Source organism: Rosa rugosa, chromosome 6 (genome assembly GCF_958449725.1).
Source record: "Rosa rugosa chromosome 6, drRosRugo1.1, whole genome shotgun sequence".
NCBI classification, from domain to species: domain Eukaryota; kingdom Viridiplantae; phylum Streptophyta; class Magnoliopsida; order Rosales; family Rosaceae; genus Rosa; species Rosa rugosa.
Window position 1 is genome coordinate 39,080,389 of NC_084825.1, and position 72,089 is coordinate 39,152,477.

The 72,089-nt window shown below is 39.8% G+C and overlaps 3 protein-coding genes, 1 long non-coding RNA gene and 1 pseudogene across 16 annotated transcripts in view; 4 read left to right on the forward strand and 1 right to left on the reverse strand.

The window, feature by feature from the left end:
* The window catches only part of LOC133716048 (uncharacterized), a 12,486-nt gene extending 11,216 nt beyond the window's left edge, over positions 1 to 1,270 (forward strand). For 4 of the 5 annotated variants that reach the window (XR_009849326.1, XR_009849325.1, XR_009849323.1 and 1 more), the window contains 3 exons: positions 1 to 86; positions 576 to 699; positions 853 to 1,270. The exon at positions 1 to 86 is cut by the window's left edge. This is a non-coding gene — a long non-coding RNA (uncharacterized LOC133716048). Of the gene's footprint in view, positions 87 to 575; positions 739 to 852 lie in introns of all 5 variants that reach the window. The other variant, XR_009849327.1, reaches the window with a different exon arrangement.
* A 12,054-nt stretch (positions 1,271 to 13,324) lies between these two features.
* On the forward strand, positions 13,325 to 35,887 carry LOC133713586 (cyclic nucleotide-gated ion channel 1-like). Its single transcript, XM_062139621.1, has 8 exons — positions 13,325 to 13,572; positions 13,689 to 13,764; positions 14,250 to 14,631; positions 14,784 to 14,975; positions 16,216 to 16,475; positions 24,268 to 24,379; positions 34,691 to 34,939; positions 35,020 to 35,887. Exons 2-8 carry the CDS (start codon positions 13,721 to 13,723, stop codon positions 35,536 to 35,538), a joined length of 1,758 nt encoding a protein of 585 aa, XP_061995605.1. The 5' UTR covers positions 13,325 to 13,572; positions 13,689 to 13,720; the 3' UTR covers positions 35,539 to 35,887.
* A 4,870-nt stretch (positions 35,888 to 40,757) lies between these two features.
* On the forward strand, positions 40,758 to 43,376 carry LOC133716761 (hydroquinone glucosyltransferase-like; annotated as a pseudogene).
* A 10,595-nt stretch (positions 43,377 to 53,971) lies between these two features.
* On the forward strand, positions 53,972 to 55,759 carry LOC133714634 (hydroquinone glucosyltransferase-like). The gene has a single exon (XM_062140796.1). It carries the CDS (start codon positions 54,178 to 54,180, stop codon positions 55,609 to 55,611), a length of 1,434 nt encoding a protein of 477 aa, XP_061996780.1. The 5' UTR covers positions 53,972 to 54,177; the 3' UTR covers positions 55,612 to 55,759.
* A 10,113-nt stretch (positions 55,760 to 65,872) lies between these two features.
* On the reverse strand, positions 65,873 to 69,252 carry LOC133713583 (uncharacterized). 9 transcript variants are annotated; one of them, XM_062139618.1, is made up of 6 exons: positions 69,136 to 69,252; positions 68,511 to 68,668; positions 67,422 to 67,821; positions 67,193 to 67,250; positions 66,437 to 66,476; positions 65,873 to 66,054 (listed from the first exon to the last, which is right to left on the reverse strand). In XM_062139618.1, exons 2-6 carry the CDS (start codon positions 68,607 to 68,609, stop codon positions 65,992 to 65,994), a joined length of 660 nt encoding a protein of 219 aa, XP_061995602.1. In that variant the 5' UTR covers positions 68,610 to 68,668; positions 69,136 to 69,252; the 3' UTR covers positions 65,873 to 65,991. The 9 variants fall into 9 exon arrangements, 5 of the variants coding, with proteins under 5 accessions (XP_061995602.1, XP_061995601.1, XP_061995603.1 ...); XM_062139617.1 differs by having other exon boundaries at positions 68,511 to 68,726; XR_009848125.1 differs by having other exon boundaries at positions 66,227 to 66,476; positions 67,485 to 67,821; positions 68,511 to 69,246.
* Between the last annotated feature and the right edge of the window lie 2,837 nt (positions 69,253 to 72,089).

Consider the following 72,089-nt stretch of genomic DNA (forward strand, 5'->3'; position numbering starts at 1 on the left):
ACTGCGTGCACTTTTGGCATCTTTCTTGTCTTCATCTCGTGTCCGCCCCCCTTACTTAGCTAAGGGTGTTGATCTTTTCTGTAGAGGTAATTCCTTTAAGAATATGTACTCTCATTCTTTCTTTTGATTATCTCATGGATTTATCTGTAACAAACAAAGTTTATCAACTTCAGTTCGTTGACACAGTTCCAAGCTTTAATCTTTATAGAGATTAATATTAGCTTCGTCCAAAGTTTATAATGTTTGATAATATTTGATTTACCATTGGCTTCCTGAAAAGGTGGATTTGATATACTGTTGGCTTCCATAGAAAGTTGATCAGCAGGCTGTCTTTAGTTTCTTTGTTCCTGGTTAGAATTGAACTAATGCTAGGACTTTACAAAGTGTTTTGCAAATTTAGAAGCATAACCATTTGAAGTTTCAAGTGACTTATGTCCCTGCTTACCTTATTTTCTAAATTTGTTAACCTTGTTATTTGAAGTTTTTGAATCACGAAGATGATTCTGTTTATGATTGATCTGCTTTTCTGCCCTTTTAGTGACCTTTGATTTAACTTGAGTAAGATATGTATGCAGGGCAGCTTCCATACCAAAAAGCAAGGGTGGTACATTTCTTCAAATGAAATTGGTTTACAATCAATTGGCACCAATTTTCCTGTTTTTGCTTCAATGGATTGATTGCTCGTCTTCATGTTTACTTGTAAGTTACTTGAATCTTTTCGACATAGTTGTATATAAGGTTGGTTTCTGCTTAGCTGTTCATATGTTACTGAACTGACTCAGATTTGTTTAATGGTTTTCCCCTAATAATAATTGGGTCCAAGCTCTGAATGTGTTGGTTTCATGTCTTCAGGTACGCTCAGATGGGAGGGCAAATATCTCGTCTTATGGAAAAAAAGCTACTTCCAGTAGTTTATGTGAATATATTTTTGCAAAATCTCTTTCTCAGTTTATAGATATTACTAATTTCATGTTATTTTGATATCTTTATTAGGTGAAGAACTTGAGAGCTGATGAACTTGAAGAAGACAAGAAAGAAGCTTTGCCTTATTTGTTTCTCACAGCCATGTTTATTGGATCATTATGAATAATTGATTCATTCCATTTTGTAGCCAAATTGTTTTGTAGTAGGTGAATTGGGGTTTTATTTTGTCCATTTTGTAAACTGTTAAGGATGATGATTTCAGATAAAATACTCCAATATTCAAATCACTCTTGTCAACTGTTGAAATTGCAATTTATAGCAGCAGCTACATATTTTGTGGACATCATCTTCTTTATAGAATCTGATGTCTAGATATAAATTTGAAATCAGTTTTAACCATAAAAACTGATGTCCAGTAATAGAGATACATCAGTTTCAAAATAAAAATCGATGTTACTAAAATATACAGACATTGATTTGTTATTAAAAACGATATATTACTGAGTACCAGACATCAGTTCCAAAATGAAAATCGATGTTACTAAACTATCCACACATCGGTTTTTTTGTCAATAACGATATATTACTGAGTACCAGACATCAGTTCCAAAATGAAAATCGATGTTACTAAACTATGCAGACATCGGTTGTTTGTCAATAACGATATATTACTGAGTACCAGACATCGTTTTTTCCTCATCCACTGATGTTAATGTAAGTAAATATATCGGTTCCTACAATACTAGACTTTGTATATTGAATCTAATGTCACACCCCGAATTTTTGAATAAAGGATTCAAATCCGGAACATGACTAATAACAATACAAATAACGTTCTGAATTTTTCTCTCAGAAACAACCACTAGTTACACCTCTTGATATTACATAAACCAAATCCTCAAGCTACTTATTACAGCACACTCTCACCAATCAAATAGTAAAACTCAAATGAGTATAATTCTCCTCACAAAACAAATGCTGTAAATCTAATACTAATACTCTAAACCGCACGATCACTGCTCTGATTCTCCTGACCTGTGAGATTACCCGCTACACAATTTGAATAGTGTACCGGGAATTGCAACAACACAAAACCCGGTAAGCTTTTGACAGCCCGTATGAGTAAACAAGAAAGAACTGTTGATTTATTCAATTATATTTATTATAACTCAAGTAAACAATCAACACAGTCACACGGTAACTCCAAAAATCACATAAACATAAAAGCAAGTATATTCTCGATACTCTCTTTTAAAACTCAACATTTGACTGATCACAACCAACAACTATTGCAACATTAATATGTGAAATAACATTAAAGCAAAGCATGCTTGATTCTCTTTTCACTAACACCTTCACATATTAACAATATATCACAGATAGATATTTGATCAAAATAATATAAGTACACTTTTCATTTTAGTGAATTTTCGGATTAACTGGTAACAAATCAATAAATCCACGTGTTAGGGTCCATAATACCAAAACACGGGAAAGCCAGGTTGACTGGTAACAAATCATAAATCCACGTGCTAGGGTCCACTATACCAAAGCACGGGAATCCACATGCTAGGGTCCACTATACCAAAGCATGGGAAAGCCGCAGCATACTCAAGGTCCACTATACCTAAGTATGTATACTCAAAGGTCCACTATACCTATGAGTATAATAGTGCACTATCTGTAGGGAACTAGAGCCCAGGCTTAACGTCTCATAACATCAAAACACATTTACCAGTAATTCACTTAAGCACGGGGTAGTAGATAACACCCGGCTTCACAATTGTACTTTTCAGACATAATCAAATTCACAAAATACAATCTTTATAATTTATAGATCGTATATATGTATATATACACCCACATAAAGAGACATATTATTTCAAGACAAATCTTTATTTCTTAAAATAATTTCCACATATTCACAATTGGGCATATAAAATAGCTTTCACACCACATGATCAACATTCCATTATTCAACAATTAAATGCGAGATTAATAGCTTGAATAATATCAAATCCATTCTCAATCATTTCATCATACCAATCACACGTCAACCAATATATATATTCCACGTAAATATATATATACATTATCATCCGCTCAGGGATGACCACTAATACCAACTATAGTTCAAGCATAAAAACCGTGAAATTCATTTGTATAATAAAATCATTTTACTTACCTATGGACCGTAGTTGATCAAGTCTATATAATTTAAAACAAATATTTATTCCATAAATATTTTCACACAATTACGACAAAAAATAAAGTAATTAAATTTATTCAGTTCGTAATATGAACCACGTGAGGTTTACTCACCTCTAATCCAGCTGCGTCTTCTTAACAGCTAAAACAACAATTTTCCCGAATTGTCCGCCAAATCAATCCATCGATCACCTAATCCAATAATGATCTTAACTTAGCCAACAACTCATAAACGTACTTAAACGACGATCCAACGGTCGGATTCAAATTAAATGATGATCCAACGGTCAGATCCTCACAGATCGCCTTTAGAATCATCCTCCTAAATTATCATGAAGATCCAACGGTCTGATCTTCCTGAATCGCCCTTACTAATATCTCCATAATTTTATATGAAAATCCGACGGTCAGATTCTCACGAATCGCCTTCCGAATCACTATTTCACAATTATACGAAGATCCAACGGTCGGATCTTCGCTCGTGACCTCACAAAGTCATCGGGACAGTCATACGATCAACATATCTAAATTTGAAGCAAAACCGATGGTCTGATCTTCGCAGATCGTAAACCGTGGATAAAACGTAAAAACCGTAAATAGTAACGTAAAAACGTAAATCCACTATTTATCAACTTTTTCTAACATGACCATGTTATATATCAAAACGCTCGTATGGATGCATAGATCATCGCCTAGATAATGAAAACTCGAAATATGGTCTGACGCGCCGCCACAAGCGGTGGTCAGTGGGCGGTCAACGCGGCGGTCAACTCCGGGTCAACCACCTCCGATGGCAAAGCGACCAACTACAAACTTGTTCAAAATGAAAGGGTGATCGACTTCCATACCTGGAGCTAAGTCTGGTTTGGCCTAGATCGTCCTAGATCAAGCTTGGAAGTCGGATTAATCCTGTGCGTGCGATCAGATTTCATATTAAATCAGGGACGTCGAAAAAGTCAAACCTTGATCTAGTGTTCTACACTCAAAATCGTGATGAAAGACTTACATGGGGATGATCAGGGGGAAGAGGAGATCACGAAAATGGGAAGGATCGGCCCGTGCAACGCCGGCGTCGACGTTTTCCGGCCGGGTCGGTTTCGCTCGTCTGGGTGTCTTCGATCCAGCTTTCGGGGCAGCTTCGATGCAAGGCGATGGCACCAGGCGACTGGACGGCTCACGGCGAAGCCAGGGATGGCCGGGTCGTGGCCGGAGGACGCCGGAGGAGAGAGATGGATCCGGGTCGGGTCGGCCGAATGTCATCGGGTCTGAGGATGAGGGAGAGAGAGAAACCGGAGGAAGGGGGGGGGACTGTTCAGCAAAAATAACAAAATTCTGTCCTTAATGACAGAATTGAATTTTTTTGACTATTTATAGAAAAAACCTTATTTTCAAATATTCGGAACTTATTCATACGAATTCCGAATATTGCGTTCCACATGTCCACGAAATCGTATCGACGAGCTCTACAACTTTCATGAAGGAAGTTCTTCCAAATTTTGAACGTATAAAAAATCAATTTCCACGAGCCCCTAAATAACGTTCGTTTTCGAAAATAAAATCGTTTGAACTAATTCCACAACTTCTCCAAGCTTCGTACTCGCTCCTACTATCGTGAAATCATTTCTAAAAATCCATGGAATTTAATTTGGATTTTCGGGGTATTACATCTAAAATCGTGGTATATGTAGCAAATTACGCTTCAAAATCATGAAGAACAAGAAATGTTTATGGAAACCGATGTCTGTAACAGTATCAGTCATCGGTTCTTAAATCAATAACGATGTTAAAACGCAAACTTGTGTTGTATAATCTATATTTCTTTAAGCATTAAATACAATAAAATGTGGGTTTAAAAATAATAAAACATGTAAGTTTGTTATCATTTAAACCTATTTACTTCGATTTATAATTAGGAACCGATGTCTACACGAATACTAGACATCGGCTAAAAACCGATGTCTGCATTTTCCGGATCTTTCTCATCACCCACAAAGACATCGGTCGGGTTTTTGTTTCTCATCGGTTTTTGGCCGATGTCTGGGGCCATAATTCTAGTAGTGACTGTACGAAATAACACAAGAATTAATCAATTGTACTTCTTCTCAATACTGGAATCCATATACAAAATATTTTACAACCATTTAACAGATGGTTCAACCTAAAGTTCATTATTAATGAAACGCTTCCTTCTGCCACAATAAATAGACCAAAAAGACCAAAAATCTATGAATAAATAGAATCAGGTGTTGTGATTAAGGAATGTGTTGGATGAGTCAAAGATGAGGGTAACTTTATAAAAATATACTTTAGCCTCACCATTCACTGGGATTTCTGCAATTCCCTCTTTCAGTGGTTTTAGATCTTCTTCTGTGAGAGTGCTTGGGAGGGACGTCTTAGTTTGCTTCTCAGCCTCTACAGCCCAACTGTAAACTATCATGCCGACATCTGCAAGAGCCATTCCCATCAAGTTCTTAAATGTGAGCGCTGAATCAAAGAGTAGCCACCCCAATGTCAAGACACAGACGGTCTTCATGCTAGGGAGCATGAGAGTAGTATGAAAGCCTGCATACATTGGGATCAAAAGTTCCATATTAGTTTCATCATAATGTTTAGTTTCCTCATAAACTCAGGAAGCAGATTTAGATCAAATGGGCTGGCAATACAAGCACTTACAAATGCACCAGAAGTCATCTTGTAATCTGTTAAAAGTTTTCCAGTAAGAAAGTAATCAATGAATGGACCAAGAATGAGAAGGGAGATAGCTTGAATTGGAGCGGTCTTTTTGAGCAATTCAAACAACCCAACAGCATGATGCCACGTCTCCTTCTCGGTGGAGACTTTGCTGTCGCTACGCGACAAATCGGCGCTACATCATTCTTCCAGTGCTACGCGTCAACAACCTGGCCTCCACACGCGTCTTCAACGCGTCTTGCTCCCACCGATGCTGCTTGCGTCGGCCACGTCTGGCTTTGGGTCGACCTGGCAAAAGGCTTCGACTCGGTCATGAATTTAGTCATGCCGCTGCCCTTTTTAGTTTAAGGAAATTCCAAATCAAATTGTTTTGAATTTATTTTTATATTAAATGATGGGTCATGTATAGAAATTATTGTTTTTACTTAATTATTTGGGAAAATTTCAAGAAGAGTACATCAAGTATTGGCCGTTCTAACCTTTCGTGAATCAAGTTTTGTTAAAATCAAAACGGTACATCAAGTTCAAATTTCTACCCAATTTGGGTACATGCCGTTACGGGTTCCGTTAGTCAATGTGATTTTGGTCAAATTTGTAGGGGCAAATCCGTCTCCTCAAGGATTGATAAAAAAATAAAATAAAATAAAAACAAATATTAGAGGATCATCTCCCACATGTGGTGGAGACGACGACGGCTTTGACGGGCTTCTGGGTTGCTGTGGTGGAGCTATTCCAGAGACAACGGCGGCGTTTACTCCACGATTCACAAGGCTGATTTCAATTCCTCATGAAGAATCAGCTCATCTTATCATCCATTGGAATTTCCAACAGTGAACATCAGCGAGCTCTCCAACTCAAATCATTCACGAATCATGTCCAGCCAAGTATCAATTTGAGGTCTAGAACTAGAACAACTGCCAAAAACGAATCAAAGAGCTCTAGAAAAGTCGCCAGAAACCACGAATACAGTGACAACCGACGCTACCCAAAAACACCAATTATTCAAAACCCAATCAAAACTTGAAATTGATCACACCAGAAGATAAGGCATGAAGAGTAGAAGGATTCTCACCACATGCATCTCAAAACGTCGCCGGAATTTTCCCATAAACCAGTTGAAGATCAAAACTTGCGGGCTTCGTTTTGTCGTCGTGCGTCATCGCACGGGAAAACTGAGGCCATGGTTCGCTCCACGCCGCCAAGACGGTTTAATCGCCACCAGTCCGATCACCTGAGGTGACCGGAATCGGAATCGGAAACTGCATGCAATCCCAAACAATCAAATCCAGAAGCTTTTGCATACCTTTTTCAAGTATATAGCTCGACTATCAAAGATAGAGTCATAGAGAGTAGGGGGAGAGAGAGAGAGTTGGAGAACTGTGTGTATTTGTTAAAAGTGGTTTGGACCTCGAATAAGAGGAGCTTGAGATTGAGGGGAAGGGTTGTGAGGCTTTATATTCTTGGTGGTGCCGGAATGGATTCGAGGACAGGGCCAGATCGGATCCAGATTGGAGGAGACTAGGAGGTGCTGCTGGCCTGCCGTACCGGTGTCGTCGACTGTCGAAGAGACTAGGAGAGAGTGAAACTGAGCATCTGAGTCTTTAGATAGAGAGAAGGAGGGGGAGGAGAGAGAGAGCGAGAGGAGAAGAGCTAGTCTGAGAGACTGAGAATGTCTGAGAGGGTGAGAGGAGGGGGGGAGAGAGAGAGAGAGGAAACTGTAAAAATCCTATTTTACCCTTCAATTATTTGACAATGGCAGCCATTGAAACGGAACCCGTAATGGCATGTACCCAAATTGGGTAGAAATTTGAACTTGATGTACCGTTTTGATTTTAACAAAACTTGATTCATGAAAGGTTAGAACGGCCAATACTTGAGGTACTCTTCTTGAAATTTTCCCTAATTATTTTAGGTAAATTTTAAAACTATATGTCAATATAAGGACATTCCGGAAAAATAAAAAATAAAAAATCAATTTAATTGAATGTTATATTTAGGGAGGTAATTTATGAAGAGTATTTTTTTTCTTCTTCAGTTTTCTCTCTTTGTCCTTATTATTTGTCTTTTCATATGACTTGACGAAGTATATTAATAATTGAAAAAAGTTGGAGGTCCAAATATCAAATTTGGAGGTCCAACTAGAATCACTCAAAGCCAAATATTGGCTGGTCAAAGAAGGTCCGGTGGAGGCAATATTTTCAGTTTGCCCGATCAACACATCATGAAAATGACATGGCAGTCGGTCAAAACCAAACCGCTGCACTTGCTCTGAAGAGGCGGTGGCGGCCATAACATCTAAACAAAAATGTTTCTCAAATAATCCGAACACACAGATTTTCATAAAATATATTCAGCAAAATCAAATCAATCTGACCAAACCATATAAAAACATATCAACCCACTTGGAAAGAATCTTCCAAACATCTCGACCCACTGGCCAAAATGCTCCTAATCTCGTTTTCTCTAAATTGGTTCGATGAATTTGGCTTGGGGAGAAAAAAAAAAAAAAGGGAAATAGAAATGGGACCGGTGACTGTCGCTGACATGAGAGAACGAAGGTGGCGCGTCTCTTAAGAAGAAGCCGAAAGGAAGGGGATTGAATGGAATTTTTCATTAATTGAAATGGGGAACGCGTGCATGACATATGGCCAAACTGTTATGTTCAATTGAATAATTACTCCTTGATTGATTAAGGCTCATCATCCACTTGGGATGACAGGACGAGAACAAGGGGCCACGTACAGCTCATATGGCCAAAACATTGGCTAACAATTATGTTGAATCAATCAAATTAATCGTCCCACTTCTCTTCACTATATTTAATTATTCTTTTCTCTATTTTTGTTTCTTTCTTTTCTCACTGTACCTCCACATGTATTTTCGGAGACCATGGGATTCCACTTCTTTTATGGCACTTCCTTTTTTTTATCTTGACTTTTTGTTCTTTTGTCAGAGAATTGCTATATTTTCGCGTATTTTTTCTCAATTTCTGAAATTCTACTTATTAGAATAAAAAGTTATTAATTATATATTAATTGACTTAATAATTAGTTTATTTCTACTATTTTAAATATAATTATACGCCTAAAAATACGTATAATCATTATGATAGATTTTTGCAGACGAATAGTTCATAAAATTAGTTATTTTTTTTATTTTTTTGTATGTAATGTTTTTTTTTTTTTTAGAGAATTGTCAACTCATTGCATTGATCAACGAAATTACACATAATGACCCATCCCTGTGGGACTGTCAAAAGAGTCACTACCTAAGTAATTCAACATTTTTAAAGATCATAAAGCCCTGCCAAAATCTATCCTAGAACATCCTGGAGAATCAAAAGGCCAAGATGTCCCGAATATTTTTGGCGACAAAACTCATTCTTGAGCTGTACCCGAAGCCATCCCCATCAGGAGAGGACTCACACATACCTCCTCAGAAACCACTTTCTCCCCCGATGGAGTTGCATCTCCCATCACAGACAAGTCATTGCCCACCTGTCCTTCAGCAATCTTGTCAATAGTAATCTTCCGAACCACTCTCTTACTACGAACCTTTGGTCCCAACTTATTCTTGGACCTTTTAGGCCTACCCCTCTTAGTCTTCAAAGGTGAGACTTTCACTTTCCCATTATCATTAGGTAAGCCAAAACCCTCCTCCACATCCAAGCACATTAACGCAGAAGAATCGGTACGCAGTTTAGCCTTCTTACTTGGACGAGCTTGCATAGAAAAAGCTGAACGCTTCACGCCACTAACTTGTGTTGCTTCTATAGTTATGGGAGCCACCGATAGATTCAGTTTGGCTCCAGATTAAATGGGACATGGAGCATTCCAGCTTGGTATCCCCTTCAGCATCTCCAAGGACCGACCAACAATATCCATGAGATTTGGCACTCCATCTGTTGCCATCGGCCCTAACAAAATTGGTGTAGATGTCACAGTAACACCAGCGCTGCAGCTAGGAGTCTCTGGCAGGATCACCTTAGCCGGCTCTTTCCTAACCACCGCCGGAGTCACCTGACCTCCCAATACCAGCCCTGTAGTTCCTGGCATCACAGCCCCGCTTTTCTTGATCAAAAATTGATCACACACCCGATCACCATGGTCGAAGAGGCCACACTCTCTGCACCACCCTTTGACCTTCTCATAGAACAGATCCACCTCCGCCCTTACCGTCTCTGTAAAGCCAAAAGTCTGTTGCCCCCAGAGACGCCGGTGAATGTCCAAGAGGACCCGGAAACGTTGTTCAGGAGAGCCCCGTTGCAGTGCAAACCTCTCCGCCAGCAAAAACCTTCCCATCGACGATCCAATCTGCATCAGCGACTCTTCCGTCCGCAGACATGGAGGTAGACGTCGCACAGTGACCCATGCCTCCAACGAGTTCAGTGGAACCAACTTCGGCGCCCCAAGGCCGTCATACTCCTCCAACAAGAGCATCCGGTTCTTGAAATGCCACGGGCCACTGTGTAGCACCCTTTGACCTTCCTCCTTCACCGCAAAACGGAACTGAAACTGGTCCCCCTCAACCTTCGTGATCGAGAGACGATCACGCAGGCCCTATACCGCCACCATCGCCTTGGCCAAACCAGCATCATCCTCTGCCCTAGGTGCCAACATACGACCCACCAGATAAAAATCGGACGCAGCAACAGCCGCTGCTCCTACTTCCCCAAACTCCACCACCGCGTCGTTTGTCAGCGCAAGTACCGCCGCCAGTCGAGCAGCCATAACCTCTGACATCACGCCTCCGATCTACGAGAACCGTCGTTCTCGACTTTAATATCCTTAGATCGACGAAACCCTAGCCGCCGACCTCTACCCTAGTTTTTAGAGAGAACTAGGTTTTTTTTTATCTGTTTCTACAAAATTATCTATGTAATGCTTGTTTCCATTGGGTCATCTGTCAATATAAGTAATGGTATTTATTGACGATATTTTGTTTCTTTCTTTTTTAAAAGAGAGCTGGGGCAACTGTCCTTAAGTTTTGATTAATGAATTTACAGAATACAATGAGGGGACGTATAGCCTAAACCCTAGATTATAATAAGCATCAAAAGAACAATCCAAAATAATAATAGGAGTACTTTTCACTAAATCTATGTGTTCTACATGCACCAATTAGCAAAGAATGTTCGACTGGACACTCCATTCACTTCGACATAGTGGTGACATACCAGAAAGATAATTATATACCGAAGAAGTATCATAACAAATAGACAGCTTTCCCACTATGTTGTCGCACGGAAATAAATTCGGCGATACTTCGTTTCATTTTGCCACTAGGAGGTTGCGTCCATTTGATCCAGCAAACAGCTCACCGCCTCGTTAGGCCAGGCAAGGCACACTGAGTGTGCATAACAGGACAAAGCCCACATCACCTTATCAAAAAGAGGTAGGGACTTATTATTAGCATAGAACCACGTTTAATTAAAAGTAAAACATAATAAAACAAACAATAAAAATAAAATGGGTTTAGAGCCCAACATGCCCAAGCCCAGGCCCAAAACCCAGTAAGCCCAAGCTTAAGTATCAGGTTGCAGAACCCAAGCCCAGGCCCAAAACCCAATAAGCCCAATCTTAAGTATCAGGTTGCAGAAGCCACCGCTCCATTATCTCGCATGCGCCTCCTATGCTGTCTCGCCATCTGCAGCAGCACCACCATCATCTATCCCGTCAGCTAGAAACGCCCCTCCCAGATTGGAACCCAAACTCGCAAACCAGATCGGATCCAAACTGCCCCAGAATGGATCTAATCCTGCTAAACCAGATCGGGTCACAACCTCCCAAGATTGAATCCAAACCTCCAAATTGGGATTGGATTCAAGTCAACCCAGATCGAATATACCCAATCTGATTTGAGCCCGACAATTCTTAGCAACGCCACCATACAGTCATCACCACCAGGCGACTTCCGATCCCGCGACACCATCTTAAGCCACCCACCACTTTGTCGGCGCTCCTATCTAGGGTAAGGCGAACCCAGCCCCGCCTTCCTGCCATATAACCGTCGTCACCCACTCCCGTCAACTCCTCCAAGCACCTTGGACAGCGACGCAATCGCCCCAAAACCTCTACTCTGACCGGACCATCCATCACCGTGAACAAGGCCGTTGCTGGCCAGTTCGACGAAGACGCCACGAGGGCGAGCCATCGGACAAGGCATGGCTCTCACTTTGCATTTTCTCTCTTAAGTGGTTAGGGTTTCCACCAAATAGTATATCTTGAAACAAATTTGTATTTATTGACGATATTTTCTTCAGCAAACGTATTTGCTAGTGACATTTTTATCAGTAAAACTATGTCCTTTTTTTTTGTGCTTAATAGCCATTTTCCTACTCTAAGTTTCACCTTGGTGTCAATTTGCTAGCCTTGGTTTTATTTCAGTCAATTTGATATCCTAGGTTTTCTCAATTAGCCAATTTGCAACTCTAAGTATTATTTTTGCCAATTTGCTACCTTATGTTTTCAAAATTAGCCAATTTGCCACATTTTCGTCACATTGATTTGTCTACTTCTTCATCCAAACATTAATTAATTTTGAAAACTTAAGGTAGTAAATGGCTAATTTTGAAAATTTAGGGAAATAAGTTGGTTAATTTTGAAAGCTTAGAGTAGCAAATTTGATGGAAGGGTAACAAAATGGCTAAAATAAAACCTGAAGTAGCAAATTGACTGAAATAAAATCTAGGGTAGCAAATTAACACTAAAGTCAAACATAGAGTAGCAATTTAGCAATTATACCTATTTTTTTATTTTTTTATTTATCCTCATGAAATGTTTTTGCCTACAAAAGCATGTTTTTATTTTTATCTATTTTATGAGACGACTAGGTACTTGTGCACATGTATGTCCCTTTTCATTTAAGCTTTTGCAGTGAATCTTTCTTCAATAATAGTGTGGGTTTTTTTTTTAATGTATAAATTTTTTTATAGATTTTTACGGACAAATCTTTCTTGGCGCAGTCATCCCCAAATCCTCCGCCGCCGATAGAGCCACATTCATAGTGATTGAAGTCTCACACTAGACCCGCGGTCTTTCCACTTCATACCTTAAATCTCTAGTGGAACACTCGCCATCGATCACGACCAACGCAAAGATCGGAGCCACAACATCTCCTCTCCCGGACCAGAACACAGCGGTGAGAGCGTCCAGTCGGGAAAAGCCATAGACTCACTCTAGCTTTTCATTTTCTTTTAGACGCATTTAGAAGTACAAGGTTTTTTCCAGCCAACTAAGAATAGGAGACAACTCTTATCGATTTTGTGTATAATTTTAATTGATTATCAAAGAAAATAGATCACAACAATAAAACTAAAATTTTCTTACCTAGTAACAATGTTGTTGGATTTGATGATCCATGTGAACGCCTGGTTGGACTGATTTCACTCTAATTAAAAATAATTAATTAGATGCTTAGCAAATGCAGACAAAAAAAGTTCACGTTATAAGATCGAAAACTGTTGGTAGTGGAAGAAATGAACGAAGAAAAAGACGTCGCGCATCGCAAGGTCTTCATCAACGCCTACCAAATAGTTATATAATAATCATCATGGGGTGTTGCACTTGTGTTACAAGACCAAGTATGTGCATTTCCATATTCATTACTGGCTAGTCTCGGTCCATATACTTTCTGGCTATTTCTCGTTAGGAAGTAGGATCTGCTGCAAAGTAACTGAAATCATAGGCTCACAGCAGTTCCAGTCTCCAGAGATCCTTTTAGAAAAGCACATATATTGGTATTTGAAGGGTAAATCCTTTATACTAATCATCTACAGTTTCCATGTTTTCCATTTTTTTCCTTTGGAGCGCATCGCTCGGAAATTTGTACGTAGTATCTGATTCAATTTGGTCTGGCTGTTTTAGGCACTCTATCCAACATAAAAGGGGCATAAATTATGATTAACCAGGAGAAGGAGGAGCACCAAGTTGAGATAAGCAGGTTAGTTCTTAGTTTTCCAAATATATATTGTTTATAGGCATAACTGCTAAAATACATCTTAAATTTGACAATAATTGTCAATTTACGTCCTAAATTTGTAATTACGAAAATTAACTCCTTGAACTAGGCGAAAATTACTGATTTGCACCCCTCCATCAAATTCAACGTTTTCCATCCAAATATGAGGGATGATAGGGTCATTTTATATTTATTTCTTTGAATAATAAATTAGATGAAAAAAAATAATTTAGAGACCATATTACCCCTCATATTTGAATGGAAAATATTGAATTTGACAGAAGAGGTGGTAATTGACAGTTTTTGGGAAGTTCATGGGGTTAATTTTTGCAATTGCAAGTTGGAGGTATAAATCGACAATTATTGCCAAATTTAAGGTTGACAATTATGCTTTATTTATAGTCTTGAAAAAGTTTTTTATTTTATTTAATTTCTGATTGCTTATTTTTTTTTCCCTTTGTAATCAGCACTATCCCATTTGAAGTGCAACTTTCAAGTGAACGATCTTCAGGAGCAATAACATTCATGGAAGTATGGAATATGATAACAAAAACATTCATGGAATTATGGGATATGATAACAAAAACATCCATGGAAGTATGGAATATGAAATTTGTAATTTCATATGTCATTGGACTGATAATAGATCCTCTGTTCTTGTACATACCTTCCATCGATTATGATGATATGTGCATTCGATTTGATGAAGATATGGGGTTTGGAATTACTATTTTGCGATCACTTATTGATCTCACTTTCATAGTATATCAAGTCTGGCGATCTTGGAAAAAGAATCCCTTAAAATCACATCTTATAATTAACATTCTCGCCGTTCTTCCCATTCCACAAGTAAGTAATAAGAAACAAAAATTATGGTTTATTATGGTTCTTACGAAAAAAAACATCATTTTGTCACTGCTGTTATTATTTGACTAGGTTTAACTAGCTTGGTGTAATGAATTAATTAATGGCTGGACTTTTAATCAATTCTTTCTTATCAGGTGCTACTGGCTCTTCATTTCAGAATGGGACGTGGTGGAGAGTTGAATGATATATATGTTGCAAATTTCTTTCTTGCTGCCCAATATGTACCAAGGGTCTATCGACTTGTACTACTCTTTAAACCGTACCGAGAGACAGTCATGTATGGAGGTTTTCTGAGTGTTTTTATTCTCTACTTCCTCGCTGGTCATGTAAGATTCATCTGTAAAGTTTTTTATTTTATTATTTTTTTATCAACTAATGCTTGGCTTTCCCTAGAAACTAGAAAATATATGTCTACTTACTTACCAAACGGGGTTAGCCTACCGAAGTGGATGGATATAAATAATAAATTAAAACTAGTGTGTCGAAGTCTAAATTTTGAATAGCAATTAGCTTATTAGCTACATAGATAAAAAAAAAAAAAAAAATAATAATAATAATAATAAAAAATAAAAAAAAGAGTTTTTCAGAGGATGGTGGCTCTTTTAGGGTTCCTCGGCGACAGCCCGGTAAATTTGGCTGGTGTGGGTGGGGGGCATTCCCCTTTCTCTGGTTACCCGGAAAACAATGGAGATGGACATCCTCGGTGTGGTTCACAACTTGTTAGACTCTTATCCTTCTTCTTTCTTTGGATTGGATTGATGGACACAAGGTTCGATCTGCGGGTTTTGGGAGGCCGTTGATGCGGCTCCGATTGGTGATGTAAATTTCTACAAGGATGTTGTGTTGACCACAAATGAGAGATATGGTGGTTGGATTTGGCCCGATTTGGATCCACGAAAGGGGCGCTTTTGTGGTGGTCCTTCTCTGGCGCGGTGGTTGCAGGCCTGAGCCTTCAGACGTCGAATGTTTGCTGGCGACGGGGCGTGCTGGCTGAGGCTGGTAGTGGCCGTGGCTGTGGTTGTCCACAGGTTATGCAGGTGGCTGAGCCGTCTGTGGCTAGGGTTCTGCCCAAATTCATGGGCTGGTCCTTTTCATCTTAGGCTTACCTTTTTTTCTCTTGGGCTTGGGCTTCTCTGTTGGGGCTTGCCCAGCATCAGCATTGGTTAGGGTTTTATTTTTATTTTTATTGTTATTTTGTCAGAATTTCTCCTCTTTTGAGGGAGAAGTTGGTAGATTTTTAGGTTTGAGAATTGTCGCCAAGAATACCCACGATATCTATGCACATTTTAGTTTTTCACAGGTAGTGTGGGGTATTTTTAGATGGGCTTCATTGTTTGTTAAAAAGATTGAATTACTTAAGTAATAATTCTTTTTTACAATCCTATTAGGGTGGATCGTTATGTGTAATTTTGTTAATCTATAAAATGACAATTTTCTTAAAAAAGAAAAAAAAACAATTAGCTAGATATCGGCTGGTTATCTTCATTTGGTGCTATTTAATTTTGGATTGAAATATACTTTTTTTTTTCAAATCATTAATTAGTTTCTTCATTTCTATTCTTTCAGGTGCTAGGAGCATTTTGGTACTTTTTTTCTATTCAGCGAATAAGATCATGTTGGTTCAAGAGCTGTATGGGATGTCTAATTACGGATTATTGCGCTCTCATTCCTGAATCTAATGTCACAATGTTTAATGATACGTGCTCAAGAAATGCTTCAACATTTAATTTTGGAATATTTCTTGAAGCTGTTCCAAGCGGTGACAAAAAATCAACGACTCTTGAAAAGTTGTATTTCTCTTTTTGGTGGGGCCTTCGAAATCTAAGGTTAGCATTATTATCACATTATACATTTATTGACCTATATATTCACATTCAACGTAAAATATTTAAGCTTTGTTTCTTTTTTTTCTTTTTAATAAACTTCTCTCACTCTCTTAATTTAGGTTTTTTTAGCTCTATGGAAAATAAACAAATCGTTTGCTCATTTTACTAATAAATAAAGAAAAATGCTAGAGATTCCAAAAATTTATACCAAAATAAGATCCCAAATGACATGGCACTTGCCATATCATCACCCTATAATTTCCACATGGTATATGTTTTTGTAAAATTATATTTTTCTTAAGAGAAAAAAAAAGTATTTAGTTATTAAACAATTGCAGCAACCAAAAACTTTCTCCATTGCATCCCATTTTTTAGCTAGAGAGCGAAAACTTTAGGATTATTTTCTCCAATTTGGACAAAACCTCTGCAATCAAACTAGTATTTTCAATCCATGCACGTCCTTCCTTGCTGTGTTAAGACCCTCAAGAACCTCAACCACACCAATTATGATCATATGGTTTTAACTCAGGTCCCATCTTCTTGAAGCCCCAATAATTAGATTATAATTGGAATTATTTAAAAGAAATGGAATTATATTAATATCTATGTATAAGTTTGCTTTCAAAACCCTAAAGACCACGAAGCTTCTTGCCAAATCCCCCAACGTGCTAGCAACAGACCAACTCCGATAACTGTTTCGTAAGATTATACAAACAGTGTTTTGATCAAGAATCTTCACTTGAAATGGAGTTGTCTCCTTTACAATTGTGCATGTTGCCATTCAAAATATTAAAAAGCTTAGATGATTCCTTGAATTAGATCAAGTGAAATTTTTGGTGCTATCACTTTCTATTAAATGAAAAGTATTAAAACGCCTAAGCATCTTTTGGGTATAAGCTGATTGATGAATCAGGATACCATCTTTACGGTGCTCAAGTTCCAAATCGAGGCAAATCGTGTTTTTCCAAGATCTTTCATCTCAAACTCGAATTTCAAGTGTTCAGCGGTTTCCCTTAACTCTTTAAGGGTGCCAATTATGTTCATATCATCGACATAAACCGCTACTATTGCAAATCCGGAACTTGTCATTTTTATAAACACACATGGGCATAGTTCATTGTTGACATATCCCTTACCAATCAAGTAGTCACTTAGACGGTTATACTACATCCGTCCAGATTGTTTCAATCCATATAGTGAGTGTTTCAACCTTATAGCGAATGCGCTCCGTGGTTTAGAGCCACTTGATTTGGGTAACTGAAGTCCATCTGGAATCTTCATGTATATTTCTGTATCTAGATCCCCATATAGATACGTAGTAACCACATCCATAATCTGCATATTTAGTTTTTCAGAAACTACCAAACTGACAAGGTAACAGAACGTAATGACGTCCATTACGGGAGAATAGGTCTCATCGTAGTCAATTCCAGGGTGTTGTGAGAAGCCTTGTGCCACAAGTCAAGCTTTGTACCTTACAATCTCATTTTTCTCATTACGCTTTCTAACGAATACCCATTTATGACAAACTGGTTTGGTGTTGGGCGGTATTGGTACAACCTTTCCAAAAACCTTATTTTTTCTAGAGAATCAAGTTATGCCTGGATCGCATCTTTCCATTCTGGCCAATCAGCTCTATGTTGGCATTCATCAACGGAGCGTGGTTCGATGTCATCGGTCTCAATAATCTCATGCGCTACGGAATACTCGAATACATCATCAACGATGATGGAGCTTCTTTCCCACGTCCCATGTACACTAGTGTAATTTACAGAGATCTCTACGTTTTCAGGAATAGGTTCTGACATTGAGGCGTCCCCAAATGATGTCTCTTGGACATAACCATAATCCGAAATATTCTCATGAGACGGATTTTGAGTAATGATGATCAAAGGATTTGTTTGTGCCTCATTTGTTCTCTTTCTAGGGTGAGAATCCTTCGAACCAATCGGTCTACCACGCTTCCTCGCGGGACCTGCGGCCATAGATGCCTCATTACTGCCATCCTGGGCAGGGGTGCCACCTCGTCACTTTGGCAACATCAGAAAACGCATCAGGCAGAGTATCTGCTACGTTCTGGAGCTCGATTATTCGTCGCGCTTCAAGTTCGGATTGTATGGGGGATCAAGATGAGACATTGTGGGGACAGACCACGACAATTCTTGTCGTTCTTGTTGAACATCTGTGTTTTATCTCTTATCTCCCCCTAACGATGGGAAAACTGTCTCATCAAAGTGACAATCCACAAATCTAGCGGTAAAGAGATCGCCTGTTAAGGGTTCAAGATAGTGGACGATAGTTGGAGATTCATAGCCAACATAGATGCCCATTCGTCGTTGTGGACCCATTTTAGTACGATGTGGCAGCGTAATAGGCACATAAATGGCACACCCAAAAATGTGTAAGTGCGAGATATCAGACTCGTACCCAGTCACTAGCTGTAACGCAGAGTAAGATTTGGTGGCAGTGAGTCGTAGACGAATTAGCGTCGCTGCATGCAATATTGCATATCTCCAAGTAGAAACAGGGAGACTGGTGCCCATAACCAATGTCCGTGCTATCATCTGTAGTCGTTTGATAGCGGCTTCCGCGAGACCATTTTGGGTATGAACATGGGAAACTGGATGTTCTATATCAATCTGCAGTGACATGCAATAGTCATCGAACGTTTTTGATGTAAACTCTCCAGCATTATCAAGTCGAATTGACTTAATTGGATGGTCAGGGTAGTGAGCCCGTAGAGTAATAATCTGGGCGAGGAGTTTAGCATAAGCAGCATTTCGAGTGGAGAACAGCGCGACATGTGACCAGCGTGTTGACGCATCAATCAAAACCATAAAGTATTTAAAAGGTCCGTATGATGGTTGAATTGATCCACAGATATCCTCTTGGATTTTCTGTAAGAATTAAATGAGCATTTGGGGATCCTTTGCGTAGGACGGTCTCGGTCCTAATTTCCTGAAGGAACAAGCTTTGGAAAATAAGCGAGGGGCCTTAGAAGCAACCAAGGAGCATTTTGGTTGGGCCTGAGCGTTAGTAGCGCTATTAGAAGCAAAATGTGTGACTACATCACCATCATGGTGTTGGAACCATGGAAAGTGGCATCCATGGCGTCTTGGCCATAGGGAGAAGTATCCATGGCGTCATGGCCATGGTTGGCATCGTCACAAGGGACTTGGGCGGCTTAGGACAGCTACAGTGCCAGAAGCAGCGGTGACAGCGATCGTACTAAGTCCAGGAATCCATTTTCGATTCTTGCTTCGTCTCACTTTAAAGAATGGATGTCCGTGTGAAGTCTTTAGTATACGGATCATCATTTCACGACCAGGATGTCCTAGTCGGTCATGCCAAAGCCAGTATGTGTCTGAATCCAAGAGATCTTCTCTTATCACATTATTGGATTCAATTGGTCGAATTGTAGTGACATAAAGTCCACTAGATTGACACATAAGCTTCTCTAAGATTTTCGTCCGCAATCATTAGAGGTGATGCAAAGGAACACTTTTCCATTCTCAGTATGCGTTTCAGCATGGAATCTGTTGGCTCTTATATCTTTAAAGCCCAATAAGGTTCGATTTGCCTTAGGAGCGTAGAGAGCTTCTGCGACTTTAATCAAGGTGCCATTAGGCAATAGGAATTGGGCCATTCCATGTCCTTCAACTAAACCTGATGGCTCAGTCATCGTAGTCACAGAGGAATATGTAGGCAACATCTCTAAGAATAATTGCCTATGGCGTAGAATGGTGTGCGCAGTCGCACTATCAGCAAGACATTGTAGTTCTCCAGAATCCATTCCTAAAAGAAAAGCTCGTAATTAAAAAGGAGTCATAAAGAAAAAAACTCAACTTTTATTAATAAGCCAAACAGAATTACATCATTATTTATTTGACAAAAAAAAACCTAATCCAATAAACTAGCTAATGCAAAACAATGACAGTCGTCTAACTTCTTTTGGTAATTCCAATGCAAATGTGACGAGGTGAGTAGAGAGATGTTGGTGGAGCGAGGCTTATTTAAATACCACTAATCTCAAAACCTTCCTAGACATCACACTTACATTGAGTACGCCTACTTTGAAAAAAGACTAAACCATTGACATCTACTACAAAAATAATATGGCAATTGCCTACATCTCTTGGAAAATAAAAGGACTTAATCAAAATCGCCAGTTTTTTGGCCCTTGAAGTCGTCCACCCTAAGAGCGAGATCGTCCTCTTGATCCTCCTGCTCCATGTAGTGCGCCTCCCTTACTTCACGATACGCCTTGTATGCGTCTGCAACATTCTGGGATACTCTACATGCTTTGGCCCAATGTCAGGTTGATCCACATCGAAGACAAACATCATTATGGTCAGGCTCTCTTGATCGAGGCGCCTTTGGGGTGCTATTTGGACAACCATTGCTCTTGGTGGTGTCACCACCATGGCCAGAGGCATCGCCTCTCTCTCTCTCTTCACATGTTGACCTCCACGGTTCCTTGCACGCCTTTATTGGCTGTTTTTCTCCTCTTTGGGGCGATTATATGGACCAGAACGTCCATAATTGTCCCTACTCTTATGGTTTCGCTCCTTGTGTCCTCCCTTAGGGCGTGACTATAGTTAGACTCCGGAATAGACTTGGTTCCCACAGGTCTAGCATTATAGTTCTTCACAATGATATTGTCGTGCTTCTCAGCTACATTCATGGCACCAATAAGCTTATGAAATCTTGTGATAAGTTCTGCATTCACATCAATTCAATAATTCTTAGAAATCATTAGTGCAGAGATGGGGAAGGTAGAGAGAGTCTTCTCGATCAACATCGTATCAGTAATGGTCTTTCCACAGAACTCCATTAGAGATTTGATACGAAGAGCTTCTGAGTTATAATCAAGTACAGACTTGAAATCACAAAAGCAGAGGCTATGCCATCTCACTTCTAAATCAGGAAGCAGAGAGTCACGAACGTTGCCAAATCGCTGCTCAAGTTCCACCCATAGTTTTCTGGGCTCTTCCTCGTTGAGGTATTCACTTTGGAGCGCGTCATTCATGTGCCTTGTCATGAGAATTATGGCTTTAGCTTGATTCACTTCAAAAGCGATAGCTTGCTCAACAGTAAGCACGTTCTGACTTGGCTCTTGGATGGTTTCTAGAAGTCCATCAGCCTTAAGATGTTGGCGCACATCTCGGACCCACATATGGTATCCTGCGCCTGTTGTCTCCAGTGGAACAAAGTTCAACTTGTTCAGTTGCTCATCTTGAAAAGCAACACAAGATTAGGGCTAGTTTTGGAGCGAAAAAGGCTACCACGAAAAACTATAAGATTTTTGAGTGTAGTCGCTTCCAAGAAATTAGAGATTTCTGAGCGTAGTCGCTTCCAAGAAATTAGGGATTTCTGAGCGTAGTCGCTTCCAAGAAAATCCGATTCCAAGAGGGGTTTGGATTAGATCAAAACAACGATGTATATGGTTGATCTTTTTCTTCTCAACAAACTCTAAGTTTGGAGGACTCTACAAGCTCTAAGCTTGGAGTGAGCACGAACCCCCACAGTTCGGCTTTTGGTCTCCCCTATGAAGAAGAAAGAGGGGTAGAAGAAAGGAGGTTGCAAGTCCTTGAGGAAAAGAAGGAAAATAATGAAAAACTTCAAAAACGAGAACTTTTAGAAAAATTTACTTTGAAAAGCTGTCGGAAAACTTGATGGAGATGGCCGGAAAAAGGTCACCGGAAAAGTGGCAGAAATCTGGTGGCCGGAGCTAGGCTGGGCTATGCGGGGCTGCTGCAAGGGCTGTGCGGAGCTGCTGCAGGGGCTGTGCAGGGACTCGGCAAGTGTCAGCAGAGGCAGGGACACGTCTCGACAGGGGCCTGTGCAGGGCTGTCGGCAGATCTCGATAGAGCATCAAATTTCTGTCAGCTGATAGCTCACCACCACAAATGCAAACACTGCTGAAAGAATTAACAAGCAAACCTTACTTTGAACCGCATCCATAGGCATCTTATTTCTCTCTTAAAAAGTCGCACATTCAATTTTATCATCGTTATTTCATAAATGACCTAGAGCTCCTTTGTTGTGCTGTGATTTACAAGAGAGCAGCACACAAAAAGCAATAGGGAAAGCAAGCTCAGACACTTTGCTTAGAAGGAGCCAAAAGACATCAAAGTTGAAACCACTCCTCACTCTTGCTCTCTCCCGCGTCACCGTCCTAAGAACCCAGCGTCAAGCCAAGTTTAGCCAGTCCCGCTCCGGTGTGCTCCAGCTCCTCCAGGTGACCGAGCTCAAGCGATATACATAGGATGAGCTCCTTGAGCTTCTTGGAGAGATTGATCAACGGCAGCTGGCCATCGTCAATTTGGATGGCCTCGAGGTCGGAGATGTCATCGATGGTAGACTTGGATCTAATGGTGGGAAGGCGGCCCATGATGTAGGAGAGGATGGGGAAGTTGGACAGGTTCGGATCTATTGCTGAATGTTGAATCGGATCTTAGTTCAGAATTGAGAGAGAGAGAGAGAGAGAGAGAGAGAGAGAGAGAGAGAGAGAGAGAGAGAGAGAGAGAGAGAGAGAGAGAGAGAGAGAGAGAGATAAACCTAATTAACATGAGTATTATATAAAAGATGCGATTATTGCCGCGCTACCAAATTTGCTTCATTTATTAAACGACTAATATACTCTAATACAAAATGACAATTATGGACAATAATTTACTAATAACTATGTTGTTTATTACTTATTACATCCTAATAAACACTTACACCTATACCAAACGTACATTATCAATGGAATACATTTCTTAGCATTTCATCATCAAATTCTGTTGTCTATGGTTCTTGATCCTAACATATTGTAGCTTGCATTTTGTTCACTAGAAGTATACTAACGCTTTTGTATTATTCGATGGATATTGTCAAAGAATTTGGATGGCTTTGTCGTTGTAGATTAGTTCAGTAAACGTTTGCCAAACTCTAAGGGACTATTAGGTATAGGACTACCGAACATTGCATTAATTTTCTGTAGAATCTTACCGAACACATGAGATGATAATTTTTTTTAGTTATATGGAAGTTTACACCTAATGGCAATTTGAAAATTATGGGTAACCTAAGCAGATTATAATTTAAATTTAACTAAGTAGGTTGAGAAAAGTATTAAGGTGAACAAAGAGTTTGGTAAGGTGGCAATAGTTGTACTCTTATCTAAAATGGTTAGCAATATAAGAGGCTAGGGTAACTATTTTTTTTTTTTCCAACAAAATGAACTAAAAAATGAAGGGTGGTTCTAGTTGGACTTCCAAATTTTCTATTTGGACCTCCCATACTTAGTACACCTCTAATTTACTTTTTAGAATACTTGAAACGCTAAGTAAACCTCCTTATTTTTACCAAAACACCATTGAACATGAGATACAATAATCGGTTACTCTTCTTTTTATCTGTATCTTCAACCATGAGAAGAAGAATGAATCAAAATCACATGATTTTACTCAACTAGATCCAAATATCAAGTCGGTGAGCTGTGACCTGTTGGTAAATTATAATTCCAACATTGTATAGGTCATGGGTTCGATTCTCACTGACATATGTAAGGGTGGGGTGGGTTAAGGGTTTAAAAAAAAAAAAAAAAAAAAAGAGGAAAAAAAAAAATCCCACATGTAGCCGTTAGTACTACTTTTACATTTTTTTTTCTTTTCTAAATGCTCAAAGAAAAAGATTAAAGCAAATTAGCAAACGCATAAGCGGGTGCCAAAATGCTAGTTGTTATAATTTGTGGTACATATTGCTTATGTCTTTTAATAATAAACTTTTTTTTTTTTTTTTGCAGTAATTTTGGCACGAATCTACAAACAAGTTCTAACCTGTGGGAAATTTACTTTGTAGTCGTCATTTCTGTTGGTGGCCTTTTTCTACTGACTATAGTTATTGGAAAGATGCAGGTTAGTGATAAATTTCCTGTTTTGTGTTTTCATTGATATAGAATAAGAAAAGTACCTGACTACCCGAGGTTCCATAATATCAATACTGTTGTATGACCGGAATAAAAAATAGTCCATAGCTGATCAGCCAGGATATGAAACCGGAAAGGAGTACTTAGGGGATTATATGGAGGGTGTGTTGAGTTTGATATAATTTGAAGATTAATTGAATACTCAAAAAAAAAAAAAGATTAATTGAATACTATTTAGTCTTTCGGAAGAAAATACTCACGTCCAAATTCTAAACTTTCTCCAGCTTATTTTTCATATGTTCAAATAGTGTAGTTCCATGATCTTCTAGTTGAATGATTTTTTTTGTTTAGATAGTTTTAAATATTCATTTAAAAAACGACGGGTTTAGATTTAGATCATGGAACAATAATGTTGTTGAATATATGCAAATTAATTCTCCTGAGTTTGGACGCTCGGTATGCGACATACATTGAATATGAGGCCTTAATGGAATTATCCATAAGGGTGTTTTTTTCATAAATTTTATTTGAACACTTTTTTGTTTCCCTTTGGCTCTTTTAATGGGTTTTAATTTATCGTGGGTTGTTTATTGTGAGTCCGTAAATCATTGAAATTGTTGGAAATTTAAAATTTATTGGTAGTCCAAATTTTTTATTTTTTATTTTTTATAATTGTTGTCAATAAAAAAGTTAGGCTGCTTAGTTGCTTGAACAAGTAATAAAGAATCTGTCTCAAAGATAACCGGAAAAAGCCCATGCTCTAGAGTATGAGCTGTCCTCCCCAGCAAAACCTCAACCTGTTCTGCAGAAGAGACATTAAGAACTCTCCTATAGAACTCTCCCTAATATTACTCCAATCCCTCCCTGTTTAGTAGCATTATCAAAAGACATTAATCCTTAACCACCCTAGTCTGGATGAGCTTTCCAACCATTAGATCCTACCCCCAAAACCAAGTCGCCCACACTAGAGCTTTTACCTTCTCCAACTTGCAAATTACGCTCTCTCCAAACCCTCTAAATACAAAACAGTAACAAGGCCCAAGATGCTTCAGGAAAATTAGTAAAGAAAGAACATAAACCAGTCAACAAAGGGAAGTGACAGTCTTACTGCATCTAAGCACAATCCAAAACCCTGATGAGTCCTAAGCATAGCTTGTGTAAAAAGGCAACTCTTACACAAGTGCTCAACATTAAGAACTCTCCTATAGAACTCTCCCCAATAATTACTCTAATCCCTCCCTGTTTAGCAGCATTATCAAAAGAACCATCCATATTAATCCTTAACCACCCCCCTCTAGATGAGCTTTCCAACCACTAGAATGTACCCCAAAAAACCAAGTCACCCACACTAGAGCTTTTACCTTCTCAAACTCGCAAATTGCGCTCTCTCCAAACCCCCTAAATACAAAATAGTAACAAGGCCCAAGATGCTTCAGGAAAATTAGTAAGACAAAACAGAAACCAGTCAACCAAGGGAAGTGGCAGTCTCACTGTATCTAAGCACAATCCAAAACCCTGATGAGTCCTAAGCACAGCTTGTGTAAAAAGGCAACTCCTACACAGGTGCTCAACATTCTCAACACCCCCCACCCCCTAAAAAAAAAAAAAAGGAAAAATTTCAGTTTCGTACCCTGTGGTTTGGGTCTAACATCATGTTAGTCCCTGCGGTTTCAATTTGATCAGCAACATCCCTGCACTCTCAATTTCAATCAACCGTGTCTAAATTTTACTGTGCCGTCCATATTAGCTGTTAACTGGGCCCACTTAAAGGGCTAAATTTGTCATTTCACACAATTTTCCTACATAAAAAAAAAAAACAAAAAAAATCTAATCGAAGGAAAAAAACCATCCCTCTCTCTCTTCCTCTCCCCCATTCCTCCATCTCCCCCCACCTCCTCTACCTAAACAGTCTCACAACGACCTCAAACCCAAATCAGCTATGGAAGAAACCATAACCCGAATAGTCACAGAGCTCGAAGACCTCCGCCACCTCGAAAACCCCACCAATACTCAATCCCAATCCATCGATTCCACTCTCTCTGACCTCCAAACCCTCTTCAACGCCAAACACCTCGACCCTATGGACCGCTTCTCCGATGAGCTCGCCGCCAAGTCCCTCTCCCTCTCCAATCTGGTCTTCCCCATCGCCGCGGCCATAGATTCCGGCCCGGCCCGTTTCACACTCTCTCATGGCGTTTTTCGCTCTTTGATCATAATACCCTCCGCTTTCCACGGATCCCAATTATGAAATACCCGCCACTAATCAAAATGCTTCTCCCGACCCGGCCCTCAAAAAGGACTTTCGAAGAAGAATTGAAGATGTTCAAGGTGGTGTTGAACGATCGTCTTGGGAAGAAGGTGAAGGTAAAGGACAACGAATGACATCATCAACTTCCTGGAAGCTAGAGGTCCTCTTCTAATTTCTTCTCGTTCTCAAAATTCCGGCGTGGTACTCTCCTTTTCTGTAAGAGTCAATACTTTCATCGTCCTCCTCTAATCCTGATAAAGACAAGCACGACATGTCGCTGATCGGAACTGGGTTCTGAGGATTGTGAGCTGTACTAGGTGCTTTGAATTTCAAACCCCGATTGAAAAAGGATCAACGTTTAGCCAGTTTAGAGAAGAATCAAGAGTTGGGTATGAGTTAAAATTGGATTTGAAGATGAATCTGGTATGAGGTAAAATTGGAATTGGATTGTTAGTACGATTTATGGATCAATGGAGCTTTCAGTTCTTGGAACAATTGCCCAATTTAATTTCGGTATGATTAGCCATATTTACTTGAGTTTCAATGTTGGTTTTGGTGTTCTTTATGTCATCCAATTGCAGGTTTGAATTTTCCTATTCATCCAATAAACTTCTAGTTATATTTGCTTCACAGCTATTCATTCTGAATTTGGGTTCAAATCCTTTAGTTAGGTGTTTCTTTCTTTCCCCAATTTTGGTATCCGATCACTTTCTGGGCTCTATTGCAGAATGCTTTTTAGTCATTTGCTGGTAGATTTCTCATATTCATTTTTTTTATTTTTTTTTATGAATGATTTTTCATATTCATTGAGATAGAGAGAGCAGCTACTATTTAGATATTAGGATTAGGATCTGGTCTGTTGAGTGTTAAATGTTGCTGGGATTGATCGAAAAATAAGGGATATGTTGAACAAACAATTTGCTTTTGATCAGTGTAGTTGTTCTATGATTTCTTATCTGGGTTCATAATTTGTTAGACGTTCAATCTTTGAAGAATTTTTTTTCTCTTACTATATAGCAAACGGAAGCAGGAAGATTTGCTCTCACTTAATTATTTATTTTTGACCATTTTGGATTCATTTTATTACTTTTTATATTCTTATTAATAATTATATGCTATAAAAATAAAAATCAAATCTAAAAAATTGTGTGAAATGGCAACTTTAGCCCTTTAAGTAGGCCCAGTTAACGACTAATATGGACGACACAGTAAAATTTAGACACGGTTGATTGAAATCGAGAGTGTAGGGGTGTTGCTGATCAAATTGAAACCGCAGGAACTAACATGATGTTGGACCCAAACTACAGGGTACTAAATTGAAATTTTTTCAAAAATAAATTACATAAAACACAGGCAGAATTATTTAACAAATTTCTCCACCAACTTGGTTTTGCCATGTAAAATATTATGTAAAATTGCATAACCAGAAATTCTTACATAGGACAAAAAGTACCAAGTGGTGGTGGAGCTGCCCAATTAAAATCTAAAAACTTTTAAGTGTATTATGAAACTATCCTTACTTTATTAAACTGAATACACAAAACACCCTCGACATGTGCACTGATTGGTCAGTCCTACCAGATACGTGGTACGTTTGCCTTATGTAAGAATCTCTCATGCATACCTTGGCCGAGGCAGGCATTTTGGTCATCTAAAATTTCTTCCATCTCCGAGTAGAGACATTCTCGTACTGATCCAGTGGCTCATGAAAACACGAAACATAATACCTATCTTCAAAATCATTCTGTAAGCACTCTTGACTGTCCCTTTAGAATCATAGAACCAGAACCTCTTATCTGACACCTCTCTCATACTCAAAAGGGATGGATAAAATCAATGACCTATCTTCAGGTTGAAAAAGCTAGTTGATCAAAGCTCCATTCCACTGCTTATCAATAATCAAATCACTCACTCTAGAAATTGCAGATTTGAATGGTGCCGCAGAAGGAAAAAAGAAGGTGCCTTTGGTACCTCAAGGATTAGACCATACTGATATCTCCTCCCCATTCCCCACCTACTAACAAACACCCTCCCTTAACACATGCACTTATGGCCTAAAAAATGCTTCTCCAAGAATAGGAAGGACAAGGATGAGGCTCAGCATCCCATCAAGAAGTCGAAGAAAAATATTTGGCCTTGCTAATTGTTAACATTAGAAACCGAAGGCTCTAATTTAACGTTTAGAGAGAGAAGAGAGAAAGAGTGAAGACGCGATATATAGTGGTTCGTTTCCCGCTAAGGCGGGAAACTACGTCCACTTGAAGATTTTACTATGTGTCGGGCCCTGAGGCTCAACAAGATTACAAGAGTTGTGTAATGGGATGTTGAGTAAGTGGGAAGGAATCCCCTTTTATAGGGAAGGGAGGCTCATTCCTTCGCTCGTTTTCCAATGTGGGATACAAAAACAACTATTCTAGTCTAGAAAGTATGTTGTGAAGGCAACTTGGCAAGGTTGGGAACTTGGCTTCCCGACAAGCTCTTGAGCACTTCCGACCATCATGGCGTAGCTTGGACATCGGACTACGGGATGCATATCATCGTTGGGTCCCACCATGGCTCGTGGGCCCCCCACAAGGGTGTTGTTTCTGCTTGGTGACATAGATACTAGCCTTGCTAGTAGAGGTATCTACACGTCCCCGAAGTCCCCAAGTGAGATGAGCTTCTTGGTTGGGGAGTTATAAACACGATGTTATCAAGCATAAACAATGTCTGAGAGGCGGCTAGCCCCTACAAGTCCCCGAACTCCGTAAGCAAGAAGGGACTCGTTAACCTGCACAACAAAGACAAGAAAAATGCGTATATGTAGAATGCTTGTTGTATTGGGCAACGTACGTGAGTTGCATTGATATGCATTGGCATATCCGAATGTACGAGGTGCACGATACATGTTGATGTATACATGTGAATGGCTCCGAGTATGATCGGTTTATGACATATGAGCTCGAGAATGCACATGATTGTGTAAGCAAAGTAAGAATGATCATATGAAGTGAATATGATGCGTAAAATGCGTGGTGTGCGTAAGAAAACAAACGAAGTTGAGTTGATGAGGTTACACCCGTGAGGCGTAAGTTGCACAAATGCCATAAATGCGAGAGTTTGTAACTCAAATGTGAACGTTTATGTTAGTTTGGTATCCGCTCGTATTAATGGAACGCGAAACTAATTTGATTTGTGGCAAATGAAAAATGGTAGAAGAATTCAATGTTCCATTAATGTGCATTATGCCTAGGAGACGAGAGTGTAAAGCTCGGGAATGCCGGGAAGGCAAGCGCGTGGAAACTCGGGGATGCCGAGAAGGCAAGAACGTTAGAGCTCGGGGATGCCGTGAGGCATTAGCCGGTAACTCAAAGGGATGCCTTGAGGCATGAGCGTAACCGTTGCTAATTATACTGAGGCCGTATGTACAAGTCCCCGAAAGTCCCCAGTCAAGGAGGGTGTTCTTGCCAGGTTGATACCGAAGCGTGGCTTTGTGCTGCATATCGAGCATAATGAGTGCGAGTGCGTCGTCCATCTAGAATTTTGTTGGAGTGAATGCTTTTGCCCTTTCGGGTGGATGGCTCTTGGCGGTGCTTGTTTTAGCGGATGGCAGATGCATTGTTTTGGCGAAGACCCTTTGTTTAGGTGCCAGTTTGATGCTAGGCTTTTGGAGTTTGTCGGAGGTTTTGACCACCACTGAAACTGGAATCCTGAAGCCTGAATCCAAAATTGACGCGACAAATGATAACTATTGGGTGTCCAAAAGAGCTGCGATGACCAGGGTTTGTCATGATGCTTGACACTGGGCCTGACGGCCTCGTTCTGATGATAGAGTGCAGAGAGAGCTTATGTCGATGAAGCTATGAGGCGTTACTGCCGCCTGAAGGACTGGGTTGAGGTAATTGGCGCTGGCGGGCCAACAAGAGAGAGTAGTTTGACAGTACAGATGATAGCCAAGTTGTGTTTATGGGTGCCCAAAGTAAATTTGCACCCATTTTTCCTTTTTCTTTGTGCTGCCGCCAAGTACATTTTGTGCTTGTTTTACCGCTAAGTAAAGTTGTCAAAGAAAAAATGTTGGTGTTGACTGGTTTTGAGTTGGTGTTGACCATCAATGAATTGTCGTTGACTGGCCTTAAAGTGACGTTGACTGGAGGTGGAATTTGTGGTAGACGAGCCAACAAGAGAGAAGTAGGGCTCCATCAAATTTTGAGTGTTGAGCTCGTTAAGTCTGCTCCATCAAGATTTTTTTTTTTTTTTTCTTAACCGCCAAGAAGTGCATAAGTTGCTACTAAGAAGTGATTGGGCACAAGTTGCTGCTAAGAAGTTTGATCAAAATTTGGGCACAAGTTGTCGGGAAGAAGATTGATCAAAGTTGACCCTTGCATTGGGAGTTAATGATCATCTAAGATTGAGTGATGATTAAAGAAAAAATGAGTGCTTACTGAGCGACAAATTAGATAACTCAAAGAAGAAGAGAAAAAATTCTTTGAGCTCTGTTAAGCTGACTTAACGCATGGTAAGTGAAGAAGCCATTGTATCAGCTTCCCATAGACGGCGCCAATGTTAACTTTAGAAACCGAAGACTCTAATTTAACTTTTAGAGAGAGAAGAGAGAGAAAGAGAGTGAAGACACGATATATAGTGGTTAAATTCCCGCTAAGGCGGGAAACTACGTCCACTTGAAGCTTTTACTATGTGTCGGGCCCTGAGGCTCAACAAGATTACAAGAGTTGTGTAATGGGATGTTGAGTAAGTGGGAAGGAGTCCCCTTTTATAGGGAAGGGAGGCTCCTTCCTTCACATTGGAAACCTTCACTCGTTTTCCAATGTGGGATACAAAAACAACTATTCTAGTCTAGAAAGTATGTTGTGAAGGCAACTTGGCAAGGTTGGGAACTTGGCTTCCCGACAAGCTCTTGAGCACTTCCAACCATCATAGCGTAGCTTGGACGTCGGGCTATGGGGTGCATATCGTCGTTGGGTCTCACCATGGCTCGTGGGCCCCCCCACAAGGGTGTTGTTTATGCTTGGTGACATAGATACTAGCCTTGCTAGTAGAGGTATCTACACTAATCTTTGAAATCAGAGACTTTGGGGCATGCAAAACTCTCCAACCCTGCTTTGTCAGCATAGCCAAATTGAAAGCACATAAATTACGAAAACCAAGACCCCCTCTTCCTTCGGCTTGCATAAGGAATCCCATGCTTTCCAATATATCTCCTTTTTATCCATATTATTGCCCCACCAAAATCGAGCACAAATCTTTTGTAAGTTATCACAAAAGTTCTATTCAAGCAGGAAGCAACTCATAACATAAGTAGGAAGTGATTGAGCCACCACTCTAATTAGATTATCCTTATCAACCCCAGTTAAAAGACACCCTTCCCAGTTTTGCACTTTCTTCTCCAACATCTCTTTCAAATATTGAAAGGTTGTTGTCTTATCTCTTCCCATATAGGTAGGAAGCCCAAGGTACTTCTCATGACATTCCACCACATTAACCCCCAACATTTCAGCTAATTCCTCTTGTTCAGATAATCCAACATTATCACTAAAAGCCACAAAACTTTTATAAAGAATAACCTGTTAACCAAAAGTTTTTCCATTAACTGTTAGAATACGCTGAATCTTCTCACAAGCCACGCTATAAGCTTCACCGAAAAGAAGACTATCATCAGCAAAAAGCAAATGATTCAAAACAGGTGCATCATCACAAACAGAGATACCAGGTAACCGGCCTGCATTAGCACTCTGACAAAGAAGCACAATAACCCTTCCACACCGACATAAACAAATATGGAGACAAGAGATCCCCTTGTCTCAAACAGTGTGTGGGAACAACATAACCTGAGGCTTGCCTCTGACTGGAAAATCATACCGACTATGGAAATACACTGCACAATCATATTAATCCAACTAGTCACAAAACTCATTCTCTCTATAAATTTCCTCAAAAACACCTACTTCATTCGATCATAAGCCTTACTCAAATCTAGTTTGAGTGACATACATTTATCACCTGCTTTTTTATTATGAATAAAATGTCCCACTTCATTTGCAGCCGGAGTGTTATCCATAATAAGTCTCCTAGGGATAAAGGCACTCTGGCAGGGTGATATGATTTCGGATAAAATCAGCTTCAACCGGTTAGCAATAACCTTAAAACAAAGTTTATACAATGCATTACATAGTGCAATGGGACATAAATCAGACATATGCTCCGGATTATCCACCTTAGGAATAAGACAAATAGGAGTAAAATTTATCTGTTTTAATAAATGACTTGAATAGAGAAAGCTATGCAGTCTTCAGTAATATCCGGTCCAATAAACTCCTTGTAGTACTGTAAAAACGGGAAGCATATCGTCAAGCCCAGGGGATTTAGTAGTAGGGTACATCTAATACAAAGCAGCCTTCTCTTCCTCCTTACTATACGGCCCACCTAGCATAAGGTTCATTTCCCATGGATGAATGGCCTCCAGAGTCTCATCCAAAGCCTCCAAGTCTACTTCAAAAGCCCTAAACATCTCTTCAAAGTAATCTGGTACAATTTTTTCAACCCCAACATCATCTTCCAACCAATTACTATTCTTATCAAAAAGTCCGACCAACGAAATTATCCTTTTTCTATTGGTAGCTCTTCTATGGAAAAAAACCAGTATTTCAATCACCTTCTTTCAACCAGGTCACCTTAGCTCGTTGCTTCCAAGAAGCCTCTTCTAGGGAAAGAAGAGCTTCTAATCGGCGCACCAACCACTGCTTTTCATCATGCAACTCCTGACTGCCGGATAAACCCAGAATCTCTTCCAACCTACTCCTTGTTGTAGTCAATTCATGCTTCCTACCACCAAAAGTATGTCTCTGCCAATGATCAAGTCCCATGTCTGTATGCTTAATTTTTTTTGTCACGCAGAACATCAGTTGTGCCTGCACTGCCTTCTCCCAGCTCTCTTTCACTACGGCATCACAAGTTTCATTCTGAAGCCAAAATCTTTCAAAACAGAACTCAATGCGCTGATCCACTTTTTTAGCACCCACCTAAAGTAGTAATTGAATCTGGTCAGATGTACTTGGAGGAAGATGTTGAACCCTGGAATGTGGGAATAAATCCAACCAAGTCTGCGTTGCAGTAGCTTTATACAATCTCACCTTCGTCACCGGATCGCTCCATGTAAATGGAACACCAAAGTATCCCAAATAAATCAGATCAATATAGTTCAAGGCGTCCCTAAAGCCCCACATTTGGCTTTCTGATCTTGGCCACCTCCCAAATTCTCAAATTCTTGGAGAAGTTTAGGATTTCATTGAAATCACCAATGACGATCTACTGCAGCGCATCTTCATCACCCAATGCCTTGGGCAAATTCCATGACTAAATGCGTTAACCGCTACGAGATTACCGTAAAATCCGGTCAATCTCCACCACAGCCCTCCATTGCGTTGCAGACCTAGACGTATCGAACCAGGACCTGGACATCATCGTTCCAGAACAAAGCCAGGCCGCCAGACTGGCCGGCTGCCCCGTATTGAGCTCGAACTCCGACCCCGAAAAACCCATATTGCCCGCGATGCGGGCCGGCAAACCCATCCTCAGACCTTATCTTAGTTTCACACAAAAACACCATCTACGTACGTTTCTGAGCGGTTTGCTTCAAAGGTCTTCTTGTATTGTCATTGCATATTCCCCTACAGTTCCAACTGATCAGATTCATCATTGATCGGAACAAATTTGTCAGAAAGTAAACCCTAGGTTCCTTCCCCAACCCAAGCAGGCGAAGCCGTCTAGGTTTCGATAAATATTTAATAATTTGTTCGATTTGTACATCTAACAGTTTATCATGTGTTAACGTAAGGGGTATGGTACGCTTGTTCACTTGCTCTGATCAAGCAGGGTTTTTAATTGGATTACATTTGCTATTAAGCTATATCTAACCAGTTATTAACGAAATTTTCAATTTGATAAAATAAATGAAAATATAACTGAGATTAAAATCTCCAAAATTGTCTTTATGGGTCATGCGTTAAGAACCCAACTAGCTTGGAGAATGATCTGGCTTTTCTCATTGTGAAACAGATGATATTGCAGTACGACGAAGAGAGACGGAGGACGTTGAGGAGATCCAAGCAAAAATTGGAAGTGTGGATGGACAGAAATGGTGTCCCTGAGAATTTGAGGGAGGAAATGAGAAGTATGGTACAAAAAGTGGAAGGCAAAGACTGTAATACGGAGGATCTAACTGATCTGGGAAATCTATTCTCCATTCTTCCTTCTAAAACCCAAAAAACTCTGAAGCGTGATCTCTGCATGAGTACGCTAACCAAAGTATGTACCTCAATCAAGTAGAACATCAATTTTTCAATGTAAGCTGGCTAATTAAGAGATGCATGCACGTTCTTGTGTAGGTACCACGCCTTAAAGATATGGATGTGAAGGTGTTAGAAATGATGTGCGACTATCTGAAGCCAGTGGTGTTCACTGAAAATAGCTGGGTTGTTAAGATCGACGAACAGCTTGATCGCATGATACTCATCACAGAAGGCACTATGTTGATCTACCCACCTAATACTAGTACTGATGCTACTCTTCGAGCTGCTGGAGGAGCAGATACCGGTTCCTCATCGATGATCCGCAAGCCCTCCCTTAAGAAAGGTGATATTTATGGAGATGAACTTTTGATCATTTGGGCATCGTCGCCTGACATGCATGTAACTTTTGCGAATCTTCCTATCTCGAAAGAAAATGTCAAATGCCATTCGAAAGTGGAAGGCTTTGCTCTCACAGCCAATGACTTGAAGAAAGTAATCTCGAAATTACACTGGAATCCCTTTAGTTCTGATGCGGGGGAGATGGTGCCACAATTGGGTACGGTGGGTGGTGATTATGAGGAGTCTGATCAAGACAAGGAACAATCAGATGGCTAATGAAACCATGAATATAATGCTATGAATCCACCAACTAGTATTTGCATAATGCAGCAGTGGCGCCGTTTTTTTTTTCTTTCTTTTTGGTCAGTAATCAGTAGTGCGGAGTGTTTGTGTATGTTTGCATGGTTTGTATCTCAGGTGTGAGGACTTATTAAGAGGCGTTTTTTTTTTTCCCAAATAAAATAAAAGGCATTAATAGAAAGTCATAGTACATTAGGATGACCAAGATGGTCTATCCTTGATCTAAACACTGTATGCAAGAAACGAAATCGCATTTTAATATGCACTGTCTGATTATATTGACCATGTATAAATGTACAAATAATCAGAGTTGTCACAAATGTCGTTTCCTCCTAATTTTAGCTTAAAATTTGCCCACTTGCTCCACCAACTGTTTTTTAACCCCATTTACCCAAAACACTCTAAGGGATTATTTCCCCTTTACCCAATTAATTTTTTTTTATTTTTTTTTGAGACTTTTTTGCCCTCTCCTTCTTTTTCACTTAGAGGGAGAAGTCATCCTCCACCTTGCCGGCCTCTGGTGACCAGTGGCAGGGCGCCGGCGACTGGTGACCGGAATCCGACGACCGGTCCCTAATAATATCCAGTAACCATATTATTGCCCCCCAGTAATCATATTATTGCCGTCCAGTGAATTGTATGAACTCCCAAAACCAAAATGAATACACTACAGGCACAATTGATCAATTTATAATCATATTATTGCCCCCCAATACAAAGTCCAATGTCTCTACTGCCTCCCAATAGACCACCAAAGTTTCACCTTTTTGTAGGATTCAAATATAATTTGACTTTAATACACAGAAAACAACATGTAACTTATCAAAACACCACACTATAGTGATCCCTGTCCCTCGTATCAAAGTCTACTGGGGGCCAATAATGTGTCTACTGCCCCCCAGTAGACCATCAAACAAACCCCACAGTTACATTGCAATGTCAGATTACTTACATTGTTGAACAAATAGTAGATCATTGGCCTCCAATCCAATAGACATTTAAAAAAAAAATGCTATTCCTTGCAAAAAAAAAAAAACTGAACAACAATACTTAAAAAAAAAAAAAAAAAAAAAAACGCAGCAACCGGAGTAATCCATGTCACTCCTCCGGCGACACCAGCAGCGCCGTCGCTCGGCCCAGACGAACGAGGACCTGCAGCGCCTGGGATATGCAAAGAGAGGTGCAATGTCTCTGTGGCCGAGCACAAGAACCGAGGTGAGGAAGAATTCTTACAAGTCGGGGGTGGACGCCGACGTTCCTATCCGACCAGAATTCCCACATCGGGACCAGCGCCTCCGGGAGCTTCTAGCACGAGCAGCAGCGACTGGGACGATGGGCTTTGACGGTGGGCTCGAGGTCGGCGAAGATTACGCCTGGGATATGCTTGCCGGCACCGATCTCGGAGAAGAAGATGGTGGGCTCGAGTTCGGCGAAGATTACGCCTGGGACATGCTTGCCGACACCGATCTCGGAGAAGATGGTGCTGAAGGCGTCGTGGCTCGGCATCTGGCCGTCCGGCTGGGGGGGAAGGGGGAGAGAGAGAGTGAGAAATCGGTGAGAGAGAGAGAGAAATCGGTGAGGGGGGAGAGAGAGAGATTAAAATAAGGGTAATTATGTCAGTAGAAGTTAGATTGGGTAAATGGGGTCAAAAAACTCTTAGTGGAGCAAGTGGGCAATTTTTAAGTTAAAATTGGGTAAATAGTCACGGCCCCTAAAATAACATTTCTTGAGCTTCAAAAAATTGTTAGCTAAAATAACTTGATATATTTTTGAAGATGGTGGCACAATTGGGTATGGTGGCTGGTGATCATGAGTAGTCCGATCAAGACTCGGAAGGCTAATGAAACCATGAAAATAATGAGATGAATACACCAACTAGTATATATATGCATAGTGCAGTAGTTGCGCCCCTTTTTGTCCTTTTTTTTTTTTTTTTTTTTTTGTATGCTTGTGTGCATGGTTTGCATCTCAGGAGTGATCATATTAAGAGAGCAATGTGTGTGTGTGTGTGTTTTTTTTTTTTTTTAATAAAATAAAATGCATTGATAGAAAGTCATAGTACATCAGGATGACCAAGATAGTCTATCCTTGATCTAAACCCTGAATGTAAGAAACAAAATCGCATTTTAATATGCGTTGTCTGATTACAAATGTATAAATAATCGGAGTTGTCACAAATATCATTTCCTATTGATCGAAGAAACATTTCTTAAGCTTCAAAAATTGTTAGCTAAAATAACTTTGAGGTATATTTTTGAAGAAAATAAGAGAATTTTAAGTAATGTTGCTGGAGAATTTCAAGGCGATTTTTATCGGCCCAGTATGGGTGATTCTAGTTGGACCTCCAAATTTGTTATTTGGACCTCCCATACTTAGTAAACCTCTAATTTACTTTTTAGAAAGCTTGAAAAGCTAAGTAGACCTCCTTATTTTTATCAAAACGCCCTTGAACATGAGATACAACAATCAGTTACTTTACTGTTTATCTCTATCTTCAATCACGAGAAAAAAAATGAATCAAAATCACATGATATTGCTCTTTTATGATAGGGGCTCTCCTCTACCAAAATTAATCAGAGGGTTGGTTCTCGATCTTGATATGATATGTTGTTGGAATCCCTTTGAATTTGCTAAAAGAAAGATTTCAAGGGTTTTGGGTTGGAAGATCGAGTAATAACTACATCATAATATTCAATTAATTTAGTTTAAGAAAATTCCAAATCAGATTATTTTGAATTTACTTTTGCATTAAATGATGGGTCATGTATATAAATTATTATTTTTACATAATTATTTTAGATAAATTATAAAACTATATAGACAATATAAGGAAATTTTAGAAAAAAAAAATAATTTAATTGAATGTTATATTTGGCTGGAGGAGGTAAGAAGAGTTTTTTTTTTCCTCTCTCTTTGTCCTTATTTGTCTTTTCATATAACTTGACAAACTCTATTAACAATTGAAAAAAGTTGGAGGTCCAACTTGAACCACCCATTGTTCATCTGCCTTTGTTCCCTTTTGGTGATTTGTAAACAACTCTTCAATTATTTTTATTTTTCTATGAGAGGCTTGCTGATTTCTCATTTGCCAGGAAAAGATGTCCCTTTGAGAGGTCTTTGCCCATGAATAAAGTGTCTTTTTTTATTTTTCTATACTTTTCTTTAAAAGAAGAAAATTTAAAATCATAATTTTTTTCATGAGTGTCATTTATATATCAACTTAGACTAGAGGGCGGGCAAAATAGTGATAGAACAAGTAATAGGAAAAAAAAAAAAAAAAAAACTTGTGCATGCACGGGTTAACCACCTTTTTTTTTTTTGCTATAATTACCTCCATCTCATGGCCGGTGAGCTGTAATACGTTGGTTATATTAAATAACCCACATTATGGAAATCACATGTTCAAGTTTTACTACCACCATAAGATGGGTAGGAGGATGGTGAAAAAAATTATCGCTTCTACCAAAAAAAATTTGGTTTTTTTGTTTTTGTTTTGAAAGATGGATGACAAGCTTCGTGCTAGTAACGTGTTTTAGGGAAACGATATTTGAGAGAGAATTGTTGTGTGTTCTTATTAATAATAGGGGTCTCTTTATATAGATGATTATAATGTATAGAATCTGAATTGTACAAGGAAAGGTAATCATACAATGAATGGATATCTCTAAGATATTCTCTGAGATTCTCTCTAATTAAAACTCTATTACCACTAGGTAAAGTAACCTAGAGTTGGGGCCAGACACACAAATAGGGATTTGCTTGAACAGTTTTTTTGTTTTTGTTTTGAAAGATGGATGACAAGCCTTATTGAAACTGAATTAAGTATTACAGAAAGCGGTCAGAGCGCCACTGAGCTCTAAAGGCCGGAATGGAACCATACCATCTAAAGGTTACATCAGAACGAAAAGCTAAAGAAGCCAGCTTATGTGCTGCCTTATCAGACTCCCTAAAGACATGACTAAAGAAAGCAGAAGGTAAAGAGGCTAACAACACTCTGATATCCTCTGCAATCTACCAAAACCAGACCCATCCTCCTCATCAGTCTTAGATGATCAACCATCTTAGAGCAATTTGATTCAAAACTATAGAAGTCAATTGATACTCACCTGCCAACTCTACCTGTCATAGCCTCCACCACATCAGGGGTGAGAACATTAGATACTTTGCAACAAAAGCCCCCACAACAGAACCTGTATAGTCACGAATTAACACACCAACACCAACACCTCCACTGTTAGATAACTAGTTAAAAGCACCGTCAATATTAGCCTTCAGCCAACCCATGGGTGGAGGCCGCCACACACTATGCTGCCTTGCAGTCCGACTGCTGCGTGTAGGAGTTACAGACCTGAATAACATAAAGTAAGAACAAATCTGATAGAAAAGTTGGGGTAGAGACCTGAACTTATCAGACCAAAGCATTTGGTTTCTCCCTCCAAATAATCCAAAGAATCACTGGGAGTCCAAACCCCGCACTGTTCAACAGCTCAGAACAATGATGGAGCCAATCAATTAATGACATGCGTAACACAATAGAACTGAAAACTCGAACAAGTTTAGGAAACATTATTCGGATCACATCCCTTACAAAACAACAATCTCTACTCACATGATCAATAGTCTCATTTTCCATATTGCAGAAATAACAACCATTATCAATAAAAATCATCTTAGAGCATAGAGAAGATTAGTAGGTAGAAATGTAGAATGGATGAACATGCCTAAAAAACAATAATAATAATAATAATAAAATATGAAAAAACAACTTACCTCCACCCTATACTTATCCGGTGTGTAATGTTTATAGTAAAAAGGAAGAAAAACGTGAAGAATTTAACTGCAACCGTATGTCAGGTTTTCATCAAGTGATCAAATAACAAGATTATATAATCGTTAGGAAAAAAGGTTTTATTCATTTATGTACGTGTAACCTTGACGCAGGTTCTAGACTAGTCTATCAGTAGTTCAGTACTCAATCCAGAAACCGCCTAGAAATAAAGTCTTATCTACACCTTCAGCAATCTCTATACTCCACCAAATCACCAATAGCATTAATTGTCAATGTTTCTGGAATCCTTGAGTCATTGCGATTCCAGAGATTGCTACGACTTCTTAAATTGCTCCAGAGACTACTGTCATATATAATTCTTCCAACGCCTCCATCTTTCTTCACAACCATTTTCAAAGTTGCCACAATGGAAAACAACCACAAAGCATCATCACCCCACGTAGTTATGGTACCCAGTCCAGGCATGGGTCACCTTATCCCACTTGTAGAGCTTGCCAAGCTTCTAGTCCACCACCACAACTTCACCATCACTTTCAATATTCCCACCATTGGACCTCCCCCGAAACCCCAGAAACCCTTCTCCAAACCCACCCCAATTCCATGAACTACTTCTTTCTCCCTCCTATTGATTTCCATGACCTCCCTTCAGAAACCAGAACCGAAACCAAAATAATCATTTCTGTCACTCGCTCCCTTTCCAAAATTCGCAACGTGTTCGAATCCTTGGCTGCAAGTTCCAGTCTAGTTGGGTTAGTGGTTGATATGTTTGGCACTGATGCATTTGATGTTGCCAAGGATTTCAATGTCCCGTCATATATGTTCTAGTCCTCCATGGCTATGAGTTTTATTTTGTCGCTTCATTTGCCTAAGCTTGACAAAGTAGTTGCTTGTGATTACAAAGACTTAGTTGAGCCTGTCAAATTACCAGGGTGCATTCCAATTTCTGGAGCTGATTTTCCCGAGCCATTGCAAGACAGAAAGCGTGAAGCATACAAATGGTCTCTTCAATACGCCTAAAGGGTTGATTTAGCTGGGGGCGTTATAGTGAATAGCTTCATGGAATTGGAGCCAGATGCTATAAAAGCTTTACAAGAAGAATAAGCCCAATGTGGGCCACCAGTTTATCCGATTGGGCCGATTATCCAGATTGTTCCATCTTATGGGCCTGGTGGGCATGAGTGTTTGAAATGGTTGGATGAACAACCAAGGGGGTCTGTTCTGTTTGTGTCATTTGGGAGTGGTGGAACTCTCCCTTTTTTTTTGGGCAAAAGGAACTCTCTCATTTGAACAGCTTAATGAACTAGCATTAGAGCAAGTCCGCCCGTTGAGGTTGGCAGGTCAATAATATTCATTGCTTTTTGCCTTTCATTTCCACCATTTTTCTTGACTAGTCAGATACTGTTAATAAAAAGTCACCGAATGTCAGTTGGCAGATCAAGAAATTGACCCAGAAAGTGACCCAGAGTGACTTTTGTGAACAATATCTAACTAGTTAAGAAAAATGGTGGAAATGAAAGGCAAAAATCAGTGAATAGTATTGACCTGCCAACCTCAACGGGTAGACTTGCTCTTAGAGCAAGTTCACCCGTTGTGTCACCAGGTCATCTACTATTCACTGCTTTTTAGTGTTTATTTCCACTCTCTGGGTCACGGACACAATTTCCAATAAGACCTGGGTCACCAGGTCAGCTTACGGGTCACCAGAGTGACCTAGAAAGTGACCCAGGGTGACACAATGCGACCCAGGGCACGAAATACACTGTGCCCGTGACTCAGAGATTGAAAATGCACATAAAAAGAAGTGAATAGTAGGCGACCTGGTGACCCACGAGTGAACTTGCTCTTAGGGCTTGAAATGAGGGGAACAAAGTCCAGATAACAAAGCTTCTGATGAATCATTTTTCAGTGTCCAAAGCCAAACAGATCCTCTAGGGTTTTTACCAAAGGGGTTTAAGGAGAGGACAAAATTAGGTCGAGGTCTTTTGGTGCCATCATGGGCGCCACAAAGTGAGGTACTTAGCCATGGTTCCATAGGTGGGTTCTTGAGTCACTGTGGATGGAATTCAATCCTCGAGAGTGTTAAACAGCGACAAGCGTGGCCCGTGGCCCACCATTGTACCGATACTGTCCCAACTTAACCACCCGATAGGTGTTGGGTTTTAATCATAAAAGGCCTCGGTACAATTGGATGAGATCCACCCACTTATAAGTTATATTTTATTTGTCACTTTTCCAATGTGAGATCTTTTCTCTCCAACACGCCCCCTCACGTGCAACCTAACTCTAGGTCTGCACGTAAAATTAATTAATCCAATTTCCACATTGGAAATTGGGAGACAAGTCTCATATCGGAGACTTGGTCAATACAATCCAAAGCCCACATTAGACACTTGGTAATTTCGATGGCAATACAGGGAACCCCAATTTGGGCTCATGATACGTGCCTACGTGGAGACGCAATTGGAGAAGGACCCGCTCTGATACCATGTTAAACAGCGACAAGCGTGGCCCGTGGCCCACCATTGTACCGATACTGTCCCAACTTAACCACCCGATAGGTGTTGGGTTTTAATCACAAAAGGCCTCGGTACAATTGGGTGAGATCCACCCACTTATAAGTTATATTTTATTTGTCACTTTTCCAATGTGAGATCTTTTCTCTCCAACAGAGAGCATTGTCAACGGTCTCCCTCTCATTGCTTGGCCTTTATATGTAGAGCAAAAGATGAATGCAAATGTGTTGTACGAAGCTTGGAAGGTGGCTCTGAGACCTAAAGCGAATGAAAATGGCATAGTCGGATGTGATGAGATCGGTAGAGTTGTGAAGGAACTAATGGAAGGGGAAGAAGGATTTAGGGTTTGACAGAGGATGAATGGATGGAAGGAAGCTGGTAATAAAGCATTGAGTGAAGAGGGTTCTTCCAGAAAGGCATTGTCTGAGTTGGCGATGAAGTTGAAGAAGCATAAATAGAATTAGGGTTATGATCAGTTTCCTATTTTTCTCTCTCTATGAGATGTTGAATATATTCTACACAAGTACTTGAGCCAATTAGCCAATATATGTCATTACTAAGCTGTTCATTTGTATCCTCAGTTTGTTGATCTAGTGAAGCTATTTGCACACATACCATTTCAGAATCACATAAAACAGAGAAGCATGATGTCTACTTTGACGACTTATAACCACAAGATGCAAAAAAGATATAGCATCGTGTTGGATCCCGCTGTGAGGAGAGTATGGATTTACTTTAATTTTATAAAATCTAGACTTTCTGTCTAATTTAATGGTCTTGACAACAGATACATCACTCTTCCACCAGTTTTTGATTTTTCATATAAACCCTAGTTAATTTGTTGTAATTTTTAGAAAAAAAAATAATTGGGGATTTCTCATCGTCAGTGTTTCTCCTCTACTTCAAGTTCTTTCTTTTAACATTCTATTTATTTCTTATTGCTTTCATGGTTGCGCACTAACCAAGAAATGACTTCAGTAATTTTTTTGCAGGGAGAATTTCACAAATAGTCACTCAACTATGACTCATTCGACATTTTGGTCTCTCAATTTTCAAATATATCACTTTGGTCACTCAACTATTACTCTGTCAATCACTTTAGTCACCCAAGAGGCATTTTATCTCACTTTAATCATTTCTCCCAATCATTCTAATACAAATTTCTCAATTTTTCACAATTGGTTGGATGAAAATATCATTAATATTGTGGCAAATAATTTTTTTTTAATGAAAAAAATTAACGAAGTGACTAAAGTGAATAACAAAGTTAAAGTTGAGTTACCAAAGTGATATATTTAAAAGGTGAGTGACCAAAGTGTCGAATAGGTAAAAGTTGAGTGACCATTTATGATATTCTCCGATTTTTGCAGTCCGATTCTTTCCAGCCCCATCATCAATCACATATTCATTAATTAAAATAATCAATCAAATTTGAAAATAAATTAATGTAATCTGGAGTTCCTTCTTCTATTTTTTGAACAGAAACTATGGAGTTCTGCACGAATAAACAAACTAATGCTTCATTGTTCTTTTCGTGTCGATCTCATCCTTTTGCATGTATGCTATTAGTCGTGTTTGGTCTAGTAGGGTTTTTTGCTATAGCTACATTGGCTATGCGTTTTGGTTAATGACTTCAGTCCTTTATTTATTTGGAATATGCTTGCTTCATCTTCTCTATTTAATATTCTAGCTTGAATTATTTGGCCATGGGATCTCTTCGTCCTTGTGATGAATTCTACTTCATTGGAGTTGAAATCTGAGATCATGAGTACCTGTGTGTTTTACTGTTTTGTAGAGGCAGTTAGTTTTAAGGGTTTTTGTCCATTTACATCATTTTTAGAGATTTTTTTCTCACTTACCCCATTAAGTTTTTTTAATTCTCTCTTACCCAAAACACTCTAAGGAGGTTTTCCCTAATACCCCATTAAGATTTTTTTTTGTTTTGTAATTTTTTTTAATACCATTTTACCCTCACCCCTTTGTTACTTAGAGAGAGAGAGAGAGAGAAAATGGAAGAGAGAGAAACCATAGGAGACTTCGCCGGAGCCCCGTCACCGACCGCCGGAGTCCGGTCACCGGCCGCCGGATTCCGGTTACCCGCCGCAGGATTCTGGCCCCCTAATAGAGTGGCAATAGAGGTCTATTGCCCCCCAATAGACGACTATCAACCATGTATTGCCCCCCAATAGACGTCTATTGCCCCGCAATAGAACTTTCGGTAGCCGGAATAGGAACTAATCTTCCTAAAATTAGACAAATAAAACTTTGATTAAAGAAAAAAATGAAGAAATTATATCAATTTTAAAACGTCTATTGCATCCCAATAGACGTCTATTGCATCCCAATAGATGTCTATTGCCCCCCAATAGACGTTTCGATTACCGAAATGAGAACTAATTTTTTTTAAATTACACAAATATAACTTTAATTAAAGAAAAAAGAAGAGGAGATTACATTAATTTAAAACATCTATTGCCCCGCAATAAACGTCTATTGCCCCCCAATAGACGTCTATCAGCCATGTATTGCCCCTCAATAGACGTCTATTGCCCCCTAGTAGACGTCTGTTGTCCCTCAATAGAACTTTCGGTTGCCGGAATATGAACTAATCTCTCAAAATTTAGACAACTAAAACTTTGTTTAAAGAAAAAAACGAAGAGATTATATCAATTTAAAAACGTCTATTGCCCTCCAATAGACACCTATTGCTCCCCAATAGACATTCAATTTTTTTTTCTTTCCTTCTATCCCATTACTTAAAAAAAAAAAAAATTATTTAGGCACCCAGTCTTCTTTCTTCTCCCTTCTTCCACGGTTGCAGACCGGAATCCTAACTTCTTCCTTTGCATCAAGGCCTGAGTTCGCCTCCGGCGAGGTAGCTCGGACCGGAACTTCTTTGCCTTCTTCATGGAGTTCAACTTGTGACTTGAACGACGACGACGTCGCCGATCTTCCCAATCTCGGCATTCGTCTGCAGGCTGGAATCGGAGGAGTTGGACTGCGATTCGGGGAGTCTCCGATTCGTTGGAATCTGTCTGGGAGCCTCGGACGTGGAGCTGGCTGGAATCCGAATCGAGTTCGCAATCGAGGCGGGGATAGTGACTGTGGTCCACGTCACACAGCAACCGGAGTGAGTTAAGCTTCGGCGATGTTGCGAAAGCCGATCCAGCATAGATTTGGAGTCGCCGGTGGAAGGTTTTGGGCAGATCGAAGATGGCCGCGGAGGTGAGATGGTGGCCATGGATTTTCCGGCTTCGTCCACCGTCGACGGCGTGACCAACGATCCAGAATTGTCTTAAGGTGATTTGAGAGAGAGAGAGAGAGAGAGTTTCAGATCGGAGGAGAGAGAATGCATGATCTGGACTGTTGGAGAGAGGAGTTGCATTTGTGTAATTATTTAATTAGACTGAGGGTAGATTGGTCATTTTCTCCTAAATTGTGTTAGTGAGAATAAAAATCTGTTGCTGTGGTAAGTGAGATAATTTTTGCTCATTTTGGGGCTTTGGGTAAAAGACCCAAGTTTTAAATGTTATCTCACACCCTACTTGGGCTCTCAGTGTTAATAAAAAAATAAAAAATAAAAAAACAAAAAGTCATTCCATTGTTAGTGCACATTGCACAGCCATGGAAGCTAGCAAAGAGAAATAGAAAGAAGGAACTTGACGCAAAGGAGAAACACTAACAATGAGAAATTCCTAATTTTTTTTTTCTATAGTTAACGACAAGTTAACTAGAGTTTAGATGAAAAATCAATAATTGGTAGAAGAGTGATGTATCAATTGTCAAGACCACTAGATTAAACAGAGTCTAGATTTTATGAATGAATTTAATTCACACCCTCCTCTAAACACTGATGATGAGAAATCCCCAATTTTTTTTTTCTATAGTTAACGGCAAGTTAAGTAGAATTTAGATGGAAAATAAAAAATTGATGGAAGAGTAATGTATCAATTGTCAAGACCATTAGATTAAGGGGGGTGTATTCATTTAAGAGTCTACAAGATTTTTTTTTGTATTTTGAAAGTCTATGGGTATTCAATTGAGATTTTAAACAATCCTTTAAAATCTTGATGTATTCAATTAAGATTTAAAATTATTCATTCAAATCTGCAGATATTCAAAAATATATAGATTTTTAAGGATTTCATTAAATGCTGAATTTTGGAGGATTTTATAGTGCTTTTTATACGTATCAAAACTCAAAAACAATCCAACCATTTCCCAAAAGATTTTGATGGATTCTTTCTCACTCAAAAATGAAGAAGCTCTTCACCAAAAAAAAAAAAAAAAAAGCAGTTCTCAATAGGTGACACTCATCCATTTTGTCTTAGACCTATCTTCCCACTATCCTCCTCTGCCTCTGAGAGCATCTAATAATTTTTTTTGGACTAATTTCAGTTTACCCCCTGAGGTTAGGGGTCGTCACCATGTTAGTCCCTCTAGTTTCAATTTAATCAGTAACACCCTTGTACTCTCCAAATTCATCAGCCGTGTCCAATTTTTGGACCTCTGTCCAAATTGGCCGTTAAATATGTTATGTGGACTGAGGGGGTAAAATGGTAATTTTGAGCTCCAAATTATAAATAAATAAAAAAATCTGTTTTTTTTCTTCATGTTTCTTCGTTTTTTTTTTTTTTTTTTTTAATATATTTAAATTTTGTCTTCAACCTATATACCACAAGTTATAAAGTCGCAGCCGCTCTCTCTAACCTAGGGTTAGGGTTTTCTTTTGCCGCCTGCTTAGCTTCTTCTCTTTGTCACGTCAATGACAACGATCGATGCAATGGCAGCCCGCCTGGCCTCCTCCCTAGCCCTGGTTGAAGGGAAGAACCCGGTGGATCTGCGCCCATCCAAGGGTTTGAGACAACCTGAAGCGTTCATGATTGGCAAGCTCCTTACGGCGAGGGAATACTCTCGCCGATCGTTCCTGAGAATGTTCCGAGCTGCATGGAGGATCAATGGCAGCCTCCGGGTGGAGGACGTCGGAGAAGATGACAGAGTTTTATTCTCCTTCACAGACCCAACTGATATTGATCGTGTTTGGAAAGGAGGACCATGGGGCTATAACAGAGCTCCGATCGCCCTTGCACCGTATGACGGTGTCAGCTCGGCAGTGGATGTACCCCTCAAGAAGTCATCGTACTGGATGACGCTGCAAGGAATCCCACCGGCATTCAGATCGGAGAGCATTATGCGCCTCATTGGCAGCACGATTGGCGACCTCAAGGAAATCGATTGTCCGGCGTTGAGGAATCGGGTCATGCGTATTCGGGTTGAGATCGACTACGTGAAACCTCTGCTGTTCCGTCGTCGATTCTGGGTCGAAGATGCAGTCCAGTTCATCGTGCAGTTCAGGTATGACGAGCTTTTCGGTCGTTGCGGCACTTGTGGTTTGGTTACTCATGTTGGCCTCCCCTGCTCCGGGCCGACACTAGTTGAAGACACTGATACACCGGTGGGGGCAGTAGAACCACCCACGGCTTTGGCTGTCATGCGAGAACCTGTACCGAACCCTAATTCTAATAGGGTGGTGATCAATAACCAAACCCTAATATTCAAAGCGCAGGTGCCAAGGAGCATACCAGAAGCTCTCCTTCCTCAATCGGTCATGAACATGCGACGCCACAGGAGACAGGTACAGATTCGGGAACTACCTGAACCAAGACTCAATGAGAACCCAATCACCGGAATACGTAGAGTCTAGCCATTGGAAAGAAAAATCTGGATGCAATGACCATGGGATTACTAGAGGGACCTTCCCATACTATCGAACAACCTAAGAGGAAGAGGGGACGCCCAATTGGCAGTGTTAACAAACTACCATATGGGACAGCAGGAAAAGGGAAGAATGCAAAGAAAGATGGAGAATCTGACAAGATGAAAAGCAAGAAGACCAACCTGATGCCGAGGTTGTTGGCTGCTAATGAGTCTGAGGTAAGTACTAGCTCCAACCCTAAGGGGAAAGAGCAGGTGCTTGCTTAAGATATCAAAATTTCAAGACATTCTGAACTTCAAGCCTTCTCAAGTAGGAGTGATTTCTATATGTTTCTCTAAGATGTTTCTAGTTGATATGTGTACCACAATTGAGTGCTGACAGATTAGACTAGATGAATGATTTTGCCTTAGGAAGTGAGATTATTCTTGCTTAGTTTGTTGGCTTGCTGTTTCAGCGAGCGACCATTTAGATTTTAATGAGTTTAGATATGACTTAGATAGGATATCTGGTTTGTTCCGGCTCTTCGTATGTAAGTTCTTTAGACTCTGGCCTGTTTCATGGCTTTGATACCTAATAAAATCAAATCCTTTCAAAAAAATATACCACAAGTTATAATAGGTTTATAAAAACAAAAAAAATACTCTAGGTGTTTCTTCGTTTTTTTTTTTCTCCTATTTCTTCATTTTTTTATTTTATTTTTAAATAATTTTGTCTTCAACTTATACACCACAAGTTATAATAGGTTTATAAAAATAAAAAAAATACTCTAGGTGGTTAAAAAGCTGCTCGCTGGTCTACGATATTTGTGATATATCTCCGATAAAGCGAAAAACTTTAGGATATATCTGTAAAATATAATAGGTTTATAAAGTGAAGAATTTTAGGATATATCCCCAATAAAGTGAAGAAATATCTGTAAAATATGATTAAAAAAATAAATATAGATATTTCAGGTACCATCAGGGTAGTTTAAAAGTTAAAGTACTAAAAAATGCAATAAACAATAATTCAGGTACCATATGAAGATTTTTCCTTAAAAGTAAAGATAAACAAAGACTAATAAATTATTGTTTAGATAGGAAAATAAGCGTGCAATTATTCAATAAACAAAAGAAATTTTTGACCACGTCGAAGTACCTAGCTGACACCTATGAAACTTTAACCCCAGCTAGGCAGCTAGCTATTTAGTATTTACACTTCATATAGTATTAAGCAGTCAATTCATGCATAATGGGATATTCAGTTTGATAATGACGCCACGTCTAATAATCTCCTAATCTTCTATTACGATATCATCAATATTATCAGCATCTCAGTAAGCCTCCAAGATGGATCCAAAGGTGTTCTTGCACCTACTTTTAGCGTCATGTCCTCGTCATCATAGGGTCATCATCACTGCTTTATATTTATATGTTATAATTCCAAGCCGGTTTGAATAATTAGTTACATTCTGCATGGGTTTCTTCTAGGTGATCAAAAAAACCAGAGGGTGTTTTTTTTTCTGAAAATTCTTTTATGTACTAATGGTGTTAATGACGAAATACTTATAATATGATTTCAATATTTGATATTTACAGTTAATTTTTTAATAATTAAGTAATGTATGTATTTAATGTAATTCAGCCATTCATTCATGTTAATGCAACTGCACATTTTTACATTAAAAATTAAGTATAAAATCAATTAACCACCAAACATGATTCTGTATCTAATATGCCTCCGACCTTCCTATTAAATTGCTAATTAGACATCAAATTTGTAACGTCCTTGTTAATTCAGACCAAAGACCTGGCACCTTGTTGGCGTCATTCTTCATCATCTATAAGGTCATCACTGTTTTTATGTTATTTAGTTGGAAGCTAGCGATTTGAGTTGTAAATTAGCTATATTTGGAGGGAGGATCGATGATTTCGTATTTGTTTATAATTAAAATCCTTCAGACTTAGTTTAATTTATAAAGTATTACATACATTAAGTCAAGCCTACAAGGTACCAACCATGAAAGCATTTACTTTCCTGGCCTTAATCAACATATATAATTGTATTAAAGATAATATTAATTTTAGGGTTTCATTCGAATAAGGTATCTTTGTTTAGAAACACTAGCCTTTTCATCTTTGAGCTTTTCATGGCACCAAGAGGTGCAGCCGGCTCGAATACTCGATCATGAAATTAGATATCACATTTGGCAAGGGATGAATCTGATATACACTCATATGATTTAAATTTCTTTTTAAATGATGAACAATTGGTTACCTGCATGCATTTACATATGATTGAGAAGAAAAAAGGAAAATTGAAAAGAAGACTATCCAACTCAATTATTTTGCATGTCCTTTTCATTAAAGCAAGTGACTGAACCTCAACTTTTTGGACCAGCTCATGAGTTAGCTAGTAGTGTTTAAACATATAGCATCAAGTATTAATAAGATACCACATGCTATGTTTTAATTAACTCGTTAAATAACAATTGCTAGTTATGGTTTTGTAGCCAAATAAAAATTGCAATGAATAACTATGATTCTGTTAATGAGTTCAGTCCATGTCGATCCTACTCGATTTTATCATAATATTTTCTGATTAATTTGCCAACTTTTTGGACTTTTAGACTTTTTCTAAGCATATACGTATGTATAGACTATAAAGAACGATTAGGTGAGGATTATTTGCATTTAGGAGGGTTTTATAGTAAGGCTTTATGTATACATTATGACATTCATAACAAGAAGAATCTAGACAATACAATTGAAGGTGTTCTAAACTGACGTCACACTCACGTACATATATACAATTTCAAAGTTGACGACGTCTTCATTTTTCAAATACTAATTTTGGTTGGTCCAAATGTCCCTGTATAATTGAACTAGCTAGTTTTATCCAAGTAAATTTAGTTGGTTCTCAAACCTCCTCACATATTTTTCAGTTATATATCCTTTTTGGAAAAAAAAAAAAATTGTGGTCAATAGTTAAACGGTGGAGGTATATGAATTTGGAATGATCTGTGGACTAGTCAGAATAGTTCAACAACACATGGAAAAGATGAAGTGAAGTAGTACTCATAACTAGGATTCTCAATGAGTTGTGCTGGATCGGATTAAAGTATATGTCGTGTCATAAGAAACAATTCAAACCTAACTTGTTTAATAACCGTACGTTTCAAAAATTTAAACTCAAACCCAACACATTTATTAAACGGTTACCCATTTCCAACTTATTTAATCCATTTAATAAATAGATCGTGTCGTGTTAGACAAAATGACTCATTTAAGAGTTAATATTACAACTCATTTAACTAAAAAGCTTGCATAGATTGATCAAATTCACTAGAGAATTTATAGTGTTAACGATGAAGTGGTAACCCTAGTTTAAAGTGAGAAAAAGACTAATTCGACCTTTATATACATATAATATATATATATATATATATATATATATATATATATATTTTTTTTTTAAATCGGTCGTCTATGCAGGTTATATATAATATATAACCCGACTCATTTAATAAACGGGTTATACAAGTTCACTTTGTGTTGACAAGTTGACCCATGGCCAACCTGTTTATTAAATGGGTCATGGTGGGTTGACCCGTAATCGACTTTTTTTTTAATCGTACGGGTTCAACCCGTTTTATTTCGAGTTGTGTCGGAATTGCCAGTTCTACTCATAACAAAAAAACTCCATGAATAACATCAATTTTGACAACCAATTAGTATTTTTTTTTTTTTTGAGGGAAATGGAATCAGGTTCCAAAATATAACGACGTCACAGCGTCAAGCTAGAGGGTTTCAAGAAACCACTCATAGTACAAGTACAAGCACAATACAGACTGCGCAAAGCAGCCAATCTCCTAACCAAACTACCCAAAGCAGCCAAATTATTACTAGCCAAATCTAGAAAAAGAAAAAGCAACAAGTAAATAAACCCAACACCTATCTAACCCTAAATCAAAGCAACTGACATAACAAGCATGGACGCCTAAGACCGACATGGTGTACATCGACACTCAATCAAAGCAGCACACAGCAACGATCAAGGGCAAAATAGGAGATGAGCCGAGCCTAGCTCAATTATTCAGAACAAGAAAATTGAAAAGCGACCACTCTACCAAAACCCTAAACAGGCCTGATCCAAGAAAAGAAAAGGAATAAGAGAATGGGCTTGCCTAGCCAGACCACCAGGAGCAGCCCAGGAAGGCAGAGGCCCACTGGCCAAGGCCCATCTCCGACACCTCTCCTTCCCAGACCCGCCCGCGTTAGGCTTCGGGAGAGCAGCCTCCATTCACTAGTCCAGTGGCCGGCCGTGGACCTCCACCATGGCGATGATCAAGTCCGGACCCTGACCAGTACTCCGACCTGGATCAAAAGATCTGTACTCCGATCACACAGACCGCTGCCTCCTCGCCGCTGAGCCCGGCTGGACGGATTAAATCACGAACCCGGATCCAACCCGGAACCGCGAACGAAGCCTGAACCTGGAGCGAACAACGTCGTCGACCGCCCCAGCCCTCACCTCGAGCAAAGTCAGACTCCTTCTGAAATCGAAACCCCACCAGCACGATCTGAGAATCTCCAGACCAGGAAACCCCTCGCCGCACCCATGATCGCCACAGAGAACCTGCCCTGCGTCGCCGCCATCCACGATCGCCGCCTTGCCTGAAGGAAAGCGCCGCCGCCAGTCGAAACATAGGTTTCGAAAACCAAGGTCACTCGCTCCGAGAAGCTCGGAGAGACTAGATGAACCACCTCATATACAGTTATTTTTTAATTAATTAGTATGTATTGATTGGGGAGGTATACATAATAGTCATCTTTAAATTTTCAATTATCCAATTACATAGAAATATCAATTTTCTCCAAAATAGAATTAATGATGGTGTCGGATACGAATTATTACTTAATGGTTAATATGCGAACCAGCAATTAGTATTTAAATTTCATTTATGATTAATCACTCGACGCATGTGAAATATTCCAACTGTGCATTGCAGTATAATGTCTTATTACTTTGACAGCTTCGTGAGTTAAACGCGGATAAGGAATTCCCAATCAAAACGTTCAATCCCTAAGTCACTTGAAATTGTTATTTAAACATCATTTACCAAAAGATATAAAAATGCCAAAACTCGAAAATGAACGATGCCACTCATGCAAGTACACTTCAAATTATCACATAACAGAAATGTCAATGAGAATTGATAACATAAGCATTACGTTAGAAATGACATCACCCTCTCACACGTGTGTTTACTGCATGGCAGCCCCTCCGTAGGAAAATTCTCTCTCCTCTAGAAATTGCCGTACCCTCCTCTCTCGCTCTTCAAAGTTCAAACCAGTCACTGTTCATAATATTCCATCCATATATATGAAACTCCACAAACAAATCTCACCGCTAAAAACCAAAAAACTACACCCACCTTAATGCTGATTTTAAGCAATAAATCACCTCTTAATCAAATTATTAGCGTATAATTAACGTAATTAGCCTCCCCTAAAAGCTTCCATACTCCAGTCAGAACCTCAACCTCACCATCTATATAAAGCACCATCAGCAGTTGCACCTTTCTCATCACACAAAAAAAGCTTTAACCTACTACAATGGCGCAAGTACAGACACCTCACATCGCTATTCTCCCTAGTCCGGGAATGGGCCACCTCATCCCTCTCGCCGAGCTCGCCAAGCAACTCGTCCACCGCCACAACTTCACCGTCACGTTCATAATCCCCGGCGACGGGCCTCCCACCAAGGCCCAGAAGTCCGTCCTCGACGCTCTCCCACCAGCCATCGACCACGTGTTCCTCCCGCCTGTCAGCTTCGACGATCTCCCCGGCGGCTCTCAAATCGAGACCCTCATTTCTCTCACCGTCAGTCGTTCTCTCCCGTATTTGAGGAATGCTTTAGAGTCTTTAATGGGCCGCGGAGGTACGAAGCTGGTAGGGTTGGTGGTGGATCTTTTCGGCACCGACGCTTTTGAACTGGCCAGAGAGTTTAATATCTCCCCCTACATTTTCTTTTGCTCCACCGCCATGGCTTTGTCGTTGTTTTTCTACTTGCCGAAGCTGGACGAATCGGTGTCGTGCGAGTACAGGGAGCTGAAGGAGCCGGTGACTATTCCGGGGTGTGTGCCGATTCACGGCAAGGACCTGCTGGACCCGGTTCAGAACCGAAAGGACGAGGCCTACAAATGGGTGCTCCACCATGCCAAACGTTACAGACTGGCCGAGGGCATAATGGTAAATAGCTTCATGGAGTTGGAGCCTGGGGCTATTAAGGCTCTGCAGGAAAAAGAACCGGGGAAGCCACCGGTTTACCCGGTCGGACCGCTGGTGAAGATGGACTTCAAGGCTATTCCTGACGATGGCTCCTCCAATTCGAAGTGTTTGAAGTGGTTGGATGAGCAGCCACGCGGGTCGGTTCTATTTGTCTCCTTCGGGAGTGGTGGGACCCTGTCCTATAATCAGATCAATGAATTGGCTCTGGGGTTGGAAATGAGTGAGCAAAGGTTTCTGTGGGTGGTGAGGAGCCCTAGTGACCAAGCTGCCAATGCTACTTATTTCAGTGCACAAAGCCAAGATGACCCTATGGCCTTTTTGCCCAAAGGGTTTCAGGAGAGGACCAGAGGGAGGGGGCTCGTGGTGCCAAATTGGGCACCACAAGCTCAGATATTGGGACATGAATCAACCGGCGGATTCCTCACCCACTGTGGCTGGAATTCGGCCCTGGAGAGCGTTGCGAACGGCGTCCCTCTCATAGCATGGCCCTTGTACGCGGAGCAGAAAATGAACGCCATTATGTTCACTCATGACATAAAAGTGGCACTGAGGCCGAGAGCGAATGAGAATGGTTTCGTGGAGAGGGAGGAAGTTGCTGTGGTGGTTAAAGGTCTAATGGAGGGCGAGGAAGGTAAGCGACTTAGAAACCGAATGAAGGACCTAAAAGATGCCGCAACAAAGTCTCTGAGCGACGAAGGGGCTTCAACAAAGGCATTGTCCGATGTGGTCACAAAGTGGAAAACACTAGTCTGTAATTAAAATTAGTCTTCATTCCCCCATTAGCTACTTTCTTTTCACTTTCGTTTTTGCATGTGTTGGTAATATGGTCTAAAGCTACATGATAGTATAATACTTTGTTGGGTTGACTGTAAGATATGATGCATAGACAACTGCCACTTTTTTTGTATATCTTTCTGGGTTTTTTTTTGTTTGTGTGTGTAATGCATTGAGGTTGGTGAGATGGGTGCAGCCACAATATCGGCATAGACAGAGCACCATATGTAATGAGCCAAAGGAGAGGGGACCCAACTCAAGAAATTGGTTACATCACACAATAAAGTCATGGGCACTCAGTTGTGATGATGTTTGGTGGATGTTGGCATTGATGTTAGAGAAAAATCTGTTACCAATGAATGGTATTTTAAGAAAATAATTAAGAGCAAAGAAAGAAGTTTAGGTATGAGAATGAGCATTTGGACCTTAAAACGTTACATAATTGGTTTAAATGATATGACACGAAAAAGTAAGTATTTAAGTTGAAAACTATTGTCCTGTGTTTACATTGTGTGAATTAGTAGACTATCATGTTATGAATGATGTTCCGAAGTAGACAAAAAATTTCGTAAAAAGCTATGAATTCGTCTTTCTTTGGTTATAGGTGAGCATGGTTTGTGGCCCGAAGGTGTAGCTACACACGGATTTCGTTGGGGTACAGCCCACCCCAAATTTTGAAAAATAAATAAATTTATAGCTTAATTATGGTTTAAAATATTAAATATTAAAAATTAGCCCACCTCAAATTTCTAAACTTAGCCTGATATGTTATTAAACGTAGCCCATATGTTATTTCTTTTCTAATTTGAGTCATAATATTATTTCTTTTCTTGAAGTATTTTATTTTATTTTAGGGTGGTTTTAGTTGGACCTCCAAATTTGATATTTGGACCTCTATTTTTTTTTTCAATTATCAATAAACTTTGTCAACTCATATGAAAAGACAACTAGAGACAGAGATCAAAAGGAAAAGAAAAAAAAAAGTACTCTTCTTACCTCCGCCATTAATATAACATTCAACAAATAAATTATTTTTTCTTCTTCAGAATTTCCTTATATTACGTACATAATTTTCTAATTTACCTAAAACAATTAAGTAGAAATAATAATTTCTATACATGACCCTATCATTTAATACAAAAGTATATTCAAAACAATTAAGTCGAAATAATAATTTCTATACATGGCCCTATCATTTAATACAAAAGTAGATTCAAAACAATTTGATTTGAAATTTCCTTAAAATTTAGAATATTTTGGTGTAGATAGTACTAACTAAGATTTGAAATTTCCTTAAAATTTAGAATATTTTGAGATCAATGCCGGCGAGGAACTGCTGGGATTATTGATATGAGGTTGTCAGCGAGTTTACTGATGGATTCTGCGGAAAAATTTTATTGTCAGTTTCTTATTAGTTTACTGCCCCCCCCCCCCCCCCCCCCCGGGCTTCACTCAATAGGTGAAATGATATTACGTTTAGCGGTGTCTCTTTCTAACGGCCCCACAGGGGCGGGTCACTGTGTAATATTGCTTTTCCATATTGAATAAAAATGGCTGACCTCCTTCTACTAAGATTCAAGATCAACTCATTTTAATTAGATTTAATCGACATATGTTATTTATTTGAGAACTAAAGTCTTTTCTAGAACCATTCATATTGCAAAACAAACAAAAAAACTATGATCTAGAATAGCAAAAAATCTTTGTAATTGTCTACTTCTTCGGCCTCTCCAAGAATCACTTTCTAGTTCCACTAATGAAAGTACATCAAAGATGTAGGCAGCTCCCTCACAAAATTCTTCATGGATGAATTGATAGAGATAAAAAAAAAACAACAAATTGTTGAAAATACAATTTTAATTGTTCAAGGATATTTTGGTAAAATTAAAGAGGTGTACTTAGCTTTTTAACTTTTAAGTAAAAAAAAAGAAAGGTGAATTTGAGGTTTAATAAGTAGGCGAGGTTCAAATATCAAATTTGGAGGTCCAACTAGAACTATCTTTTATTTTATTTTCTATTATGCTTTAAGAGACATAGTCGCATAAAAAGTTTTTTTTTGTGTGTGTGTGTGTGTGTAAATTAGGTCTGAAAAAGAACCGGTTGAGAATTATAATACATATTCAATAATTAAAGATTTTTGCTTCTATTCAAGGGCGCGGTGTACGATTTGAGTAGGTGTGTTATTTTGCCTCAAACTTTTGTTATCGAATTTCTATTACATGTTATAATGTTGATTTTTGGATCAGTTAGCTATTTGATTTTTTTTTTTGAGTTAAATAATGATTTCATTCATAGTAACACAGGCCAGAATGACACAGTACATAGTTCCCACTAGGGAGGATAGGTGTCATTACACTTGAAACAATTCCGCTCCTTTTCAGAAGCCTAGTAGAATAACATAATTCTAAACTAAAAATAATAGCAGACAAAGTTCCCGGTGCCAATGCGCTCAATTACGGTACACCAAAGAACTTAGCACCTAGATGTGTAGAATCACCAATCATTCTGTAGGCAAAGTACCAAAGCTATGGTCCCTAAAAAAAACTTAGGGAATTATTGAAAGTAAACAAATCTACTAACATAGGATCCCGAAAAAAAAACACGAGAAATAATGTGGGCCTGGGGGAAATTAATGGATTTAGACTAGCTAAAAACATTAACAACCCAGCCCAAAAGACCAAAACCCAAAGAGCAGCCCACAGAGAAACAAACCCCAAACTCAAGGCCCAGCATTATTGGACTGGCCCAATCCCAGACGTCATCTCTTTCTCACACCAGGAGATAGCACCGCCGCAATCCTCGCCGCCACAGCTCCGTGACCCGTACTACCACGTCCCCATGCTGCCTCAGCCTCCTCGACTCGTACCGCCACGTTGCCATGGTACAACGCCGTCTCGACCCAAGCAAAACCATTCCGCGCCACTACGAAACCACCAATGATGCAGCGCACCAGATCATAGGCACCACGAACCAAACGTCCCACGCGGTCCTGGAACCCCAACGAAGCATCGATACCCACCGTGATTTAGAGGTGTCGCCCAGAGACCTCCGCCAAAACCCATCATATCGAAACCTCAGGCGGAAAACCATCTCCCATGAAATCTTCTGAGCAATAGCATCAATATCCCGTCCGGCAGCAGATCGCAACATGTCGGCGAGGCCAGCCAAGACGTCCGGGTGCATGCCGCCGGACAGGGCTGATCTTCACAGACACGGACGCCGACGGCCGTAGAGTTTTCTCAGCGTTTGTTAATGCTTGTATCCGTGGGGATCTAATTAACGATAAGTAGAGAGAGAGAGAGAGAGAGAGATTGACACGAGATGTATAGTGGTTCGTCTCCGCCTTAGCGAGAGACTACGTCCACTTGAAAGCTAATACTAGTGTGTTGAGCCTTGCGGCCCAAGAGGGATTACAAAGTGTGTAATGGGATGAATGGTGTTTAAGTGGGAGGAGAGTTCCTTTTATAGGTGAAGGAGTGCTCTTCCTTTACATTGTCTTCGATGTGGGACAAGTAACAACTATTCTAGTCTAGAAATGCCTATTATGGAGGCAACTTGGCAAGGCCAGAAAGGTGGCTTCCCGGAGACAGATTTGCGACTTCCGGATACCGTAGTGTAGCTTGAACATAGGGCTACAAGATGCAAGTAGCGGTTGGGTCTCTCCATGGCTTGTGGTTGTCCCAAAGAGGGTGTTAATTATGCTTGGTGAGATAGCAAATACTCCATATTGTTGGAGGTATGTACAAGTCCCCGAAGTCCCCAAGTAAGAGGAGCTTCTTGGTTGGGGAGTTATACACATGATGTCACCAAGCATAAGTAACCGGGCGGTACGGAGCCCCTACAAGTCCCCGAACTCCGTAAGCAAGAAGGGACTCGTTTAATCCTGCAAAAAAAGAAAACGCGCATATGTAGAATGCTCGTTGCCTTGGGCAACAAATGTGAGTTGTATGGATATGCGTTGGCATATATAAACGTATGGGGTGCGTGATACATGTTGATGTAGACACGCGAATGGCGCCGAGTACGATCGGTTATGTCGTACAAACTCGAGAGCGCGTATGGTCGTGTGAGCATATGGATTGCATATGATAAATGTAAGTTGTATGAGCGCTGCGAAGGTAAGCGTTTGTTTGGTTGTCGCTCGTATTAATGGAACGCGAAAAGAATTCGATTTGTCGCTTGCGACAAATGGTAGAAAAATTCCATGTTCAATTAACGTGTGGTGTGTCGAGTAGACATGAATGTGAAGCTTGGGAATGCCGGGAAGGCGTGAGCGGGAAGCTCGAGGATTTGCCGGGAAGGCGTGAGCGGGAAGCTCGAGGATTGCCGGGAAGGCATGAGCGGAAGCCCGGGGTGCCGGGAAGGCATGAGCGGAAGCTCGTGGGTTGCCGGGAAGGCATGAGCGGAAGCTCGTGGGTTGCCGGGAAGGCCTGAGCGGGAAGCTCGTGGGTTGCCGGGAAGGCATGAGCGGAAGCTCGTGGGTTGCCGGGAAGGCATGAGCGGAAGCTCGTGAGCGGGAAGCTCGGGGGTGCCGCGAAGGCATGAGTGGAAGCTCAAGGGTTGCCGGAGAGGCATGAGCGGGAAGCTCGTGGGTTGCCGGGAAGGCATGTGCGGAAGCTCGTGGGTTGCCGGGGAGGCATGAGCGGGAAGCTCGTGGGTTGCCGGGAAGGCATGAGCGGAAAGCTCGTGGGTTGCCGGGAAGGCATGAGCGGAAGCTCGTGGGTTGCCGGGAAGGCATGAGCGGGAAGCTCGTGGGTTGCCGGGAAGGCATGAGCGGGAAGCTCGTGGGTTGCCGGGAAGGCATGAGCAGAAGCTCGTGAGCGGGAAGCTCGGGGGTGCCGCGAAGGCATGAGCGAAAGCTCAAGGGTTGCCGGGAAGGCATGAGCGGAAGCTCGGGGGTGCCGCTGAGGTGTGAGAGCGAAAAGCTCGGGGGTGCCGCTGAGGCACGAGCGGGAAGAGCTCGGCGGTGCCGCTGAGGCACGAGCGCGAAGAGCTCGGCGGTTGCCGCTGAGGTATGAGCGCGGAGCTCGGTGTTGCCATGAGGCATTAACGGGTAGCTCGAGGTGATGCCCTGAGGCATGAGCGTGACCGTTGCTAATTATGCCGGGCTGTATGTTCAAGTCCCCGAAGTCCCCAGTCAAGGAGGGTGTTCTGGCGGGTTGATACCAAAGCGTAGCTTTGTGCCGTATATCAAGCATAATTAGTGCGAGTGCGTCGTCCATCTAGAATTGGTTGGAGCGAACGCTTTTGCCCTTTCGGGTGGGCCCCTGCTAGGCCCTGCGAGGAGTCCCCCACTCCTCGCTATAGACCTCCGGATGGTCAGAAAATTGTTTGATGAGGGGAGCTGCGCGGAGCAGAGGGTGTTGGGTAGCGAGCCCAATCTTTGGTACCCAAGCGTCGGGGTTAACTGCCGGATCAATGGCTGCCGTGGGCTGTGTGAACGAGTCCCTTTGCTATTTCTCAGAGGAGAAACTTGACTGCAATGCCGCGTAGCGGTCATTGTCATTATGAGGCGTTGCCTTACCGCTTGGCGGTTGAATGAAAAATGATAAACACAGAGCAAGTAATAATATTTTGTATGAGCGTCCCATGTTTATGTAATTGAGTTGCAATTAAAATAGAAGCATGGCATATGTGTATAGCATGTACTTGTAGTAAAGTTGCTAATAACATTTTGTATTTTTGTAGGCATGCTAAAGGATCATTGAGATCGGTATGTGAAGCATGGCATATCTAGCATGTGAGACCTAGAAAGTGTTGCCAAATCTACGAAATGTTGTAGGCATGCTTAAAAGTTTATGGAAGCATGTAAAGATATATCAAGTGTGATATTCTATAAGCATGCTTAGAAGTAGTAAAAGCATGGCATGTGTATGGCACTAGCTCTAATTGCAAGAGCGTAAAAGAGAAGATAAAGTTACTTATCTTATGCCGATTTAGAGCGAGTTGGAGTTGGAATCACCGTAAGTACCCAAATCATGTTGGAGTTGTCCAAGCATGACGCTCCATTGCTCTGGTTGGCCAGCGGAGGATGTCCAGCGGAGGTTGTCCGGCGGAGGATGTCCAGCGGAGGTGGATAGTTAGCGGCGGATATCCAGCGGAGGTGGATGGCTAGCTGAGGTTGTCCACTGGAAGTGGATAGCTAGCGGAGGATGTCCAGCGGTGGATGGCTAGCAGAGGTTGTCCGGCGGAGGATGTCCAGCGGAGGATGGCTAGCGGAGGTGGATGGCTAGCTGAGGTTGTCCACTGGAAGTGGATAGCTAGCGGAGGATGTCCAGCGGTGGTTGTCCGGTGGAGGATGTCCGGCGGAGGATGTCCAGCGGAGGATGGCTAGCGGAGGTGGATGGCTAGCTGAGGTTGTCCACTGGAAGTGGATAGCTAGCGGAGGTTGTCCGGCGGAGTATGTTCAGCGGAGGATGTCCGACGGAGGATGTCCAACGGAGGTGGATGGCTAGCTGAGGTTGTCCACTGGAAGTGGATAGCTAGCGGAGGATGTCCAGCAGTGGATGTCCAGCGGTGGATGTCTAGCGGAGGTTGTCCGGCGGAGGATGTCTGGCGGAGCGGAGCATGATTCTTGGCGGAGCACTTGGCCGGTGGAGGATGTCCAGCGGAGGTTGTCCGGCGGAGGATGTCCAGCGGAGGATGGCTAGCGGCGGAGGACGTCCGGCGGAGGAGGTCCGGCGGAGGATGGCCGGCGGAGGATGTCCAGAGGAGGATGGCCAGCGGAGGATGGCTAGCGGAGGTGGATGGCTAGCGGCGGACCAGCGGAGGATGTCCGGCGGAGGATGGCTAGCGGAGGTGGATGGCTAGCGGCGGATGTCCAGCGGTGGACGCCCAGCGGAGGTTGTCCGGCGGAGGATGTCCAGCAGAGGTTGTCCAGCGGAGCGGAGCATGGTGCTCGGCGGAGCACTTGGCCGGTGGAGGATGTCCAGCGGAGGATGTCCGGCGGAGGTTGTCCGGCGGAGGATGTCCAGCGGAGGATGGCTAGCGGCAGATGTCCAGCGGTGGACGTCCAGCAGAGGTTGTCCGGCGGTGGCGCTGATGAGGGCACCTGCCGTTGGCGTGCTGGCATGCCTGCGCTAGGCTGGGCTGGCGGAGCGGAGCCGCTGATGATGATTGCAGTTTGGTGCTTGGATGCCCAGAGAAGTTTTCTAGGTGTCCAGAGTAGTTAGCGCCAAATATATATATATATATATATATATATATTTTTTTTTGTAGGTCCAGCATTGATCCTTCTTTGACCAGCGTTGACCAAGCCCTGTTCGGCGTTGACCAAATGTTGAAGGGCGTTGACCGACCCCGCCGGGTGTTGACCGACTCCGCCTGGCGTTGACCAACTCCGCCGGGCGTTGACCGACCCCTAATTTGATGTTTACCAAAGTTCATGGTACGTGACGAAGCCATTGTGTTGGCTTCCCACAGACGGCGCCAATGTTAATGCTTGTATCCGTGGGGATCTAATTAACGATAAGTAGAGAGAGAGAGAGAGAGAGAGATTGACACGAGATGTATAGTGGTTCGTCTCTGCCTTAGCGAGAGACTACGTCCACTTGAAAGCTTATACTAGTGTGTTGAGCCTTGCGGCCCAAGAGGGATTTCAAAGTGTGTAATGGGATGAATGGTGTTTAAGTGGGAGGAGAGTTCCTTTTATAGGTGAAGGAGTGCTCTTCCTTTACATTGTCTTCGATGTGGGACAAGTAACAACTATTCTAGTCTAGAAATGCCTATTATGGAGGCAACTTGGCAAGGCCGGAAAGGTGGCTTCCCGGCGCCGGATTTGCGACTTCCGGATACCGTAGCGTAGCTTGAACATAGGGCTACAAGATGCAAGTAGCGGTTGGGTCTCTCCATGGCTTGTGGGTGTCCCAAAGAGGGTGTTAATTATGCTTGGTGAGATAGCAAATACTCCATATTGTTGGAGGTATGTACAGCGTTAGAGAGAAAACCTAGTTGGGATACAACAAGTGTTAGCTATTTGATTATTTAATATATAATGTGGTTTAATTTAAGAAAAGAATAAACATATTACATAAAACTTAAGAAAAAAAATAATTTAAAAGCATTAGTAAAATTTTAAGAATTTTTTTTTTTTTAGCCCACCCTATTTTTAAATTCTAGCTCCGCCACTTTGTGGCCAATGAGCTACTGCTGATTATTATTGATGCGTAGGTCAAGCTTGACTTTAGTTAAACACCTTAAAAAGAACATAAATGAGAAGATAATATTTGAATCATCTAGAACCTTGAAGAACTGAAAAAGAAAAAAAATAGCCTAACACATCCTTTTTAAATAGTGGGGAAGGTAAGGACACAACAACGTTCAGATCATGAAAAGGTGATTGACATTCAACGTTCAAACTCAAGTATATCTTGGTCACATTTATGTACGATTTTGATAGGATTGTTTTATGTATGATTTTGATAGGATTGTTTTTAAAAAGTCATGCTCTACACACGTACATGTGAAATTTGTAATATTTTAAATTCATGAAATACAACTTTATTACCGTTTTCTATTGTCACAATCAACGATTAACAGTCTTCCACGCGGAATACTCTCGATTACTTTTTTTTTAGAGAGTACGATAGTGATTCCCGAGTTTTCTCCATCTTTCAAGATACCCCATCAAAGTGAAAGTGGCTTGTGTAGCAAATGAAAATGAGTTGCTGCATTATTGGGGAGGAGCCGTCAACGAGAAAATAATGGTTCACTTCACTAGCTTATGGGGAGACCCATGCCACGATTTCATCTAGAAGATCTCAACACACCACCTTACCGATTGAATTGGTTCATAATTAATAAATGCCATTATGATTGAGCTTTTGGGAATTGGGAGGGTCAAAAGTTGAGAATTATTACGTTGCCTTTTTTGGCTTTATAGATTAGCAAAAAGAATTGTTGTGCCCCTCCTATCTTAAACTTTATAATTCTCTTTTCGTGCACCCTCCCAATTGGCTTGTGCATTATCTTTTTCATCTTTGTTTTCCTTTCTGCCATATCTCTAGGTGCACTGTGATGTTTTCTTTTGATATTCGTGATAATTGGGATGGATGAATTTACTATACTAATAAAAAAAAAATATATATATATATATATATATACACACACACACACACAAAATAATAAATCAGTATTGATTAAACAAATAATTTTTAAAATTAAATTAAAAAAAAAAACAGTAAGTGACTATAAAAATTTTAATCACTTGGGAACTATGTAAACACAACTCATATGGATATATGGTCTCCTAAATTCACTCATCGTGCACTGTTTCGTCCTGCATTATCATGTACTCAATCTTTCTATCTTTGTTTTCCTTTATGCAATATCTTCAGCCTCTACGTGCACTGAAATATTTTCTTTTGATGGTTGACAAATGACATGGATGGATATATGCACTACTAGAATTTTCCTCATATACATCGGCCAGAAACCGATGTAAAAAAAAATTTGTACACATGTGTTAGTGGGTGATGTAAAAGATCGCAAAAAAATAGACATCGGTTAAAAACCGATGTCCCATATAATAATAAACATCGGATTATGTTCCAGAATCGATGTTAAACTGCTATTATGATCACAAATTGGTGTTTTTAGATATTGTTAAACCTTCATATTTATGCATTTAATGCTTAACGAAATATAGGTCCAATAGCACTAGTATTCATTTTAACATCGTTACTCATTCTAGAAACGATGTGTTATATTCTCTTACACATCGGTGTTTTTGAAGTTTGCTTGCTGTTTATAAGCTTTATGGGTACTTGCCATATATCACACTATTTAAGATTGAATCTACATTCTTTTGTATTACGTGACCGATGTTCATTATTCAATTAAACATCGTTTCCTTTTATGAAGTGATGTCCATTTTTCTATTAAACATCAGTTTTTGAGGTTGGCACCGATGTTCATACTTATACTAGACATCGTTTTTAATTTAATAAATCGATGTCCATTGATTTGTTTTACATCGTTTCTTACACAATGTCGATATCCATTGCGTTGTTTTACATCGTTTCTTACTTAATAACTCAATATCCATTGGGTTTTTTACATCGTTTCTTACTTAATAAGTCGATGTTCATTGGGTTGTGTTACATCATTTCTTACTTAATATTTTGTTATCCACTGGCTAATGGGACATCAATTTTTTCTTTTTGAACTGATGTATTAGTTCTTATATGACTTCATTTTTATAGTTATATATAAACTGATTTGTAACTATTGCTAATGAGAATACATATCGTAAGTAAATAATTTTTGATTAATGTTGATGCTCAAAGTACATAACAACATCCCAAGTATTTCTATGCATAACATGTCGAAATAAAACAAAAATTTAAGTCTAAATGGTACATAATACTAGAAACAGAAACGAAAGCAAGCCTCGCCGTACTTATATTCCATTTGTTCTTCTGTTTTCACCTGCAAATAAAATGAAATGAACAATTAGCTATAACAAGAAAAACAGAAGGAAAGAAAGGAAAGGAAAAGGGAAAGACAAAAAGACATTGAGCTTACAAGACATTCCTATCCTAGCATCCATAACACAATCTGTTGGCAGGCCAATTATTACCTATCCTAGCATTGAGCTTACAAGACATTCCTATCCTAGCATTGGCCTGCCATTGAGCTTACAAGACATTCCTATCCTAGCATCAAGACTTGCATTTGAAAAGAAGTAACATAGTGTGCTAGTGTGCTACTTAAAGGTTGTGCTAAAGAACTGGTACAAAAATTGTTCTAAATAACAGTGGGATCAGAGGTTCAAATCTTCATTGAAAAGGAAATATAATACATCACTCACCATTTGTATGCTCCTGAAGTTTTTCCATGAGAATTTTGGCCTGCAAATTAGATTCAACGTCACATCATCTGCGCATATATATCAATCAGAAAGACCAATCATGGAACACTAAGTTCCCAAGCAATACTTAATCTTGGCATCTCTGTCCTTCAAAGCAAATATTTGGATGCTTATGCTTATGATAACACTTTTTACAATATAAAGGTGATCAAGAACTTTAGATTAATTACTGGAAGTACCTGGTAAGAAATCATGATTACATTAATATGCACATGCCTAGTAAAGTGGTAAACTACAAGTAATCTATACAGGATGAGTCGATAGGCTGCTTGGCTCTTCTTTCCCTAGTTTATCTTCCACTTACAACCTAGGCAGCTCTAGAGAAATCATTTTAAGAAACACAGTTTATAGACACTACAAACACAGAAAAAGTGGCCAAACTTTACGGACAGAAAATTGGTCCGTAAACGTATGAGAAATCAAAACAAGCAAACTAACATAACTGAAAGTCTGAAACTAATAGCCTAACCTAGAGTTCAAACATGTACACACAAATATCTAGTACTCCTCCAGGCCTGAAGAAATGGAATTAAAAAAAAAATGCTTATTCCATATTTGCAAATGGATTGAGTTCTACAGGTGAAGTAAGAGAAAATGAATGAAGAAAAACTGGTAAAAGATCAACCAACATATATCCAACAGTCATTAGACATGTAACTACTATACTAATTTTCTCATTAGATCTGTTCTATCAACCTTCGATAGATCCAGAGCTGCAGGAACTTCAATGATTTGTCCTTGCCAAAATCAGAACCTAAACAAACAAGCCAATAAACAGAAATTTAGATAATTGATACAATGTATCTGCACTAAAAAACAGAAGCACTACATACAGTTATTAAAGGATCGTGGTACAAAACTAATAGTGCTAATCTACTACATACAATAAGAAAATCCACAAGATAGTCATAGTTTAGAGGTTTACATTTTGCTGATATAAAATCATCAAGCAAACTGACACACGGATCCGTAGCCCAGAAGCTCTTACCATTAGGATCAAGTTGAAAAGCTGCTTCAAACATAGGGTCTACTACCCGGTTAATCATTGAAGAATCATTCAGAGAGGTATCAAGTCTAGGTAATAGATAACACCATGTGTTCAAGCAAGACATGCGGACAGATACATCGCAGTTACTCAACATGATGCCTATTAGTGGTGTCATGATCAGCCTTACGCTTTTCAAAGATCTAGTGTTTTGGATTTCACCACTATTTCCGTTGTGTTCCCTTTTTTTGGTACCATCATCCTCTTCTGCAGCATTTGTCGCACACGGTAATAACATTGGAGGGTGAATAAGAGCATTAATAAGACCTTCACAGCCAACCTGTGAAATCAGATATCTATGTTAATCTACAATATGGCATCTGACAGTACTCTGAGACTAGTTAAACTATTAATGCTAGTAAACTGTGGTAAACTTTAACAACCCTGGCTTGTAAAATCACCAGGACTCGAAATGCATGGACCCTAGACATTCAAGAAACAGAGACAGAATGATAACTTGGGTTCCTAATCAACTCACATGTATACAAAACCCACTCAATACTCAATACTTAACAAGTTGATATTAAGTTGACTTGGAATTTGTAAACTGAGATTAATTTAGCAGACTTATATTACAGAAAGTGATTTAGAATTCTTGCCAGTTATAAATGACACTGAAAACTTTTTATACTTCAAAGGAGTATGACAAAAGTGACATCATATAAATGAAAATATTGCCTAATTTAAAATAGAGACATATTGATAACTTGGGTGCCCAATCAACTCACGTGTATACAAACACACTCAATACTGAATAGTTAACAAGTTGATTTTAAGTTTTGACTTGGACCCTTGTAAACCAAGATTAATTAGCAGAATTCATATTACAGAAAATGATTTAGAATTGTTGTAAGTTATAAATGATTCTGAAAACTTTGTATGCTTCAAATGAGGATGACAAAAGTTATATCATATAAATTGAAATATTTCCTTATTTAAAACAACGCATCGTGAACTCTTTATAAATACCTGGGAAGCAATCTGAACTTGTGAGTCGTTATCTGAAAATGTTTTCTTGGGAATTTTCAGCATATCATTAATTAAATGTCTGTTCTTCAAGGCATGCATGAGACCCTAGTAAGCGGATATACCATCCCCATGCTTGAATAGTTTGAATCTTCATACCACTGATAGCATATCATGCATCCCAGTGAGCAACTTTGTCTTTAAATCTCTGACAAGTACCTGGTTTTGGAAGATAAGAAACAAAAAGGAAATTTATATGTGCATATATATATATATATATATGTTGCATACAACAGCATAATCCATGTATAATGCAATTTCATGCAGCCACTCTTAATCTTAACCTTGTCATCCATTCTAGAAACAACCATCAAGAGAAGGCTCAAATACAAGATAATATGAGCTTACAATCCATAGAATATTTTCTGGCCCTCTTTCACAATATAAGTCAAGACCCTTATCTCTTTTCCTATATGTGTTTGTAAACCTTTAAACATGACTTTACCCCTAGCTAGCAATCATATTTTTAATTAGTCCAAATCATGTCAGTGCGTTTTCATGACAGAGGTTAACCACCTGGACCAGAAGACAAAGATCAATAAAAAAGAGAGAATAGAGAAGCGAGTACCTTGGAGAGATCTATTGGAGAAGGTATGATTGTGGATCTAATCTTCAGTAGACACCTTTCTGACATATCCCTGTCTCTCTTATCAGAGCTAAGCAATCTTCTATATATTGGAGGTGCAACAAAGAACAGCTTAAGCAAACTCTGCTCACAAACATACTAATTAAAATCAAATAAATACTTGGAATTTCAAATCAACATGAACGTATAGGAGAAATGCAAGCAATCTTTCGAAACAGACAAGATTCAGGATAAGCTATCTTTCGAAACAAAATCAGGAATCTTGTCTTTCGAAACAGACAAGATTCAGGATAAGCAATCTTTCGAAACAGACAAGATTCAGGAATTTCAAATCAATATGAACGTATAGGAGAAATGCAAGCAATCTTTCGAAACAAAATCAAACCGATTCGATTCGAGAGACGAAATGCGATCAGTTACCGGCGCGAGAGTTCGAAAATGCTAGACCGCTTGGCCTGAGAGTTGTCTCTCTTGAAAGGTTGAAAAAATGTGAATACCCAGTCTTTCCCAAGCTTCTGTTTGAGAGGATTTGACGGCGGCGGCTGTGGCGGCAACAGACTCTTCAATTTAGCTGTCGGCGAAGGCTTTGAATCCAAGGCTGTATAGTTAGATCTGAAGGTGCAGGCGCTTTTCTCCTTGGAGGCTTGCCGGGGCTAGGTTTGGCGACTGGGGAGGCTCCATTGTGTCCATGAGAAATTGTTGTGTGGCATAGACTTCATCTTCGTCAATCCCAGAGAGAGACGGAGAGGGTTTTAGAGAGAGAGAGAGAGCGAGCTTGCCAGCTGAGGCGATGCCGCTGGAGAGATAGTAGCGGGAGTGAGCGGAGGAGAAGGAGGTGGTGGTGGCCGTGAAAAGAGAGCGGAAGAGGAAGGAGGAGTGGGCTAGTGTTTTGAGGAAAAGTCGGAGAGATGGGTCTCCAGTTTTGTTAGAGATAGTGAGTAAGGATGAAAATGGGCTGCCAGAGAGAGTGGGAAAACTGACCAAGTGTGTGGAAACGAAAATTTTGTTCCCCGCGTATTGAAATTTTTAACTTAGTCTTTTTCCGCGTTTTTGTAAATTTTTGATTCAAAATATAGACATCGGTCAACAGTAACAAGCGATGTTAGTTATATTCATAGAAATCGGTTTTTGAGGAATCGATGTTAATGACATTATTTTACATCGCGTGTATTTCTCACCGATGTAATTGTCGTGATGTCTATGAGCATAATTCTAGTAGTGATGCAACTATACAAATGTGGGATGGCACACCACACTTTTTTCAGTTTGTGCATTGGTTAACCGGTTTGCTATATTTCCTTTTAAGTAGGCCTCATCAAAAAGCCCGCGGATCAAGTGGGCCGATGGAGGCCCGCCGGCCCTGAGGGCTTTTAGCCCGGCCCGGCCCGTCAAAAAACCCGCAAAAACCCGGCCCGGCCCGTAGGCCCGGCCCGCCAAAGGCCCGCTAGGCCCGGCCCGTAAAAGCCCGCTAGGCCCGGCCCGTAAAAGCCCGTAAAATATTATATATATATATATATATATATTTGTAGTTATGTGTGTGTGTTTTTATAAATATATATATATACACACACACATAGATATATATTTGTGTGTGTTTATATATATGTGTGTGTGTGTGTGTGTTTATATATATGTATATATATTTATATATGTGTGTGTGTTTATATATATAATATATATAGAGATATATATATATGTGTGTGTGTGTGTGTGTTTATATATATATATATATATATATATATGTGTGTGTGTGTGTGTTTGTTTATATATATAATATATATAGAGATATATATATATGTGTGTGTGTGTGTGTGTTTATATATATGTATATATATTTATATATGTGTGTGTGTTTATATATATAATATATATATAGAGATATATATATATATATATGTGTGTGTGTGTGTGTTTATATATATGTATATATATATTTATATATGTGTGTGTGTTTATATATATAATATATATAGAGATATATATATGTGTGTGTGTGTGTGTGTTTATATAGAGATATATATATAGAGATATATATATATATATATATGTGTTTGTTTATATATATAATATATATAGAGATATATATATGTGTGTGTGTGTGTGTGTTTATATAGAGATATATATATATAGAGATATATATATATATATGTGTGTTTGTTTATATATATAATATATATAGAGATATATATATATGTGTGTGTGTGTGTGTGTGTTTATATATATGTATATAACTATATATATTTATATATGTGTGTGTGTTTATATATATAATATATATAGAGATATATATATATATATGTGTGTGTGTGTGTGTGTGTGTGTGTGTGTGTGTGTGTGTGTTTTAGTGTTTATATATATATATGTGTGTGTGTGTGTGGAAGTTCTTATACTTCTATTATTCTATATAGAATATGTGCATATATATATATTCTACATATCGGTTGACCAATTCGATCGGATTCGAAAATATGGTGAAATTGGCTAAATTTTTTACCACACTCATAATTTATTGTAATAAACTCATCCAACGGTCGGTTTTTCCATTTTCTTTGAATTGATATGGGTTGCTCTTTGGAGTGTGTGATATATAAATATAGGTTTATAAGAGTAACTAAGTTTGACCTAGTTGATCGAATTCTAAACGATAACCAAATTAGCTGAATTTTCTACAACCACCATAAAACATTACAATCTCTCAATCGAGCGGTTGGTTTCTCTGAATTCATTTTCTACTTCATGGTTGCTTTAGAATGAACCTAAACAATTTAAATGCAATGTATATGTCATACAACTTTAGGAGTAAAATTGGTATATGCCAATGTGTTTGTAATTAAAATTAATTTTTTGTATCTTATGTCCAAGCACATCCATAGATGGGATATATACAAACGTGATGTGAAAAAATAAGCACATTTCGAGGTTGTCACGCCATTGGT

What these genes read in the sequence shown, in the direction of transcription:
- LOC133713586 (XM_062139621.1), top strand. Translation starts at nt 13,721, where the DNA reads ATGATTAACCAGGAGAAGGAGGAGCACCAAGTTGAGATAAGCAG. An exon ending in CCGTTCTTCCCATTCCACAA is followed by an intron (nt 14,632 to 14,783) that starts GTAAGTAATAAG and finishes CTTTCTTATCAG; the next exon opens with GTGCTACTGGCTCTTCATTT. An exon ending in TCTACTTCCTCGCTGGTCAT is followed by an intron (nt 14,976 to 16,215) that starts GTAAGATTCATC and finishes CTATTCTTTCAG; the next exon opens with GTGCTAGGAGCATTTTGGTA.
- LOC133714634 (XM_062140796.1), top strand. Translation starts at nt 54,178, where the DNA reads ATGGCGCAAGTACAGACACCTCACATCGCTATTCTCCCTAGTCCGGGA.
- LOC133713583 (XM_062139618.1), bottom strand. Translation starts at nt 68,609, where the DNA reads ATGCATGCCTTGAAGAACAGACATTTAATTAATGATATGCTGAAAATT. An exon ending in AAGTTCAGATTGCTTCCCAG is followed by an intron (nt 67,822 to 68,510) that starts GTATTTATAAAG and finishes CTGATTTCACAG; the next exon opens with GTTGGCTGTGAAGGTCTTAT. An exon ending in TGATTTTATATCAGCAAAAT is followed by an intron (nt 67,251 to 67,421) that starts GTAAACCTCTAA and finishes TTGTTTGTTTAG; the next exon opens with GTTCTGATTTTGGCAAGGAC.